Source organism: Nycticebus coucang, chromosome 9 (genome assembly GCF_027406575.1).
Source record: "Nycticebus coucang isolate mNycCou1 chromosome 9, mNycCou1.pri, whole genome shotgun sequence".
Classification (NCBI taxonomy): Eukaryota; Metazoa; Chordata; class Mammalia; order Primates; family Lorisidae; genus Nycticebus; species Nycticebus coucang.
In genome coordinates this window covers 97,805,081-97,877,169 of record NC_069788.1, presented here as the reverse complement: position 1 = coordinate 97,877,169, position 72,089 = coordinate 97,805,081, and positions in this window count along the sequence as shown.

The following is a 72,089-nucleotide window of genomic DNA, read 5'->3' as shown; positions in this document are numbered from 1 at the left end:
ATGGTATATAAAGATCAAGAAAAACTTACATAACATTATAGTGTGTATATATATATATATTTAATGCACACACGTATATTGCTTGCTATATTTAACCGTAAGCACAATTGAATTGGAGAATGAGGATATAATAGCACTATGAGGAAAAGTGCTATATAAATCAGAGACTATAAATGCACCACATATAAAAAGTCCTAGTACAATTTTAAAATTTAATAACTTTGGATGAACCTATGACAGAAGCAAACAGCAAGTATGATGTGAAGGCATAATTCACGGACTCTAATGTGAATATTTAATGCCCTTTTATTCAGTACTTACTGGGCTCTCAGAAAGTAATGCCTTATTGGCCCATTAGTTTTCATAAAAGCTGTGGTAAGCTTACCTCCAAGTAGTCTTGTAGCACTGTGTTTTTCCTGATCTCTGATGGTGACAATTCCTACTCATGGTTTCTTTCAGCGTGATTCTGCTTTGCCTGCTCTTCATTGAATACTTGATCATTGCAGGCAATTTTATTTTCAGAACAACTTTCATGTTGACCAACTTCTTGCCGTCTCATATCTAAGCCTTAGCAAGGTCCCACTTTGCTACATTATTCAGCATGTATTGAACATGTGTTGGGTTGTTGTATGTTAAACCTCACGATAAAAGGAAGAATTAGCTTCTCCCCTAGAGTGATTGACATGTCAGAGCCTCAGTCTATATCTCTCGCTTATCCCATTCATGGCTGATAGAACGTCAGTCTCTCTCTGGCATGATCATAGGTCAGTTGCAGCTATAAAACATGGCAGATCCAGTTGGCCTAAGTCACCACCTGACACTTTACTAAAATAAACTGAGTTCAGCTGTAGCCAGTTTTCAAAGGAGATTCCAAAGAAAGGCACCCTAGAGGGAATCGGCTTTGGGGGAATGAACTCTTAGCTTTCATTTCTCTGGGCTTTATTTTTGGTGCCGATTTGTTTTGATGCTTAATTTTTAGAAATGTTTGTAAATATATTTAAATTATCATTATTTCTTCAATATTTGTGTATTACAAATATACAGATGTACAGAGGTTGCCAAAAATCTATACACATTTTAAAAAGGAGGTATCTGTATTAAAATCATAATATGCACTATATACTGATAACAAAAGGTGATTGAATACAAGTCACTTTGGGGCACCTCTTGTAATTGCAGGAGTCAAATATGACTTAAGTATTACAATTTAATAGTTTTTAAAATGTGGGTGCATTTTTTAACCTACTGTATTTGTTATAATTTTTTTCTTTTTTAGAGTCTCACTTTGTTGCCCTGCATTGAGTGCTGTGGCATCACAGCTCACAACAACCTCCAACTCTTGGGCTTAAGCAATTCTCTTGCCTCAGCCTCCCAAGTAGCTGGGACTACAGGTGCCCACCACAATGCTCAGCTATTTTATTTTTTTGGTTGCAGTTGTCATTGTTGTTTGGCAGGCCTGGGCTGGATTCGAACCCTCCAGTTCCAATGTATGTGGCTGGCACCCTTAGCCATTGAGCTATAGGCACTGAGCCTGTTATAAAAATATTAAATGCTACATAAGACTATAAAAATCTCGTGAGCCTAATTGTGTATCCACAAAGATTTATGCTTAAAGGATGGATTTTAGCTAATGGCTGAAGCCACACAGAGCTATTAATTGGAAACATGATTTAGGTCAGTAAAGTCAATATTCTGTTTTCATTTACTCAAGACCATCATTTCCTGTCAGTGAGTAATAATGTGGTTGAATCTCTCCCTGTGTATATTTTATAGTCATATTCAATATTTTTCTATAAATTTGCTGTCAGTCACAAGGATAAGCATCTTATAATCAAGTATCATTCATAATGGAATTGTAGATAAGACTTGAGTGCATGGCTCTAATAATAGTTGTGGCCTATCTGGAGATAACTTTTGCATGGTACTTTGTAATGATTGTGGAAATGCCTGCACTTTTCTGTTGTATCACTGGCTGTGGTTTAGCCATTCGTTTCAGGATGATTGGGTCATCTCTAAAGCTTTAGATTAAATACCCTATTGAGAATTACCTAGCATACACACTTTCACCTTTCTTGTCATTCTACTTTCTAACAAATATATATGGAGCTAGTGTGACCAACTATGTCAGTTTGCCTAAACCTGAAAAGTTTCCTTGTACACACAACTTTCAGTGCTAAGACCAGGCAAGTCCCAGGCAAACTAGGTGACTTGGTCAACTGTTGCACCTGTTATGTCCCAGCCATACAAAAATTTCTAATTTTATGGAGCCAGATGCTAATGAAAGGAGACAGACAATATGTTGGATTGTGATTAATGCTAAGTAATTACAAAATAGATTCTAAAAGGGGTTCTAATTTCACTTGGGGTATCTAGAAAAATGTTACTGAGAAAGAGGGATTTATGTAAAAACATTAAGAAGGTAAGATAACACTTGTGTTTATGTATGTGGAGAAAGGTAGGAAGCCCAAGAAACAGAGTCACAATCTCTGCAGTTGGGCTGTATTTGGTGTGTTCTAGGATCATTAAAAGTGTAACCTGGTATAACCGAGGTGACTGAGGGACTGTCACCCAAACATGAGACTAGAAAAGAAGTAGGACCCAAAAATGTTTGAGCAAAAGGATCATTGTAAAGACTGTAGAACCTTTTGAGCAGAGATACAATAGACTTTCATTTACATTTAATAATCATCATGTTGCTGTCTTAAAAAATAGATGATGAGAACGGGGCAAGCATTAAGAATAGAAACCTACTAGGAAGTTTACAATTAAACAAATGAAAAGTAGTGATGACTGGAACCAGGAAGATAAATGTCAGGGTGAATGAGGACTGATCTCATCCTGGGCATATCGTGAAGTTACCCTGAAGTAGATTTCCTAATGTATTAGACATGACATATGGGAGAAATAGAGGAATCAAAGATGATATTAATGTTTTTACCTATTCAACTAAAAGAATTGAGTTTCTTGTTACTGGGATGAGTAAAACCAAGAGAAGTGGGACTGCAGGTGGTAGCTCCAAAATTCAATTTGGGGCATATTATTTTTGAAATGTCTATTTTATACCACCAAGTGGAGATGTTGACTAGGCAGGTGACTATACAATCTTAGCATTCAAGGGAAAAGAATAAATGAGCTTGTTCGTACTGAAGGCCATGAAGTTAAGTGAGGATAAGATACAAAAGAAAAGTAATAGAAATATTGAGCCCAGGGACACTCTGTACTCAAGAAGAAAGGAGTAAAAGGCCAAAGAGTACCAGAGAAGTAAGAGGAATACCAGGAGAGTGTGCTGCCCTTACAGCTGAGAAAGAATTTCAAGGAGGAGCGTGTGATCAATGTTATCGCATGGTTTGCTGCTCATAGGTGAAACAAGGTAAGAACTAAAGATGGTTTAACAATGTGGAGGTCGGCTGAGTGATGTGGAGGTCATTGGGGATTTTGAAAAGAGCAGGTTCAGCAGAAAAGCTTGATTGAAGTTAGTTCAAGAGAGAATGAGAGTAATAAATGGGAAAGAGTGAGTATATATAAAACTACTAGGTGTTTTGCTGGAAAAGGAAAGGAATAACCAAGACAGAAGCTTGAAGGGGAAACTGGGTAAGACAGGGAGTTTTAAAAATGGGAGAAGCAATAGTATATGTGTGGGCTACTGGAGATGATTAAGAAAACAGAAGGCAAAGGAAGGGGGAAGTCCTTAATTGAGGTTCTTAAGTAGGCAGGAGGGTTCAAGTGTTGGGGTAGTGTGCTGGTCATGGTTCTCAAATAACACAGCCTACTCAAGTTTAAATAAAATAAATTTTCAAAGGCCTAAGGATGCTCACAGATTCAGTAGGCTGGACAGACAGAAGAACATCTAAATTACATTGCAGGACTGTCTGCCACTTCATTGCCCACTGCACAAGGACCTGGATGTGAGGGCTGGACCCTTGGCCACTATGACCCATGCTAGCCATCTGCCTCTGTCATCACCTTTGTCAGAGAAGAATCTTTGAGGTCTCTGCTTCACTGTATTCTCCTGTGTAAGACAGACTGATGGGATGAGCTTATGACACATACAGGTCCTAACAGCCAGAGGGACATGGAAGAGACATGTGTCTAGTGTATAATTTGCAAAGATGTGAACTTACATGTGGGAAGGTCCCAAAACATAGAAAGGATGCACAAAGGTATGAAGTAGTCAAAAAGGAATGAAAAAATGTCAGCTATAATGTGGTTCTAATATTTTCAAGGCTTAAAGATTTGAGCAAAGCAAAAAGATGTCAAAACGTATTCTTGCTGGTTTGGCTCCCGTACCACAGTGGTTATGGCGCCAGCCACATATACCGAGGGTGGCAGGTTGGAAACCAGCCCAGGCCAGCTAGACAACAATGACAACTGCGGCAGAAAATAACTGGGTGTTGTTGCTGGCACCTGTAGTCCCAGCTACTTGGGAGGCTCAGGCAAAAGAATCGCTTAAGCCCAAGAATTACAGTTGCTGTGAGCTATGATACCATAACACTCTACCAAGGGTGACATAGTGAGACTCTGTCTCAAAAACAAACAAACAAAAAACTGTATTCTTGCAAGCATATACGTTTATAAACATAGATTGGCCAACACTAGAGTTTTTATTTTGTTAAATTAGTCATTTGTCCCTCCTTCCCTCATTTTACATATTTATTCCCTCATACTTAACATCTACATGTCAATATCTACCTATGTGTCTCCATACATATATATACACGTGTGTATGTATATATGTGTGTGTGTGAGTGTACATATATATACACACACCAAATACAAACACATAACCACACATATTTTCTTTCCTCATATTCATAAGGCATGAAATGAAATCGGCACTTACACATAAATGAATAGAAAAGACATTAGTGGTGTTTTATACTATTGTTTTGCATCCACTGACTTAGGCAATTTTTGTTCAGAGTAAACACTCCAGGTCAAACCCATTTTCAGCTGCAATGTTTCTGCTTGTTTGTTTACTATCTCTAAATGATGATTCCTATTCCTAGAGCAATTGGAAAAATCTATAGTCATAATAGATGATTTACACAAACTAATATATTTTAAAAGAAGATTTTTTTGTCTTTGTAACTAAGATGCAGACTAAGCAATACTAGATTCCTGATATTTCACTCAGCAATCCCTTAACATGATACTTTATTTAAACTTTATGTATTTCTATTTGAAACCTCCATACTAGCAACTGAATTAATATATTTGCATAATAAAATGTCTCTCGTTGGGATAATAAAACCTTATGTTTTATGTATTCAAAACTTTTAAGGAGTCATATCTTATTTTTTTTCTTCTACCTAAAATGAAACTCTAATTAGAATCAAAGTATACATTTTGGTGGAATATTTAACATGATTTGGGCAGGGGATTTATCAGATTCTCAAATAAAATGTTAAAGACTCGACATATCATTCTGGGTTTTAAGTTAATTGTTAATGACTTTTGTTTTGTAGATAAATTCACTCAGCAGCTTCAGTTAACTCAAATATTTCCACCCAGAAGCAATCAGACATTATAGAATCAAAAGAGTCAAGTTAGTTCTGTAAACACCCAGGTGACCTTTTCTACACACTTTAGTGAGTACTTGATCATCAGTCTCTAGTGAGGAAAGTTCTGTGCTCAGAGACACACCAACATCTACCCTCCCCGGGCCTTTAGAGATTACATATTAAGCTATGGTTATACCCCTAAGAGGAATCAGTGAATTACTTTGGGAAAAAGCCTAAAGTAGTAGAAACCAACTGTTGCTGCCAAAATTAACTGTAGGTGAGAATTGGACTAGGCTGGACAAATGAATAAAAAAAAATATATGGCATTTGGAAAAAGAAAAGTTTTCTAGTGTCAGCTAGAGGGGAAGGGGAATTAGGAAAGACTAGCAAGGTCATTTTACACTCAAAACTATAGAATATCCACAATCTACATGAAAAGAATGAAAACCTGTGCAACATTTGACTTTGTAACTTGAACATCTTGCCTGATGCCTCATGGCTAGTGAACTTTAATGCTGGGAGAATAGGGACTGAAAACCCCATTTTGGCAAGGGAAAGCACTCCCAGAAAAAGAGGAAAACTAAAAAGTAAGCTGAGTGATTTGGAACAAGGAAAAGTCAGCTAGTTTACGTTAAAGCTAGCCATTGCTAGCAAGCTTCCTGCCTTTCTGAAATTCTAGCCAATTGGGGATACAGCTTACAAACACCCCTGCTGGGTCTGTGAGCATCCTGAGGAAAGATGGTCATAGAAGAGGCTTCACAAGACCTAGAAAGATACATTAACTATGTCATTTCCTGCCTAGTAAACAGGCAAAGCAGATACCCATTGTGGAGATTCACATTTGCCTAGGGCAGAGATCAAGAGAGTAGCTTGAGCCCTGAGATATGTATGGGCTGAAGAGCTTATATCCCTTATCTCAGAGGAAGATCCTCTGTGTTGGTGATGGGAGGAAAATTCTTCCCTCCCACAGATTCCTCAGAGGAGATAAACAAGGGTGGCATTTTATTACACAGGGAACTAGCAGAGTTTAACACATCCCTAGAAACCTGTGTGTGTGATCTCAAGCAGGAGCCTCTCGCAATAAATCTTTCAGAGTTCTCAAGGCTACCCTTAAGGTTAATAATAATAGCCATAGGAGCTGATATGCTCAATCAGAGAAACTGCTGGCATCTTTGTTCCCTCCCTCATTTTACCCTCTGGGCAAATAGACTTCAATAAAAGCAGAGTGGAGCAAACACTAAAGAGTCATTGCTGGAATCCCACAAATGGGCAATGGACCCTTGCACTCCCACTTTTAATTCTACTCTATGTCTCATGTCTCTTTTTACCATAATTTCTAACTCTGTATTTCTTCAGTCAGTTGCCACCAGTTTCCACAGGTTTTAGTGGACCCTGCTCCCAGGGCAGGACCCTGACAGTTACTTACTCAGCAGTATTAGTTGAGTGTAGTAGTAAATAAACTAGAGGGTAGAAAATGGAGATAATAGAAATACTTAAGCTACAATTTCGAGGAACATGACTGAGACTAGAAGGAGGAAATACTCCTTGGTTAGAATGATTTAAGTTCTCTTGATGTCAGCATTTTGAACACGGTAGTAACAGAGAAAGGGACTGAATATAAATATGTGAGGTTGAAAATGAAATGGGGAAATGAACATTAAAATGCTGGAGGACAGGATGGAAGTGAAAGAGTTGGAAGAATTAAATGAGATAATTGAGGCCATGATTACTCTACATCTGTTATTTTATAAACCACCCCAAAAGATTAAGAAAATTGTCCAACCATGAATTTGCGTTCCACAAATGCTATAAAATAGCTATGAAATATAATGGTAGATTAACTATAATGATTATAATGATTAATTATTAATGATTATAATTAATATAATTACAATTAATAATGATAAAAATGATAATTTATGATAAATTAAAATTAATTAATAATGACTAATTATTAATTATCATCATCCAACAAAAGTAAGATCACCACAACCATCCCCCCACTCACCTGCATGCACTTGCACACAGATCCAGACCTGTAAGCTAGAGTTGGTAACTTCAAATAAGTAGGACAATGAGAAGTGTCTGACTTTGAACAACAGAGAGTTTACTTACTCTACACAGAGCATAATACATATATATGTGAATAGCTGAAATGCCTTGTTAGCTTCTGAGTAATTGACATGTTCTACATTCAGTAATGGATACCAAAACTAGGTAAATGTGAAGGATGCTTTGTTGGTTCAATCATAAAGTCCCCAAATGCTGGTCCTAAAATCATACCCCAGGAATAAAATCTATTCATGATAGATTGAGGACACAAATAACTTGATTCCTGTTGACAGCCTGCGCCAATAGCTCACTTTTCCAGCCATCAGATCATGCTTTATTTTCACCTGTCTCACAATGAAAAAAATGGCAGCAATCCTTGCAGTCTCTGTGTAGTAGAGAGCCATCAGGTACATAAGTGGATTCCATAAGTGGGGGTGTAAACTCCTCGATAAAATAAATCATCCTTAAAAATGAAGTTTATTGACTTAGGAAAAGAATGTCAAGAGTTGCTCAAGAAAAAGTCTCTCTTATGATGATAGGCAGGAACTTTCACAGTCTTTTCTTAAATTGTGTGTGTGTGTGTATGTATGTATATAAATATACACAAATACACCTACTTGAAATTACTCTGGAAGATGGAATATTCTTTTTCTTAAACCTCCCACTTGATTATCTGATTCATAAAATTTATGTTGTTTCCTTAAGAATTAGTAGTATTGCAGTTATTGAGCCTCTGTCACAACCCAGATCCCATATTATCATTGTGTACAGCACATACCTCTGTGACATAATCCTGTGAGTGTAATTCACATACTTTTCCTTGTTTCCTTTGCTTTGCTCTACACCAGTCGTATAAGTATAGACATGAGTTCCCTACACTGATTGGTTAGAGCGTATACTTTATGAGGGAACTATTGAAATTAGATTATCAAAAGCATTGAAGTAGCAAGGGTGCTTCCTTCTACTCCTTCCCTCCCTTCATCCCTTTTTCCTTCCTTCCTTTCTAAAATATCCCCAGCTCATTGCATTCAGAAAACAGCAGCCTGGGGAAGTGCTGGTGTTAAGATACATCAGGTAGTTTTCATCTTAGAAAAGCTATATTAAAAGACTTTGCAAAAGAAAAACTCATTTGCCAAAAATCAAGAATGTTTTATAGCCTTTTTTTTCTGTGTTCTGCTATTTGAATTCAAATGAGATCAATGAAAATATTCTTGCCTGCATAGAAAAACTTAACAACCAAAGATAGTTTGTGCAGTCTACAGTTGTGCAGCAACATTCTGGCGAAGTATTACAAGCTAGTAATTCTTTTGATCACAGAGGCTTCTTATGAAGAGAGCAGTGGAAAAGAGACAACAGCCAATGTTCATGTGGCTGGAAAATATTAATCAGAACTTTGATTATGTGAGACGTGGCAATGCAGAAAGTAGAGACAAGAATTATTAAATGATGGGCTCAAGCCTCAGTACTGTTTTGTCATTTGAACCAGAACTAAAATCTTGGACCAATTAACTTAACAACTACCTTTTGTGAAATTTGCTTTTAGTTATTTTCTTCTTCTCCTTCTCCTTATCTGTCCTCCTTTTCACCCTTTTCCATCTCTTCCTCCTTCTTTTCTTCCTCCTCCTCTCCTTTTCCTCCCTCTGTTTTTGCCCCAGGCTACAGTGCCTTGGTGTCACTAGCTCATAGCAACTCAAAATCCCGGGTTCAAGAGAACCAGCCCCTCAGCCTCCAGAGTATCTGAGACTATAGGTGTGTGTCTCCACGCCTACTTTTAGTACAGATGGGATCTTGCCCTTGTTCAAGCTGGTCTTGAACTCACGAGCTGAAGTGATCCTCCCTTCTCAACCTCCCACGATGCAACCTCAAACTCTTTGGCTTGAACGATTCTCTTGCCTCAGCCTCCCAAGTACATAGGTACCCGCCACAATGCCTGGTTATTTATTTATTTTTTTTGACTTTTTTTTTACTGAGCCATAAACACATAGATCATGTATACATTAACGCATTTGTGGAGTACAATTTGCTGATTTTAAATGAAATTTGGAATGCTTACATCCAAATAGTTAATATAGCCTTCACCTCATTTACTTAATTGTTGTGTTACGACATTTTTACTCTATACTTAATTGAATTGACATGTACCTTTGTAATATGAACCATAGGAATGGAAGTTATCATTGTTGTTCAGCAGGCCTGGGTCAGGTTTGAACCCACCTGCCTCAGTATATGTGGCTGAAGACCTAACCACTGAGTATGGGCGCTGAGTCCATATATTTGTGGCTTTTAATAATTATGAATGTGATTCCTTTGTAGGCATTATGTTTTTACTGAATGGATATTTAAAAGATTATTTTTTTCTTTTTTCTTAAAATTTAAAAATTTCTCCAGGCTATAGATTGATGTGGTTACCAATGCATTAATTTTTAATGATATGCCATAATCTTTTTTAATCCACACACTGAAGTTTTCCCATAAACTCAGAAAAATAAGTATTTGGAGTATATTTTTGAAAGATGATTCTTTTTTTTTATTTTTCTTATTTAATTTTAGTTTTAGATTTTTTTTTTATTGTTGGGGATTCATTGAGGGTACAATAAGCCAGGTTACACTGATTGCAATTGTTAGGTAAAGTCCCTCTTGCAATCATGTCTTGCCCCCATAAAGTGTGATAGATTCATCCTTACATCACTATGCATTTAATCACTGTTTTTATTATTATTATTATTATTCAGGTTAAGTAAGTACAAACAACCAGGTCACAGTATTTGAGTTTGTTAAGTAGATTCCCTCTTGTAGTTGTATCCCACACCCAAAAGGTGTGACATACACACCTACATTGTGCCCATTAAGTGGGAGCACCCCATCGTCCCTATCCACACATCTCCACCTTACCCATTCCCCCTCCAAGTTGAATTGAAATGAGTTTTTCTCCTGGTGGACATAAATTAGATCATCTACTGGTTTCATGTTAGTATTAAATACATTGGATATTTGCTTTTCTATGAAAAAGAATATGTTTCAACTCCATCCAGGTAAACACAAAAAATGTAAAGTCACTATATTTTTTATGCCACAGTTTATTAATCCATGCCTGAGTTGTTGGGGTTAAGGATGTTTCCACATCTTGGTGATTATGAATTGAACCACAATTAACGTTCTAGTGTAAATGTCTTTATGATAAAATGATTTTCTTTTTCTTATGGGTAGATGCGTACTATAGAGTGCAAGGTCAAATGAGGGGGTCTAATTTGAGTTCTTTGAGGATTCTACAAACTTTTTTCCAAAGAGGTTATATTACTTTGCAGTCCCACCAGCAGTGTAAAAGTTTTCCCCTTACTCCATCTCCATGCCAGCATCTGCAACTTTGGGACTTTCTGATATGGGCTGATACCACTGGTGTTAGGTGATACCTCAGGGTGGTTTTGATTTTAATTTCTCTAATAATTAAGGACAACAAGCATTTTTTTTTTAATTAAATCATAGCTGTGTACATTAATGCAATCATGGGGCACCATACACTGGTTTTATAGACCATTTGACATATTTTTATCACACTGGTTAACATAGCCTTCCTGGCATTTTCTTAGTTATTGTGTTAAGACATTTATATTCTACATTTACTAAATTTCACATGTACTCTTGTAAGATGTACCCACTGTAGGTGTAATCCCACCAATTACTCTCCCTCCCTCCTCCCTTCCCTCCCCTTCCCCCTGCCCCATATTCTTAGGTTATTAACTGGGTTATAGCTTTCATATGAAAGCCATAAATTAGTTTCATATTAGGGCTGAGTACATTGGATACCTTTTATTCCATTCTTGAGATACTTTACTAAGAAGAATATGTTCCAGCTCCATCCATGTGAACATGAAAGAGGTAAAGTCTCCATCTTTCTTTAAGGCTGCATAATATTCCATGGTGTACATATACCACAATTTATTAATCCATTTGTGGATCAATGGGCACCTGGGCTTTTTCCATGACTTAGCAATTATGAATTGGGCTGCAGTAAACATTCTGACAAATATCTTTGTTATAATGTGATTTTTGGTCTTCTGGGTATATAGCTAGTAGAGGAATTATAGGATTGAATGGCAGGTCTAATTTTAGATCTCTAAGTGTTCTCCAAACATCTTTCCAAAAGGAATGTATCACAAAATCCCAAGACCACAGATGTTGGTGTGGATGTGGAGAAAAGGGAATAACGAGCATTTTTTTTCATACGTTTGTTAGCCATTCATGTGTTTTCCTCAGAAAACATTCTGTTCATGTCTCTGGCTCAGTGATAGATGGGATTATGGACTCTTTCTGTTGTTGTTATTGATTAATTTAAGTTCTCTGTAGATTCTAGTTTCTAGCCTTTGTCAGATTCGTAACATGCAAATATCTTTTCCCATTCTGAAGATTGTCTTTTGCTTTACTTGTGCCCTTAGCTGTGCAGAAGCTTTCAGTTTAATTATGTCCCTATTCAGTAAATGGTGCTGGGAGAACTGAATAACCACATGTAAAAGACTGAAACTGGACCCGCACCTTTCATCTACTTACAAAAATTGACTCGAGATGTATAAAAGATTTAAACCTAAGACATGAAATATTAAAAAACCTAGAAGAAAGTGTGGGAAAAGCTCTTGAGGATGTTGGCCTGGGGAAAGATTTTATGAAGAAGACTTCCATGGCAATGGAAATAACAACAAAAATAAACAAATGAGACTTAATTTCTTATATCAAACCTGCAACAAAATTGGTTAATGGAATTAGTCAATAAACTATACACTCTGGAGAAGGATAGTAAAGTTAAATAAGGACAGATAATGTTACTTTAATATGAACTTTAAAAATACCACAAAGTGAAACTCTAAAGGCAATCATATTGTTTTGAACTTAGATATATGAGTTCAGTTCCGAATCCATGGGCTTTGTGACCTTGAGCCCATTACTTAACAGAAACTGAAAGAGTTTCGACTTATTGAAACTGAAGAGAACTTCTACTCAGCTTATTTGCCAGGATTCTTGTTAGATCAAATAACATAACTAAGGCACTTGAGGGCTATTTTTAAATTCCAAACTGCTAGGCAAATGCAAATTACTTTTGTTTGTCTTAATGAATATTCATCATGACATTATTAATAGAAACTGGAATTCTTAGATTTCAAGGGAAGCATAGATAATGAAGCGATTGTAATGGTATGTCCACGAAATTTACAGCTCATTTTTTTAGTCCTAATGGCTACCACAGTACAGCATCAATCCCAGTCAGTAAATGTTTAGATAAAAGCAAAAAACATGAAAAATATGATTCTTTTCTTCCTGTTCCTACTGGCAATGGCCTCGTTCAGCATGACCTACTTTGATGGCCTTTGAACCAAGCAGCTTCATTTTGTATGTTAACCACTCAGCCTCAGCAGTACTGTGTCAGTTATCTTTCTAAAGGTCTTTCATTGATCTACAATAACCAATGTCTTCTCATTGTTATAGAAAAAATATTTTAGGTTTTTTTGAACATAATATGAAGACATCCAGCTCACCTCCTCCATGTCTATTTCCAAAATTCTATCACACTAGAGTTATACCTCAACTAAAATTGATCACTACTTTTTAAAAATGAACATATACTGATTTCTTTCTTCTTAAGAGTGGTAACTAGTAGTTTTCATGAGCAAGCAAAGAGCATTGCCTTGGCAGCTGTAAATGAAAGGAGGGAGAGGAAGTTCGTGTATATAATTTCAAATTGTTGACAATAACATTCAGGAGATGAGAATTATTCAGTGAGAACGAAGGATCATAGGTTAATATGGTAAATTATTGCTTTATATTTTGAATTTAATGCTAATTTAAAAAAATGATTACTGAGTGTTGAGAGGAAATTTTAGAGAGAAAACAGGTCAGTCTGTTGAAGTACCTCTCAATTGATAACAGGGATCTATCCATGTATTGCCTATGTACAAATGAATACTCTGATTCAAAACAAAAATTGGAAAATATCTAATGGGCAAAATTATAGTGGTGATGGTGATGAATATCCCATGTTTTTTCACTTATTCATTCCTTAATATACCCACTAATTCAACAAATATGTATTAAGCACCTACTATGTACTAGGCACTTTTTCACCCCTAAGGATAAAACAAGAACCAAAATAAGCCTTATTTTTCAAAGAGTGTCTATTTCCATGGAATTAGACTGACCAGAGAAATAAATCAGAAACAAAAGCATTAATAGGCAGCAGACTATGCCACATGTATGAAGCTGCGGAAGATGATGGACAATGACGGGCAGGATGGCAGCTGTTTTATACTCGAGGTCAGGGAGGTCTCCCTGGGGAGTACATATCAGACAGGGACATGGGCGCTTGAGGGGTGAGTCCCATGCCCACGTGGCAGAAGACCAGTCTATAGGACAGCAAAAACCAACACACTAAGGCAAGAGCATGTTTGAAGAAGTCTAGAATAGTCCCAGGACTGTGCAGCTCTGCAGAGAGAGTGAGGGATCAAAGGGTTAGGGGATGAGGTTAGAGGTGGCAGTGAATGTCATTGTTGAGAGCCTTTGAGCCAGTGGATAGACTTTGATTGCTATTCTAGAAAAGACAGGATATTAGAATTGGCTGGAAGCAGACAGGTAACATGGTTTGACCTAGGTTTAAATCAATCCCTCTGGCTAAAAATAGACCTTGGGAGAGACAAGGACAAAACAGAGCAGTGAGGAAGATAAAGTAATATTTAGGTGAGAGAATCTGGGGGTTGACCTAGAGCCACAGCACCAGAGATAGTGCAATATAACCCTTAGTGACTTTTTTAGGATTTGGCAAAAAGCTGAACCTCATATCTTGGCCTAAAGGCTTCTGTTATGTAACCCCTCCCTGTGTGCCCAACCGCACTGTCCCTTCCTCTCCTATTCCCATTATTCTACATACTATTTTTTTCTAGTCTTTCAATACAAGTAGGATCTTTGTGTGGGTTATTTCTTCTGCTCTAAACATTCTTCCTATCCCTATTCATCTAATGAGATCATTCTTGTCTTGTATTTCACATGCTAGTTCTTAGAGAAGCTCTTTCCATTCTACTATATCAAATTCTATTAATATACGTTCTCCTATGTTGTATTTACAATTCAAAGGAGTGACCATGGTTGTAATTATGCATTTATTTATATGACTCCTTGATTATTAATTGTTAACCCAGCCAGACTAAGAATAATGAGGAAAGGAAACCTGTGGTTTCCTTTGTCCACCATTAATCACCTCATGCCTACTACACTGCTTATATGTGTTGAGAAAGACGGAGTACACTTCCAGCAGGTAGTTGAACCAGTCTCATGCAAAGAGAACTATATTTGACCGGAAGATACAAGGAGAATCCATGTGTTTTCCATGTTTAAATTGAAAAGATTTTGTGTCTTCATGTATAAAATTCAGAATTTTAGGATAACTGGGCTTACAGACTGTAATTTTTCTTCAATCTCTAAAATTTAAAACAAATGGTATCATTACTGACAACATTAATATCCTCATTTGATTATGGTGTGATATTTATATAATCATAATTACATTTCTATTTTTAGATTAAGGAGAATGAAAGGTCTAAAAATATAGTAGGCACAATAGAAGCAGAGAAGATTATCTATTAAAATGGGCATGAACTACGTAGAGCAAATTAAAATAAGGCAGCCTGGGAGAAAGGTGGGCAAGAAAATTTCAGTGGCTTAATAAACAGTCAGAGGGGACTAGTGCCTCTGTGTGGTGAACTGAGGGATGTGTGCTCAGAGGCAGAGATTTAGCATCTCGAAAATAGTTGTTAATAAAAAGAACTTAAAGTCAGATTTTTCAATTGTTGTCCCAAATTAGGTACTAGAACCCTCCCCTTGTGCTTCATTTGGCACCAAGGCAGATGGTCAGTTTATAAACGTAATATCTGCCCATGTCAAGAGCCAAAGAAAATGCCCATCTAGTTGTCATTGATCACACAAGTATCAGTCTCAAGATATTTGAAAGAAAAACAAAGAGAGGAAAACATATACTGCAGATGTTTTTGAAATTAAAAAGCTTGAACCTACAGGTTATGTACATGTTTGGGAAGAATGGTGTTAATATTGAACAAGGCAGCAGGACAATATTAATCTGAACACAAGTTTAATAATTGCCAGGAGAATAAGGGCAGTAAAAAGAAAAGTGAGAAAACCTCTATGTTTCATTTTGAAAATATAATTTAAATTAAGATATATAATTATACACTAAGGTATTAGGTGGTGTTGGGGACTAAATTGTGCCTTTCAAAATTTATATGCTGAAGCCCTAATCTGCAATGTGACTATATTTGGTGATAGAACCTTCAAGGAAATAATTAAAGTTAAATAAAATCATAAAGATGGGACCTGAAACCAAAAGGACTAGTGCCCAGTAGTACACAGTGAAAAGAAGCTGTCTGGCCAGCTGAGAAGAAAGGCAGCATCTGACCCTGCTGGCACCTTGACCTTCAATTTCCAGCATTCAAAACTGGGGGGGGAAAAATTGTTATTTATGTCATATTATTTTTTGTTAGCCCATCTGACTAATGCAGATGGAAACAAAATATGTATTCTCTCATACAAATGTACAAAACCTCCATCTCATCGATGTCCATCCATCCTAATACCATCAGAAGAACTTAGAAACATCTGTAAAATCACAAGTTCTTCTCTCATTTTGAGAAATAGTCATAGAGGGTTTGTGAGGAAAAACTAACTTAGGAAATGGGAGCAAGCTAATTAAAGACACATACCTGTGTGTTACTTGCATGCTTGAGACATAAGCTGTTTATGGGATGTGAGGATATAATATACACGAATGTTATGTTAAAAATGGATAATTTTCTGAGCTAATCCAGTGATCGGCCAGGGAGTGGGAGCATATGAGTATAGCTGAATGGTGGCAAAGAGTCTACTTAAGTAAAAATACACAAAAAAAACACTTACTGAATTTGTCTGATAACAGTCCTGAGGAGGCAGACCATGGTCTTATGTCACATCCTATGATTAGAAGAATGAGGTTACAAATAAGCCCACTACTCGCTTCTCTTGAATTGAAGTGTATTTCTCAATTTACTCCACTATCTGGGATTACTGGCTAGTTATTATTGGAAATTCTGCAGCGTAACCCCAGAAACAACATCACACACATTATTTATTTCAGAAAGAAAGAATCGCTTTTGAATAATGCACACTTTTTTTTTTTTAACTTGCCCTCCATTTCCTTTTGTCTGTCTTTTTAAAACCATGGAAATATTTTAATTCTATCAAATTTCCTGGGAAATGAAAATGCAATGAAACTTTCCATCTGGCAGGATAACATTTTGAACCATTAGGCAACGAACCATATTCGGTTTCTAAGCATTCACTATTTACTGATGTCATTGATACTTTCCTATTGATAGCGATAGTATTAGCCACATGAAACTTAATATTATTCAGTACAATAAGGCAGAATAAGGGAAGGAAATGACTTTAGCTGGAGGGCAAAAGGGCTTCCTGTGTTTCTTTATAACCCGGAAGAAAGCTCATGGCACTCATATTATTGAAACTGGAAGGAGGTGTTTGCCTTGATTATATTTCAGTATCATTTCAGAACATCACTTGTCATAAACCTATGATATGGACACAGGGCATTTTTGAATATTAAAGGGCAGAGATTGATGCAGCAAAAACTATGGATAATAATCTAACTAGAGATTGACAAGTATAACAAAAAGGGGACTTTTAAAAAGACCAAAAACATCTAGAAGGTAGTGGCAAACAGCCTATGGCCCTGATTAGCTTCAGTACCTAAAAAGGGCATGGTGACTGGGCAGTGGGCTATGCAGGTCAGGGGCATCCTTTGCAGTTAGTAGCATTCATCTTCTGAGAAATTCCTGTGAGGTGAAGCGGATAGAAGGTAGGTTGAAAACTCTAGAAAGGCAAGATCTCTAAGGTTCTAGACCAGCAGTTCTCAACCTGTGGGTCGCAACCCCTTTGTAACAACGAAAATATATCATGGCATTAGGAAGGTTGAGAATCCCTGTTCTAGACCGTAGGTCAGGTTCTAGCAAATGGGGAGGTTCTTCTTCCAGTATAGAACTGGCAGGGAATTGAGGAGAACTAAGCAGAAACTCACTAAGAAGTAGAAAAAAATATACCTGGGTTCAGAAGTTTAGTGCCCAGGTAAACAGGTGGACTCTCAGGTCCTAAATTTATGTCTGCAAAACTTTTCTTGAATATCTTTTATAGGTAGACTTCAGTGTCTCTCAACTACAGTGTTGACAAGCAGATGAATCCCCTTGTGAATTTGTTAAGTTAGACGTTGTGATTCAGTAATTTCAAGATTAACCCTGGGGCTCTACATTACGGACAAGATTTATCACCCAGGTTATAATAAATCCACTGAACACATCTTGAGAAGCAACATACAGAAGTTACTATTTTAAATGTTAAAAGTTTAAATTTATTTATTATATTCATTTACTTTTATTTATTTATTTTTTACTTTTTGCTAAATTAACCATAGGAAAAAAAGATTGCTCAAATGATGATTTGTGCATCTCATTTCAGATGAATAAAATTCAGTAGGTGGGAAGTAGAGTGTAAGAATCTGGTTTGTCTAGAATTTTAGGTATCATAGGTGATTATGGAGTGTGGATTTAGCACATTTCTGGGATTTAAATCAATCTGTAGCAGCAGTCTCAGGATTTTCCTTCCCATTATCTGCCGTCATAAACTGTGTGTGGCTAGAATAAGACGTGATCACATTATTCACTTTAATACTAATATTATTTTAATATAAAACTCAGCAAGGAAATATAATTAGCAACCCAACAAAGCACCAGAATCTCACATATACAGAATAGTCCAGCCAACTATATTGACCCTCATCTTCAATTCATGGTAGGTTTATCAGAATGAAATCCTATCATAAGCCAAGGAGCATGCTAGCTGCATATTGCCTTCCAACAATCATGAAGTTGAAGGATCATTGTCAAAGCATTCTGAATCACTGACTGTGCATATAGAATACTTCACCATCACTCTCTCTTCCCCACATCCATATATGTGTGACACACATATATATACATATATATATATAGAGAGAGAGAGAGATAGAGTTACACATATGTATGTCAAGAGACAAAATTACTACAAATTTAAAGACCTCAATTGGCCTTATTTGCAGTTCTACGAATCAGGAAACACTTCATTCCCTGAAATACAATAAATGTTCTAATGAGCTGAGTAGTACATGCTCGCTTTATAGCTAGAGAAAGGCTAAGAAAGCAGAAACAAAAACCAAAAAGTTGACTGGTCTTTTCAAAGTTACTTGCATTGTCAGGTGAAGATAAGAGAACAGCATAATAGAGAAATAACTCATTGGTTAACATGAGGTTATTTCTGATTACCTTTTTCTTTGTAAGAAACAAAACAAAGGGAACTTCATTATCATGCCAATTGAAACTCTGCTGTTTGAGACATGAGGCTGGTATCTTTCTCCTCTGATTTCTCCAAAGGTGAGATAACAACAACATAGGTTATGTTTGACACTTACACATGAGCAACTCCGTTTTAAGTTCTAATCTGGTCTGTTGAGGTCTTGTGCAAGAGCTTAGTCCGAAACAAAAGCCTTGAATAACATTTATTTAACATATACTTAATAAGTATATGATCTACTTATGTAGATATAAAATAAAAATTATACACACATACGTAGGTTGTCAAAAATGTTTACACATTTTAAGAAAGAAAAACTGGGTTAAAATTATACTACTCAACATGTAACATTCATGATCTTGAATGTTGTATCTCTTGTAATTACAGAAGTCAAACATGATTTGAGTACGTATATGTGTGTCCATGGCAAATTTTACCAAGATAGCGCCTATAAGGGGCCATAAAATAAATCTTAACAAATTATAAAAAATTAAAATTATACTTAGTATTTTGTCTGACTATAATGGGATAAAACTAGATATTAATAGCAAAAAGACAACACAAGCATCTCTGAAAACTGGGAAATTAAACAATACACTTCTAAGTAACCTCTGAGTCAAAAATAAATTTAAAGAAACATGAAAAATATATTTTTAGTAAATGAAAATACAACGTATGAAAGTAGGTGGGAAAGATACAGAAATTTACAGTTGTAAATGCTTACATTAGGAAAGAGATATGTTGAATCCATAATCTGGATTTGTAAATCAAATAGCAAAATATACCCAAAGCAAGCAGAAATGAGGAACTTATAAAGGTAAATGTAGGATTCAATGCAATGGAAGCTAGAAAATCAATAGAGAAGAATAAATGGAACAAAAAGTTCATTCTTCACAAAAATCAACAAAATTGATAAAAACTCTAGCAAGGCTGACAAGGAGATGACAAAAATCACCAATATCAATAATGAAACAAGGAACACCCCTACCGACCCTGAGGCTGTTAAAAGATGACGAAAGGATGCAATGAATGACCATATTTTTATAAATTTTGCAACTGAGAAGAAATAGATCAATTCCTCAGTAACACAAAGTAACAATATTCAAGCAAAATGAAAGAGACAAATTGAATATTCCTATAATTATTAAATAAATTGAATTTCTAATATCCTGAAAATTAACTCCAGGCTCAGAGAGTTTCACTGAGGAAAATTATCAAGTATTTAAAAAGAACTAACACCAATTTTACAATTTTTTTTCCATAAAATAGAGAAAAAAGGGACATTTACCAATATTTCATAAAATGTGATTTAATAATAAGTATTATTCAGACATTAATCTAAACAAGTATGACATAAAAATAAAAAGAAAAAATGTAAAAGTACAGATAGACAAATATCTCTTATGAACTTAATTTTAATAACAATTATTAAAATATTGGCAATTGAATTCAGAAATATATAAAAATAACTACACACAATGACCAAATAGATTTTGTTCCAGGTATTCAATGCTGGCTCAATATTCTAAAATCAATCAGTATAATCCAATATGGTAACAGACTAAAGAAGAAAAATTATATGATTGCACCAATATTTCAGGGAAGCATGTGATAAAATCCAATATTTACCAATTTTTAAAACTTTCAAAAAACTAAAATGTACATATATACATACACATAAGCCTACAATTTACATCACATTTAATGGTGCATGGCAATATTTTTCATATAGCATTGGGAATAATCCAAGTGTATTAATTATTGCTGCTATAGTAAAATTACCACAAATCTAGTGACTTAACACAATATATATTTATTATCTTGCTGTTCTGAAGATCCAAAGGGTCAAATTAGTTTCACTGAGCTACATCAAGGAGCTCCAGGAGAGAATCCGTTCTAGGCTTCCTCCAACTTCTGGAGGTCACCTGATTTCTGTGATCCCTAACTTTTTCCTGTCTTAACAGGCAGCAATTCTTGGCAATTCCTTCTCATGCTTGATCACCATGAAGTTCCTTTTCTTTAATCAAATCTCTCTCTGCCTCCCCATGATAAACACATTTGTAGTTACCTGAGGCCTGACAAATAAACAAAGAAAATCACCCCATCCCCAAATCTTTAAGTCAATCACACGTGAAAATTTCTTTTTATTTTGCAAGGTAACATGTGTACAGGTTCCTAGTGTTGGATGGTGACAACTTTGTGGCAGAAAGAGGGGGCATTATTTGGCCTGTGACAGCAAGAATCTCCTCTCACTGCCCTTATTTATTAATAATATAATGCAGGGAATTCCAGACAGTCAAAGTAAGAAAAAGCTATACATATTAGAAAGAAGCGAATTTAAAAAGTCTCTTTGTGAAAATGACATGATTGCTTAGGCAGAAAATTTCAAGGAATCAACGAATTATTAGAACTAGTGAGTTCAGCACAGTCACGAGTTCAACAAACAAATTCAATTGCATTTCTACGTACAAACAAGTGGGGGACTGAAAAATATAATACTGTTTACAAACACTCCAAAGAACATGAGATACATGAGTGTAAAGTTAACACATGAAGGGGAGCCAGATGCTGCATATCGCAAAACAGGAGATGAAATAAAGCAACAAGATCCAAACAACAGAAGAGGCATTCCATTTTCATGGATTAAAAGATATACATATCTTTTACATCACATTTAATGGTGCATAGAAATCCTCATATGTGTACATATGTGTGTGTGATCTTTACATCACATTTAGTGGTGCAGGAGAATTCTCATATGTGTACATATGTATGTGTGATATATATACGTTCCCACACAATTATATATATATAGAGAGATGTTAATTCTTCTAATATTTGTCTATAGTTTTATTGTAGTTCTCATAAAAGTTTTTACAAAGCTTTTGGAGATGTACACACGTTTATTTTAAATTTGTGTGGAAAGGGATAGACTCTCAAATAGTTGAAAACAATATACTAAAAAAAATAACAAAATGAGAAGAATCGCTTTATTCGAAGCCCTACTACCATAACCAAGACATTATGGTATTGGCAGAGAGGAGGAAAGATGGACCAATGGAACAGAATAGAGAACTGAGAAAGAGACCCAAACAAATACCAAAAACAATTTGCAGAATATTTTTTGACAGTGATACAAAAGCAGTCCAGTGGGGGAAGGATAGTCATTCAGCAAAACGATGAAACGATTAGACAGACATTCATAAACATGACAAACAAAAAGTCTTTGTCCAAAATCTCACATTTTATACAAATGGATCATATTAAAAGTTTGTAATATAAATGTAATATATTAAATGTAATATATTAAAAGTTTTATTTATAAAAATGACTAAAAAACTTTTTTCTGGTTAAGACAAAGAGTTCTTAAACTTGATACCAAAGCTGAAATAATTAATAAATTAATAAATTTGATCTAATGAAAATTTTAAAATTTTGAATGGTAGAGAATGGAACAAAACTTCAAACTGAGAGAAAATATATGAAATCACATGAATGGCAAAGGATTGGTATCTAGTATATATAAGAAAATTTCAAAACTCAACCATTGAAAAAAAAATCCAATTAAATAATAGGTAAAAGATATAAACAGATGTTTCACCAAAACGGATATATAGATGGTAAGTTAAGCACATAAAAAGATACCCAACAGGAATAACAGTCAGAAAAAATGGAAATTAAACACACATGACATGTCACTACCCATCTATCCAAATGGCTTAAAAAATAATGTAACAGCAAATGCTGACGAGGATGTGGAAAAACTTGATCTTTCATGTATTGCTAGAGAAAATGTATAATGGTATTGCCGCTCTGGAAAGTCTTGTGAAAATTTAAACATGCAACTATCATGCAACCCAGCCATTGCCCTTTTAGGTATTTATAAAATTGTATGTGAATGGTCAACCGTTGCGTAGAAAACTTTAAAATAAGGAGGAATGAACTATTGATATATGGAACACCTTGAATGAATCTCTAGGAAAATACAAGTGAAAGAAATCCATCTCCAAAGGTTACATAATAAATAATATCCTTTATCCTTTAGATGAATAAATTCTAGAAATAGAGAGTGGGGGATGACAAATTGAAAGGAAATGAATGCGCTTTTCAAAGGGCAGCAGGAGAGATCCTTGTGGTGATGAACCTATTCTGTATTTTTATTGTATCTGTGTTTGGAATTTTGAGTGAATCAATTGTATCTTGGTTGTGATATTGTACTCTAATTATACAAAATGTTATCATTGGGGAACTGGGCTAGTGGTACTAAGATTCGCTTCATTATTTCTAACAAGCACACATGAATTTGCAAATTAATTTTTATTTTATTTTATTTATTTATTTATTTATTTATTGCAGTTTTTGGCCAGGGCTGGGCTTGAACACACCACCTCCGTCATATAGGGCCAGCACCCTACTCCTTTGAGCCACAGGTGCCGCCTGCAAATTCATTTATTAAATCTTAATTAAAACATTTATTGTTAAATGTTTGTTTTTTAGCCCTACCTTTTTCTCTCTATGTATTTTTTTATTTTAATTTTCAAACACATGTAATCAATGTGGTATAGTAAGAGAATTAGTAGCAATCATGTTTGTTTTCATACCCTTAGATTTATTCCTGATTTTGATGCTAATTTCAATGGGACATTTTCATTACATTTTAATTGGTTTTTGCCACTATACAGCGTTACAGTCCATTTGTACTTTTTTGTTCCCTCCCTCTCCCTCCTCTCTTCCCTTCTTATTACTTTTTTCTTTCTTCCTTTTATTCTTTTATAACTACATAAATGAGCTGTGAGTTAAATATCATCTTTAGTTCAGAACACTTTACTGATTTTGTCCATACAAGACCTCATTTATTTGCACGTTTATTTACTCCCTTTATCCAAATATCTTATTCTCATTTCTCTTCCCCCATATAGGCAGCCACTTTAGTAAATTTGAAATAGCATTTATGGTTTCAGGTATTGTATCACAAGATGACTTTCTTTTAGCAGATGCACGTGTATGACCTTTCAATTTACGTGTTACTATTTTACAGTTTATATTTTCTTATCTAGTATGTAATTAGTGCTCTTTCCCTCAAGTACTAGTTTTTAAAGATCAATTTGTGCTTCTATCTGTTCAATTACTGAATGGCTTTTAATTGGTACAATGTAGTCCATGGTGAGAATCCATCATTTATCTGTCCGTTCACCTAGCGAAAGGCAGCCAGATTGCCTTCAACTCCCCACTACTACACAAAAATCCAACAGTGAAGTATTGCCATTGATGTCTTCTTATGGACCAGGTAATAATTTCTTGGAATATGTACCTAGGAGCAGCATGGCCATGGACTAGCATTATGTGCGCACTTACTGGGCTACATACTGACAAATTGTTCACCTAAATATTAGTTCTAATTTATATCTTCAGCTACACATGGGTGAGAGTCTCACCACTTTGCTAGGTATAAGATCAGAACTTACTAATACTTAAATTTTATCTCCTTGATGACTAATAATTAGAACCTTCTGGTCATTCTTTTGAGTTTTTTTGGTGGGGAGGGGTTCTTGCTTACAAATAGACTTTTCATATCCTTAGCTCATTTTTTCATTTGTGTTAATATATTTTCCTTGTCAGTTTTGTGGAGTATCTTTGAATCCTCATCAATCTTTGAATCCTCATCAATTTTAGACATTCCAAAGATACTTTTTCTGCTACTAATTTTTCCATAGTATTATTTAATTGATAGTTCTTGTTTTAATCAAAATCATTTTATTTCTCTGTGGCTGTGTGTTTTGAAAGTTTATTAAAGTCATTCCTCATTCCAAAAAAGAGAAAAATGTTCTAATATTGGCATTATAATTTTACCTTTAACACACACATATACTTAATCTTCCTTGAGTTAAAGATTATACATAATTCATTAATTTTTATGTAGCAAACCAATGTTTCCAGCATTTCCTGGTTTATTCTATTGCTTGTGTTTCTCTGTATTAATCTGTGTTTCATTGGTTCAAATGTCTGTTCCTGTACTAATACCCCCATGTCTTCATATCTAAGCCTGTGTGATGTGTTCTATACAGGGGAGGGCAACTTCTCTTTATTCTCTGTCTCTCTTTATTTTTTATTTTTTTTTTGTAGAGACAGAGTCTCACTTTACTGCCCTCGGTAGAGTGCTGTGGCATCACATGGCTCACAGCAACCTCCAGCTCTTGGGCTTATGTGATTCTCCTGCCTCAGCCTCCCGAGCAGCTGGGACTACAGGCACCCGCCACAACGCCCGGCTATTTTTTTTTGGCCGGGGCTGGGTTTGAACCCACCACCCTCGGTATATGGGGCCAGCGCCCTACTCACTGAGCCACAGGCGCCGCCCTCTCTCTCTTTATTTTTTTAAGGTTGAGTTTATTAGTTATTCAACAATCTGATTTCTCTTCATAAATAGGTAAGTAAACCTATTGAGAGCTCTGAAAACATATCCAAAGGGAATGATGATCGAGTTTGTAATTAATTTATACATTGACTTGGGAATAACTATTGTCTTTATAAAATCCAGGTGTCTCATTTTACAGTAGGGGCCTGTGAGTTTCAGCCCATGGATCAAATCTGCCTATTTCATATGAAACACAATCGAAGAATTTTTATAATATTTTTAAATGGTTCAAAATATTCTGACACATATATAAGATATATAAAATTTAAATTTCAAGGTCTACAAGTAAAGTCATATTGGAACACAGCCACACATACATTTGTTTACATATTGTCTATGGTTGCCTTCCTACTACAAAGACAGAGTCCAGTAGTTGCAACAGAAATCAGGGAGACAAACAAAATTGCAAATGATCCATAAGGCTTAAAGCATTTCCGAGCTGTCCCTTTATACAAAAAGTTTGCTAATCTTTGTTTTAGAGAATAAACGGCTGTCCTTGTATTCAGATATCTTCCTCTACTGTATTTTAATTTTTTTTTTTTACCATAGTGTTAATTACTTAAATCTATATGTGGCACTCGTAGCTCAGTGGGTAGGGCACTGGCCACATACACCAAGGCTGGAGGGTTCAAGCCCAGCTAGGGCCTATTAAACAACAATGAAAACTGCAACCAAAAAATACCCAGGTGTTGTGGTAGGCACCTGTAGTCCCAGCTACTTGGGCGGTTGAGGCAGGAGAATCGCTAAAGCCCAAGAGTTTGAGGTTGCTGTGAGCTGTGGCGCCACAGCACTCTACTCAGGGTGACATAGTGAGACTCTGTCTCAAAAAAAAAATCTATTAAAAATGTTATAGGCTTATCGACATAGTTAATTGTACCCTATTTTTTTTAATATTTTCTAGTTAGCTATTGCTTATGTCAAGAATTGTTATTCTCTTTATGAAGCATCTCATCTATCAGGATTTTTGAACTCTTTAGTTCAATTTCTTGATTCAATAAACCTTTCAACCTGGATGATTGAATTATGTACAAGGAATAAAAACATTTTATCTCCTCCTTGAAAGTCTTAACTTCCAATTTCTTCTTTTCTTTCTTGATATTGTTCCAAACCTCCCAATAGTATATCTAAAATTTTCAGTGTTAGTACACATTCTCTGACTTACCGAATTTAAAGGGATTATAACTAATGTTTATTCTCTAAGTTAGATTTAAATTTTAGGAATGCAAACATTTTCAATTTTTAAATTTTCATTCTATTCTCCGTTTGTTATGTTTAACATAAACTAGTGCTGAAATGAATCATAATCACATGATTTAATAATTCTATTAATATGATAAACAACATTGTTAAACTTTCTGATATTAAAACTTCCTTGGAATGTCTGAGATAAATCCAACTTAAATATAACAGAGTATATTTAAATACAAAAATGGACTTTGGAAAGCTAATATGATATTTAGGGTTTCTGAAGTTGGAGTTCAAATTCCTTTCATGTATTTTTCTTATATAGTTTCAAAGCCAATAATTTATTGCCTTCATAAAAATCAATATTATAGTTGTTTTATTTTATTCCTTTACTCTGGAATAACCTATATAAATTAAAATTAATTTTTCCTCAAAATCATTATAACTAATCACTAAAAGCATATGGTCTTAATTTTGGTGGGAAAGGAGGTCACCTTACTAGCATTTTATTTCCTAAATAGTAATTGTTTTACTCAAATTCTGTATTTCTTTTTTCATCCATTTTTATAACTTTTCAAGAGTTTTTATTTTCCACTTCTTTGAATTTTCTCCTTTTCTTCTTGAAAAATTAACCAAATATCTGTTACTATTATGAATGTTTTCAAAAACACAGTTTAATTTTGCTCATCTGCTATATAGTTTTTATGCTTTATTGATTTTTTATAACTATCATTTCCTCCTTCTTTACATTAAATGATCTAGGTTTCTCCTTTTTAACTACTTAATTTGTAGGCTTAGGTCATTTTTTTTTAATAGACTCTATTTTTTAGGTTCACAGCCATATTGAGGAGATAATCCTAGACATCCTTTGCCCCTACCCCATACACATAGTTACACTCACTTTTTTTAAACTTATTTTTTTATTAAATCATAACTGCAGACATTTATGGTGTACAATTTCACTCAGACTCAACATCCCTCAGCACAGTGGTACATTTATTGCTGTCAATAAACTTACATTGACATATGATAACAAAAGACTGTCGTGTGCATTAGGATTCTGTCTTGATGTTATACATTGTATATGGGTGATGGCAAAAGTTTAATGACGCACATTCAACGTTATAGTAAACTACACAATAGTTTCACCATCTTAAAAATCCCCTGTGCTCCAGCCTTTCTTCTCTTTCTTCTCACTAACTTCTAAAAACCACTGATTTTGTTTTATCTCCATAGATTTGCCTTTTCCAGAATGTCATATAGTTGGAATCATGTAATAAGTAGCCTTTTGAGCTTGACTTCTATCTGTTAGTATTCACGTTAATGTTTCTTCCAAGTCTTTTAAGGACTCAGTAGCCAATTTCTTTTACAAACTGAGTGATATTCCATTGTCTTGTGGTATCACGGCTAATCCATTCACTTACTGAAAGACATCTTGGTTGCTCTCAGATGCAATTATGCATAAAGCTGCTATAAATATCCAAGTGCAAATATTTTAAATATGCAGGGTTTTGCATGGATGTTAAATTTCAGCTCCTTTGGGTCAATACTAAGGAGCATGACATCTGGATTATATGGTGGGAGCACTAGATTTGTGACAAATCTGCAAGGTGTTTTCCCAAATAGCAGTGTCATTTTACATTTCAAGAAGCAATGAATGAGAGTTTTTCTTGTATCACACCATCACCAGTGTGTCATGTTATCAGGTTTGGGATGATCACCATTCTAACTGATGTGAGGTGGTATCTTAGTTTGCAGTTTCTAATGACATATGATGTTGGGACACATGATGTTCATGTACATTTTGGCCATCTGTCCAGCTACTGCACTGAGGTATCTATTCAGCTGTTTAAATTTGATTGTTCATTTTATTATTGAGTTTTTAAAGTTCTTTGTATAGTTTGGACAACAGTCCTTTATTAGATATATCTTTTGCAAATATATCCATCCAGTCTGTGGCTCGTCTTCTCCTTATTCACAGTGTCTTGCACAGAGACATCTTAACCAAGTCCATCTTAACCAAGTCCAGCTTTAATAATGTTTCTTACGTGTGTTGTTCCTTTTGTGTTTGTGGTTCCTAGGATGTCTTCCCCAAATTTAAGGTTACCTAGGCTTACTTCTATGGTATCTTCTAGAAGCTTAACAGTTTTGCACTTTACATGTGATTCCGTGATCCATGTTGAGTCTCCGAGAAGAGTACAAGGTCTGTATCTAGATGTACTTATTTATTTTACACGTGGCTGTCTAAATATTCCAGCACTACTTTTGTCAAAAGATTATCTTTCTTCTTTTGTGTTTTCTTTGTCTTTTGTCCAAGATCAGTTGACTATATTTTTAGGGCTCGATTTCTGGGCTCTGCATTCTTTTCCGTTGATTTATTTGCCGATTTTTTCTCCAATGCCACCTTCTTTTGATTATTGTCACTTTACAGTAAGTCTTAAACTTTGTTATCATCAGTCCTCTGTGTTCACTTCTAAAATGCATTGTCTATTTTAGGTCTTTCAATTCTTCACATAAAATTAGAATCTGTTGATATTTATAAAATAACTTGCTATAATTTTGATTGGAATTACCTTGATTCACAGATCAAACTGAGAAAAACATTTCATCAATATCAAGTCTTTCTATCCATAATGTGGAATATCTCTCCTTTTACTTACCTATTTATTTCTTGATTTCTGTCATCAACATGTGTAGTTTTCCCAAGATAGATGTCACATGATTTTTTTAAGATTTATTCATTTTGAATATGCCAATGTAATTTTTTATTTTAAATTCAATTATTAGTGATAGTACAAGTGAAAAGATTAGCTTTGTTTTTTGAACTTGAGTCCTGTAATCTTGCCATAAATTATTAGTGCAAAGAAAGTTTTTATAGATATTTTAGATTTTCAATGACCATTTATTTTTAACCTTCACTTCTATCTGATGAATGTATTTAAAATATAAATTTTAATCTGTGCCTTGCTTTACTGGTAAGCTGCCTTATTTTCAGTGAAATATTGTCAGTGATATTATATTTATTTATTTTATAACTTTCTTTTTTTGGCCAGGGCTGGGTTTGAACCCGCCACCTCCGGCATATGGGGCCGGCATCCTATTCCTTGGAGCCACAGGCGTTGCCCTATTTTATGACTTTCTTTTTAACCAAAACATTTATTTAGTAATATACAATTCTATAAAATTTCAGAATATTCAGGAGTACATCTGTTTTGTTTACTTACTTTGGTTTCGTACAGATTGAGTCAAATTTGTAAGTGCGCCCTTCACCCAGATAGGGTGTACTGTTTTTAAAAACGTAAGTTTTAGTTATCTCATTTTATTTCTAAATTGATTGCATTTTAGCCTTAGAATATAGTTTGGTATTTTGAATATTATTAAAGTGTCTATGTTGTATTTTTATAAATGATGCCTTGTGCTCAAAAACAAACTATCTTCTCTTTCAATTGGGTGTAGTTCTCTCTACATATATAGTGGTTTAAATGTATTCAGTACACTGATAGTATCCTGTGTTACTACTTTTCTCCTTCAACTATCAATTTTTGAGAAGAGTTTTTGAAATTGTCAAATTACAATTATTGATTGTTTTACTCCTTCAATTCCATCAGTTCTTCAGTATATTCATAGACTATGTTTTTCATTCTGCATTTTTTTTTTCTTTTTTTTTTCAGTTTTTGTCTGGGGCTGGGTTTGAACCCACCACCTCTGGTATATACATATTTTTATGTATCCTCATGAACTACATTACATTTTATAGCTTGTTATAACCATATTTCACACTTAACTATTTTATTTTTTACTTTTAATTCTCTTTTTTCAGATGACAACTGTAGTTTCTTTTGGTTTCTATTTGGCTAAAGTATATTTTTCTTTCAATTTGTAACCTTTCTTTTATCTTAGAGGTGCCAATATTAGAACTAGTCCTCTTTTATCATACAGGATGGACATAAAGTTCATGTGTAATTTACACTGTTAAATATTTTAAATTGCATACGAACTTTATGGCCACACATATATATTTAATAAATGTATCTTTATTATTTCTTTGATTTTTCTTTTCCATTTTTCCATTGGATACATTAAGATGTGATACCATAAACCAGTAACTGGTGCCAAAAAATGTTGGGGACCACTGCATTACACCATTATAAAACCACTTTATAATTTTTGGAATAAACTCAATGTAATCAATATATATTAATTTTCGTAAGCTCTTATTAAATTTATTATTTTAATGGATTTAAGAAATCGAGTTATTTATTCATTAATGAATTTGCATGTAACTATTTTTTCTTTTTTATCCTTGCCTTTTATATTGTCAGAATTACACTAGTTACATAAATAGAATGCAGAATATTCCTTTATTTATAATTCTTAAACAGTCTGTATAAGACAGAGGCAGTTTATTTTTTAAGGGGAGAAATAAAACTGAATTGGATCTCATGCTTATTTCATTATAAATTTTTGATTATGGATACAATCTTTTAATGCTTTCTGTTTTTCTTATTTTTTTAGGATTTTAAATATGATATATAATTCAGACATATATAAAATAAATATATAATGATATAGAATATAAAAAGATATATACATTTCCTAAAATGTTTTATTTTGTTTTTAAATTATTAGCATAAAATTATTCATATATTTTCTTTTACATTTTAAATATCTATTATTGTATCTAGCGTGTGTTTTTTATTCTCAAATAAAATTTGTCTGTGACTTCTCTATCTTTTATCAAGCTTTATAGAGATTTGTCTACTTATTATTCCTTCTGAGACAAATTTTTTTTTGATTCTTTTTGTTATCTTGTTTTTCTATCTCAATTTTTTTTTTTTTTTGTATTCCTTTATGCCAAGTGTTGATCATTGATCATTCTGGCTCTTTCCCTAGTTTTATAAATAAAGTTTTATTGTAACACAATCCTGTCCATAAGTTTATATTTTGTCTGTGGCTATTTTCACATTACAATAACGGAGCTAAAGTAGTTGTGACAGAGAATATGTGGCCTACAAAGTTTATAATATATACCCTCTAATCTTTTATAAAAGAGAATTTTCAGTCCTCTACCCTTTGCTATTTTCTTTCTTTTTAGTTATTTGATTTTACACTGTTGCTCTCTAATTTATATGTTGAATAACTAATTCATGCATTTTTAATATTCCCTTCTAAAACATTTTTTATGGCTTTAAATGTCCCTGTAAGTACTGATTTAGCTATATGGCAGCAGTTTTGTAGATGATATTTTCTTTCTGTTTTTAAATTTCAGAATGTTATGGGGGCACTCAAGTTCCGTTACATGCATTACTTTTGTTGAGTTTGAGTCAAGGTTATGATCGTGTCTATTATGCAAAGTAGTGTGCATTGTACCATTATCTGTGAATTTACTTATCCCTATTACAAAAGGTAACAGCCATTTTTTTATGGCGAAGTTATCCTCCATGGTATACATATAACACATTTTACTAATTCACCCATGTACTTATGGGCACTTGGGTAATTTTCCTATCTTTACCACTGTGAGTTTTGCTGATATAAACATTAAAATGCACGTGTCTCCTTTATAGAATGACTTTTTTCCCCCTTTGGGTAAATACCAAGCACTGGGATTGCTGGATCAAATGTCAGATATACTTTCAATTCTTAGAATTATCTCCATACTACTTTCCACAGAGGCTATACTAGTTTGAAGTCCCACCGATAGTGTATAGGTCTCCCTTTCTCTCTGTATCCACGCTAGCATCTATTGTGTTAGGACTTTTCGATAAAAGACATTTTCATTGGAGTTAATGGCATCTCATTGCGGTTTTGATTTGCACTTCTCTGATGCAGAGATGTTGAGCATTTTTCATATGTTTACTGGCCATTAGTCTATCTTCTCCTGTTCATGTCATTTGCCTACTTTTTAATGGGGTTGTTTGATGTCTTCTTATTTCTGTGCATGAATATTTTATAGATTCTAGTCATTAGCCCTTTATCAGATGTATAGTATGCAAATATTTTCTACCATTATGTAGCCTGTCTGTTCACTCTGTTGATTATTTCCTTTACTGTGCAGAAGCTTTTTAATTTAATCAGGTACAATTTATTTATTTTTGTTTTTTGCCATGATTGCCTTTGGGATCTTCTTCATAAATTCTTTGCCTAGGTCAGTATCTATAAGGGTTTTTCCAACCTCTTCTTCTAGAATTCTTACAGTTTCATGCCTTAAGTTTAAGTCCAACATGAATTAATATTAGGATCATTCTTTTCACCACTTCCATGAAACATTATGTTTATTTATGTAAATTTTATAATTTTCATAATCATTTTTATTTGATATAGAAATTATTAGCAAATATATTTTCTCATTTACAAACTTCTTAGAATATAGGTTATTTATTTGTTATTGATATCTAAATTCACCGAAGTGTAACTAGAGAAATTTCAGGACTTTACACTTTACTATTTTCTTCCTCCTAGTTATTTGATTTTACACTATTGTAAAATTAATTCACGAATTTTTAGTATTCCCTTCTAAAAGATATTTTATGATTTTTAAATGTCCCTATAAGTACTGATTTAGCTATATCTTAGCAGTTCTGATAGGTGATATTTTCTTTTCTTTTTTTTAATTTCACAATGTTAAGGGGGCACAAATGTTTTGGTTACACGCATTACTTTTGTAGAGTTTGAGTCAAGGTTTTGTGGTTTGTTTTTTGCAGTTTTTGGCCAGGGCTGAGTTTGAACCTGTCACCTCCGGCATATGGGGCAAATGCCCTACTCCTTTGAGCCACAGGCGCTGCCCTTGAGTGAAGGTTTTGATTGTGTACATCAACCAAGATAATGTGCACTGTTTCTCCTTTACAAACTTCATGGAAAATAGGCTCCATATTTGTTATTGATTTCTAAATTTACTGCCATGTAACTAGAGATTATGGTTGATAGGATACAGATTTATTGGCATTTGTTGAAATCATTTTGTGGACTTTTTCAAAACTAATTATTATGGAACAATGAGTTCTTTCATTGGTGAGTGTGAGATTCTATATACCTGCTCTGAAGTAAGCTGTTTTTAATGCATGTTATCAATTTTTGGGAAACCTACTTTTACATTTAACACTATGTATATGTGTTAGGAAAATTCTTTTTATACCTTCAATTTCTTATCATGCCTATGCTTATATTTTAGGTAAAAACACATTTACATTTTTATACTTCATATTGAATGGTTTATTAGTCTTTAATAATTAGCTCCTTTACCCTAGTTATTTTCTTGCTTCTCTGTTTTGTGAAAACTTGCTTTACTACAACAGCCTTCTTTTAGGTGTCATTCAATACATTTTTTTCTTGCTCTTTCTCCTAAATCATGGTTCGATGGGTCTTTTGTGAATAACAGAGATGGCCTTTTTATTTTCCTGTTTCTGAAAAATTCTGTTTGTGAAATTACATAGATAATACATCAATATTTATTGAGCTATTGAATATTTTCTCCTCATCTTGTGTTTTATATTTTCCATATTTTTTTCTTTGATGTATATATATTTCTTTTCTTTTTTTTTTTTTTTGTGGTTTTTTGGCCGGGGCTGGGTTTGAACCCGCCACCTCCGGCATGTGGGACTGGCGCCCTACTCCTTGAGCCACAGGAGCCACCCTATATTTCTAATTTAATTGTAATGAAATGAATTTCTCAAGCTCTATTTCTACCCACCACTAGATATCATAAGTATTATAGTTCATGTTTTCTTACTTACGTTTAAATTTTTAACATGCATACTTTACAAAGACACAATATATTCAGTATCTCATTTTCCTACCTGAAAACATGGGCGTTATAACTGATTTAGTTTATTGAATCCCAGTCCAACATCTTGAATTGTTAATTTTGATTAGACTTATTTTGACACTTTCTGGTCTACATGTTATTATTTGTGTTATTGTTAATACTTACTTGGAGTTACCTAAATATTTACCAATACTTTTCTCAAAACTGCTCTTTGTACTCTAATCTTTAATGCTGTTTTCATGAAGTTGGTATTCTACACTTCAGTATGGTTTGCAGAAATTATATTATCGTTATTCATCTGTTTTGTACTTGGTGTGATTCTTTAGTCTGAGTAGTCATGTATTTTATGAATGGATTCTGGAGTATTGACATTAATTAGAAATTATTTTTAGAATGTTGAATCTAGCTTACTCTATAGGGTCCATCTGTCTGAAATTCTTTGGAAATTGATATTCAATTAAATGGAAATTTAAATTCACTTAAATTTATATTTAAGTGTTTCTTTCATATCTTTTAATTTTTTTCTACATAAAAAATCTTTATAGCTTTATGCACTCACATTGCTAATCTGTATATCCATTACACTTTATCAATTCTGTGTTCAGCTTTGTCTAATCCTATCTTTAACTTACCCATTTAATTTTGATTTTTTTCCCTAAATATTCCTTGTATTATCTAAATTATTTTCCTTGTCCTTTTCCCTTGTTCACTTTCTTCAGTGTTATTGTCTTTAATTTAGGAATGATTTTCTAATCTATTTCAGATTATTCCAAAATATCAATTGATTCTGTGCTGTGTCTCCTTACTCGCTCTCAAGTACATTGTTTCTCTTGTTTTCTTTTTTTTTCTTGTTTGATTTTGAGATCACTTGTATTTATTGAGGTTTTTTTGTAAAATGGTTTCCATCACATGGGTTGCAGAAGTATCCCTACATGGTAATTTTATATATTTTTACTGCTCAAGTGCAATTTTTACATTAGTTTCTTCACCTGGAATTTACACATCCTCAAAAAATATTGACATTCAATTGACACATAAACGTGAAAACTTAGGCATGTTTTATGAGATTTTTTTCACCTTTTCCATTTGAAATCCCTTAATGACAGGAGTGATTCTCATAGTGTTCAAGGTAGAAGACAATAATTCCAAAATTCTAATGAAGTAAGGCTCTCATGTAATTTTGAGAGTCCAAACATATAACTCATGTTTTGGATGGAGCTTTTATATTCAGGCCTAATAGTCCCTTCTAATAATCCTATTAAATCAAATAATCTGCTTCTGAATTTGTAACTATGGATTGATTTCAATTTTCTATTATGCCTCCTTTGAATTATTTTCCTTTCTTTTCTTGATGGTTATGTTATTTTTTTACTGTTTTATTATTTTATTTGTAAAAATAAAAATGTATGTATAGTAGGAGAAGACATCTATATTTGTTCAGCTCACATGTTATCGAAATAAGAACCCTACTTTGGGAAAGTCACTTAATCCCTTTAATTATCATTTTCTCATTTTTTACAATGATAATTTTTTGATTTAGACATAGTCTTGGAGCCTCTCTATAAATATCTATAAGCCGGGCGTTGTGGCAAGTGCCTGCAGTCCCAGCTACTTGGGAGACTGAAGCAAGAGAATCGCTTAAGCCCAGGAGTTTGAGTTGCTGTGAGCTGTGATGCCACAGCACTCTAAAAAACATGGTAAGACTCTGTCTCAAAAAAAAAAAAATCTATAAACATAACCATCTAGTGTCATAAATGACTACTAGAATAAGCAGCATATGTCAGAATCAAAGTAAAAATACAAACTATATTTAGCAAATAGGACCATATTTTAATGTCTCTTGTGCTTGGAATAGTGTATGATTTTTTATAACATATATCCCTACCTTTAACACGTAGTTCTAATGAAAGAAGTTATCTAAAGAAAGACATTGAGGCAGAGCAAAGCATTTGCAAGAAATGCAATAATCGATTGATATATTGAGTTCCGTAAACTGAATGTCTGAATCTGTATGTTAAGATCCTCACAGTAAGATGATAGTATTGGAAGGTGAGGGTTTTGGCAGCTGATTAGGTAACAAGGACAGAGCCCTCACTATGTGATTATACAGGAGACCTCTCAGAGCTCCCAGCGATCTTTTTGCCATGTGAAGGAGCACACAGTGAAGTGAGACGATAGCCTCTAGAATTAAGAGGAATCTGACAAGACACTGAATCTACTTTGATTTTGATTTTCCCAGCTTCCAGAACCATGAGAAACAAATGATAATCCACCCAGTCTGTGAAATTCCATTATAACAACCCAAGACCTACTACATGAATCTTTCCCCTCTCTATCTGCATTCTGCCAGGGGATGTGTTGTAAGTTCTTCTTCTCTTCAATGAAAGTAAATGAAATTAATGCAGAGTGGAGTTCTTCAGTTCTTAAGTAAGTTCGATGAATGCCATTCCCAAGTATGTAACTGGGACTACATTCAGGGAGAAGATTATGTAACCCACATTATTGTTCTAGTAATTATTATTCTATGCTTCCTTGATTTCTGTGAGTTCCATTAAAAAAACCACACATGATCCTGAATTGTCTGTAATGACTCTCTTAATTGATATAAGGGAGCTATGACTGGATGGATACGCCGATCAAAGCAATATAAGATCAAAATTCCCCCATCCATGCCTTTGTGGAACAACTGTTGTATGTGGGGGCCAAAACTCTATCTTTGTGAGCCCACCATCAAACGAGCAGTGCTCAAATCTCTTCAGATCCTAAAGGATTCCCATTTATTGGTGGATAAGTAGAAATACCAGTGCAGTACATATTTATCATTGCATCTAAGGAGATAGAGAGGAAGTGAAATCTTTTGATTGGTTTCTGCATTCATTTTTCAAGTCACTGCCATTGCATTGGACATAAACTGTATTCTGGACCAGAGGGAGGAAGTAACTGTCAGTTACTTATATTAAAGTAATAAATATAGTTACTTATATTTAAGTAATAAATATAGTTAAATGAATATAAGGAGGAAATAAGCAATAAAGCTGGTAAGTTAGGGCTAGCATTTGGGGCTAAGGAGTGGAAACTTTATTGAATAGTCACTGTGCAACTGATAAAGATTTATTGTACAAATGAGCCACATGACTTCTGCTTTAGAAAATCAACTTAATGCCAAGTACAGTATGGTGAGAGGAGAGGAGACACCAGTTCCACATTGTCCACATTGGCTTAATACTAAATACGTCAATTAAAAAGTATTCAATGAATAAAAACCCTCCTGTTAATGTAGCCTGAAGACTCATATGCTTGAATCAATGGTAAATCTAGAGCTTCTGTGTTTGAGGGGGTGTAACCCAGATTTGCTTTTAGATGTAAACTTTTTATTGCTTTTGTTTCTGCTCCAAGGGTAGAACTTTAATTTTGTAGCTGTTTTGTTTGTTTTGAAACTTGGTTAGTATTCATATCATATATAATTGAAGTATAAATGTCACAGCATTTCTTGAAAAACAAATGCCAATTAAAGGGAGCGATGTTGACAACAGGCAGAGGCTCACTTCATTTATTATAACATGTTTTGACCTTTTCATTATTTTGGTGGTAATTATTCCATGTTTTTGCAACCAACAAAAACTCAGATGGATTATTTGATACATTTCTCTAGTTTGACATAGAGTTCAGGGACTTTTTTTGGTATGGATCACTGGTGAATTTCTGAGCTGTATTTCTAAGGTTTTCTTCATTAATAGCTAATTTGTACATTTGTGCATATAAATTCCAGGAAAAAATTAATGAGTTTAATAGTTTAAATCCTCAGTCTGGATTATCAGTTAACTTCCATTAATGTCAGTTGTAGAATTGATCTTATTGCATGCATTGTTATGGGAGTTCACTTTTATTTCTTCTAACTTCTTAAGTATAAAGCCAATATAATATTTATCTTTCTGTCTTTCATATCTAGCAAATCTACTGAGACAGATATTATTTTTTAAATCAAAGCACTTGTGTTTATCTGCAAACCTCTAACTACTTTTATACATGTGTTAAAGGTTTCTAGACAATAGTAAAGGTTTTTCTTAGTCTTGATATTACGTGCAGGCTCAATTAAGTATTTTGCTTACAAATGTAAATTAGAGTAGAATTGTTTAAAATATATATATTTTTTATTTCCACTTGTTCTTAGCTTGACAGTGAATTAGTTTATGTTGATGCACATAAGCCAAATAGAAAGCCGGTCTTACCAGAAGAATGTAGTGCATTTGATGTATAACAAAGTTTTTAAGCAAAAACATAGATAAATTAAATCCAGATATATGCAAGGAGGTATCACAGAAGATTGCATCAGTGAATAGTATGCATAAACTGGTCATATATATGTGTATGTACATTGTATTTTATATATATACATATCTAGGGATATATAAAAATATATCTCTGGAAATAAGAACCAGATATAAGTGATCAGAGGATGTACCAAAGACGTAACGTAACAGAAGCTGTAAGTAATGAATGGGTTGAATGCTTGCCTCTGGACAATTGTGGATGGGAGTTGGGAATAACTCATTTAGCCACAGAAAAACCACAAGGACTGAGAATTAGAATCCAAGGAAGAAACAAAGATTTGGCACATGTGAAAATGTAACTGATCAGAACTTAGGAGGGAAAAAAAATAAAATTGTTGCCCAGGAAATGACAAATTTATAAATCAGTTGTGAAAAATCAAAGATGTGTAGATGGTTATATTCAGAGATGTGTTTGGATGTGACCTGGGAGTACCCAGAGTCCCATTTATGGTCGCTTACTTATTTTTTGTGGTAAGACATTTGTAAGAAGACACAAGTCATTTCATGTTTGACAAACTTTGCTTTTTTTGTTAAGCCCTAGTTTAAAAGGAAATTAACCCTGACAGTATTGGTTCCATTACCCTATGCTGGAGTAGGCGACACCCTTGCCAATGCAAGGTAAGCAAATGAAATAACAATGCCAATTATTTGCATGATTTAATCATTGCCTACAAACTTTACCATGTATTTCTAATTTTAAACCAATAACTTCTAAGCAATTTGATGTATCAAAGAACATATTTCTTAAATCAGGGGTTAACAAACTTTTTTCTATAAAGAGACAAGTAACTAATACTTCGCAGCAATATTATTTCTGTGACAACTACTCGGATCCTCTGCTGTAGTATTTTCACGGTTATATGCAATGAATCAAAAGGGCTATGGTCCAATCAAGCTGTATTTTCCCACAGGCCATAGTTTGCCCATTTCTGTTTGAAACATTAAATAATTACCAAAATGAGCTATTTCTACCAAGAGTTGAGAAATCTTTTGTATTCCTAGGTAACCTTCCACAACATCATTTTCCCTAAGTCCATGACCATTGCAGGTCAATACTAATTTTCCCATTACAGGTGTTGCTTAAGAGTGATCATAGGCCATCTACTTGAGAGCATGTGTGCTCCATGATTTCCGAGGAAAGAGGGCATCGGACACCAGAACGTGTTTCTACTTCAGCTGAAACCATCTAATTTTGATGAAGAATATTGCATCCACTAGTTATAAATACTGGCATAAATTGCTGTTAATTTTTTCCTTCTCTTTTTTATTCTTTTAATATGTTCTTTAACATAGATGTCTTATGTAAGTAAACAAGTAATCATGATCATTAATCTATGATATAACCATTAATTAATAAATTAATCCATCATCACTGAGATCTGAGTAAGAATAAGTTGGTAAAAACTCTCCTGAATCAAATGTTTCATTTGATTGTGTGAATTAGTAGAAATATACTTAATGAAGACACCTGAAGTTATACAATTGTGTTTAGCATTCAGACTGTTATTCTGCTAAATGCTGAGTCATATAAGAGTTTGAACCACATGAAATTGCTACTTTTACATTAAAAGACAACATAATATTGGCAATTTCACGAACCTAAAAAAGCACTGAAGAAAGTAGGCATTGACACTTTCCCCAGGGAGTTAATAGTCTATCTTTAGAAAAGTGATCACGGTTATAATTAACATTATGATTTGAAGAGATCTCGAGTAATGTGCAAAATGCAGGGTACATTTCTAAACAACTAAGAGTAAACTGTAAATGTCTTACCACAAAAAATAAGTAAGTGAAGTGATGGTTATATTAATCAGTTTGATTTAGGGATTCCATATTGTATATCAAATCATCACATTGTACCCCATAAACCTATACAGTTATGATTTAATAAAAAATATGACTTTAAAAAAGAAAAACATTACCAATAAGGAAATTCAGGGTACATTACAAACATAATGACCAATTTAACAAGTATAAGTGATCAGAGAGGGCACTTTAGTAATAAATGGGAACTCTCCATTTATGTGGAGACCCATAAGATAAATAGGATTTAGAAAAACAATTAGGGAGAGGAGAAAGGGCAGGAAGGGTTGTAAAGAATGTCACAAGCCTTGGGAGCTACATATCTCCAGGCTCAGAGGCAGGAGAAGGTATAGATGTATTTGGTAATTGATAGTATGGTCACAATGAATTATGTTTCTCATATATAATAAACGCTATATGTAATATATTCTATTATGAGATGTAATACTGATACTCTAAGTGTATACAGTAGAACCTCTGAAAGTTGACCACCCAAGGGACTGTAACAAATGGGTTAACATAAGACAGTGGTCAACACAAGGAACTAGGGCTACTCTACTGATACATACATGTGGTGCATGTCTGTTCATGAAAATTAGGTCAGTTTAAGGAGGGGATCAATGTAAAGACGTGGGCAACTATGGTGATTCTACTGTACATTGTATCACATAGTTTTTAATTAATTTACATAAAGATATATCCTCCCACAAAAAATGTTTTCATGTAGATTCATGTCCCGAAAGTTGTATAAAACTCAGTTCTATGAGAAGTATTGGTCTAAAGGAAGAACTCATAGCCTAGAGGGATATTCATAGATAAATCTGCAAGTGAATGCACCTCCAAAATATCCCCCAATCAGTATTGTGTAATTGCCTATCAGTATTGTGTAATTTCCTATTAGTATTGTGTAATTAAAGCTTTTAGAGAAAACAGTTCTACCATTACTGTGTTGATAATACCACCAATGTGCCTTTCCACTTCCCTGCTTTGCAAGTGCATCTGAAGATTAAAGTGCATCCAAGACTTGCCTATATGTGGAACACGTATGTTGGGTGTCCATATTTCCTCTCTGTGAAAATCTAATGACACTTGGTGCATTGATATAATATAAATAAATACTGAGTGAATTTTCTCCAGGGGCAAGAACTTTCTCAAATCTGCAGAACAGTTCTTATGAACTGTTTTAACAATCTTCAGATAATAAGCGCTTACATGTGTGATAGGACACTGACTTTCACCATAAGCTGCTAGTGAAGTTGTGGGCAATATTGTCAACTCTGTTGCACAAAACGTGTGACAAACTGTTTACCCAAAGTAATCTAAGTGATGGGCAACAGTGAGTTAAGGAGCGTTGACAAGAGTTGGAAATCTTTAATTATAGCACAACAAAGAGCACAAAAGTTTGGGCAAAGAAATGTCATAGCTCTGTAAACCAAACATCATAAAATATTTAAATACAAATAATCACTTTGAAGCAATGCCTGGTAGCAACTGCTAACTTTTAGTTTTCCTTTTCACATTTTCTCAAAGGGCATTCATACACCATACACATTCCCCTTTTAGGTTTTGGCAACAAGGATGTAAGTTGACATAATATCTGGCACTTGGCTAAGCAAGAGTCATATGCAAATGGATGGTCATTTGCTACTTACCCATCCCCTTTCCTGATTATAACTCCCCTAAACCTGTTTAGGAATTAGGGATTTAATTGTGAGGTGCTTCAGTCTTAGCAACAGTATCTATTGACATTGTGATGCTTTCTATTAAAAAAATATATATAATATAACTTATACTCAAATTATTTATATATATACATTCTTATGAGTGAGATAAGGACAAATCAAATCTAATCTCCACTGTACATATATTTATATATAAATTATTATATATCATATGTAATTATTTTTATATATAAATATAAATACATAATTATATATATCCAGTGGAGATGAGATTTGATGTGTCCTTACCTTGCTCACTGAGGAAGTGATATCTGTTCTAAGGTTAAATCAAGGGCAGCCAATGTCAATTTGTTTTCAAGAAGTTCAGGCATTGAGGGAGTTGTTAACATCCTATTCTAGTTGAATCAAACACCTGCGTTCACTTGCCTTGGATAATGAGGAAAAATGGAATCTCTTAAATATAGCCCTTGGCTATAAATAGACAATCCATCTTAAATTTAATTATTGTCATTGTCAAAGCATAAACACAGAGAGGCAGACTGGTGTTGCAGAAAGGTTCCTTAACTGGGAGGTGGGCACTGGTTCCAATTCCAGCTCCGATACTCATTAAGCGCGTGGCCCAGGTTGATTAATTTCACATCTTTACACCCTATTCTCTGGAGTGCCCATTTTATTTCCTTAGTTTTTAGTGCATCTCACTTTTCCATTCTTACTGGGGCTCCCTTTAATCAGAACCTCATCTTTTCAACTTGAAGCATCCAATCTCACCTCTTTATACACTCAACCTCCACCAAATTTATAATCTATATTGCTGCCAGCAGTTTACTACGAAAATTTAAATCTTATCATATCATTTTTTTTTGTTGTTGTTTTTTGTAGAGACAGAGTCTCACTTTATGGCCCTCGGGAGAGTGCCATGGCATCACACAGCTCACAGCAACCTCCAACTCCTAGGCTTAAACGATTCTCTTGCCTCAGCCTCCCAAGTAGCTGGGACTACAGGCGCCCGCCACAATGCCCGGCTATTTTTTGGCTGCAGTTCAGCCGGGGCCGGGTTTGAATCCGCCACCCTCGGTATATGGGGCCGGCGCCTTACCGACTGAGCCACAGGCGCCACCCTGTCATATCATTTTCTCAGCTAAAGTCTTTCAAGTGTTTCCTGTATTTTCAACATGAAAGTCTAACATTCTAGGGTGGCATGAAGGAATTAGGGATGCCTGTTTGCTGCCCTTTCTAAGGACATTTCCTATAGTCCAGCCATTCCAAAATTATTATTTTTCCTAAATACATTCAATCCATTTAGCCCTATATTTTATAATGCTATGTGTTATACTACCCACTGCCACCATCTATATTTTCACTTGGTTTCCTCCTTCTTGGAGTTCTCCAAGTAACTTATCTCCATATCATCTCCTTCCAAAAGCCTTCTCTGACTTCTCCAGTCTGGATCTGAGCACCTCTATCTCTCTGCCTCTTTCTGTCTTTATTTCAAATTGATACGAGGGTAAAAATTTTTAGACTATATTGTTTTAAGGTAAAGTTCAAGTTGTAGTTGAGCCCTTCACCCAGGGATCATGCTGAACACCCTCACATTGTGCGTGTTAGATGAGACTCCTGTTAATGGCCCTCCCTCCTTTTCTTCCCCTCTCCCTCCTTTCCCCTCCCCTGTACTAGACTATTTTTGTGTTTCATCCTTTGTGTGGTCATGTCTATGTATTGGTTTCATGTTAGTATTGAGTACTTTGGGTATTTTTTTCCATTTTGAGATACTTTACTAAGAAGAATGTGTTCCAGCTCCATTCAGTTAAACATACAAGATGTAAAGTCTCCATCTTTTCTTATGCCTGAATAGTATTCCATGGTGTACATGTGCCAGTTTGTTAATCCATTCATGGGTTGATGGGCACTTGGTTTGCTTCCATAACTTGGCAATTATAAATTGAGCAGCAATAAACATTCTGGTGCAAATGTCTTTGTGGTAAAATGATTTTTTAACTTCTGAGTAGACACCTGGTAATGGAATTGTAGGATCAATTGGAAGGTCTGCTGTTAGTTCTTTAAGAATTCTCCATACTTTCTATAAAGGCTATATTAGTTTTCAATCCCACCAGCATTGTAAAAGTGCCCCCTTCTCTCCACATCCATGCCAGCCTCTGCAGATTCAAGATTTTGTGATATGGGCTAATCTCACTAGAGTTAGGTGATATCTCAGAATGGTTTTGATTTGTATTCCTCTATAGATGTTGAGCATTTTTTCATGTGTTTTTTGGCCATTTGTCTGCCTTATTCAAAGAAGTTTCTGTTCAAATGTCTTGTCCACTTATAAATCAGGTTTTTTATTCTTTTCATGCTGATTAATTTGTTATCTGTAGATTCTAGGTATCAGCCCTTTGTCAGATTTGTAATGTGGAAAAATAGCCATTCCAAAGGCTGTCATTTGCTTTAGTTGTGATACTCTTAGCTGTGCAAAAGGTTTTAACTTGATATGATCCCCATTATTTATTTTTGGTGTTTTTTGCATTTGCCGGGCGAGTCTTCATCCAATCTTTTCCCAGACAAACACTGTCAACTATTTTCCCCCACATTTTCTTCTGAATTTTTATTGTTTCATGCCTTAAATTTAAATCCTTTATCCAGCAAGAGTTAATTTTATCAATGGTATGGATGCAGGCCCAGTTTCAGTCTTCTACATGTGGTCTGCCAGGTCTCCCAGCACTCTATTAAATAGGGATTGTTTTCCCCAGTGCATCTTTTGTTAGGTTTATCAAAGACCAGATGTTGTTATGTGGCTGGGTCATCTCTAGGATCTCTATACTATCCCATACCTCTACATTGGACTCATCTCTTCACAGCCCATCTTGCTTAAAGCATTGTGGCAGACATTGATGGGAACTTTTTACCTCTTTGCCTCTAGTAATCTCTAATTAAATGGGAGCTTATTCAGGGGGAGGCCTATACTTTTACCTTCATTTTCTTTTTCTGAAAAGTACCTGAAAAATGGCTGTTGTGCAAAACATGAATACAAGATGAATGGATAATAGTATTGGACTCTAACAACTAATCCATTTATGAATGTATAATCATTCGATGTCATTTTGCATACCTGAAGGTCACTGGTATGGTGTTTTATCTTCTCTTTTTATCAAATAAAAAAGCTGAAATGTGAATTAAGTCCTTCAAGAATAGAAGGAAATGTTAAATCCTAAGTGATATCAAGTGGCAGCCAACACCACACTGTCCAGCATCACCACCACTGTCAGTTAAACTCAACATCCAGACAAGTCATTTTGCACCAGAATGTAGGTTAATAGATGCCAATTGCAGTTCAGAAAAGATAAAAAGTAGAATAATGAGCTTGGAGCAAATAGGAAAATGAGAAAGTGATAAATGCAAAGTAGTTCAAGTTGACCAGAAATTAGATTCATGAAATACTCATGAACCTTTTTTTTCTCAAAGCCAATATCAGTATACAGAAAGAATATTAGAAAAAGAGAAAGCATGAAAGGTGGCCCCATATTTAATACAATACTTGAGAAATAAATGTTATTATAACCAATGGTAAAAAAAATGAACTAAAGAGGGATATAGAGGAGAGTAAGTTCTTTGGAAATTAAGCAACATGGATTTTCTTCCTAGATCTATTGGTATGTGGCTCTGCGACGGCTTCTGAGTGTCTCTGGATTTTTTTTTCCTCTCACCTGTGGAGCGAGGGTGTTGATTTGTGTAATTCTTACTTCCTGCCAGTTTATCATTCTATGAACCTGCAAATGCTGTGTCACATGTGAGCACAGTGAGCAGGCTGGCGCTGTTTCCTGCCCTCTGTTGCCTCCAGGTGAGCTCCAGCTATAGACCTCTACCTCCTTCCTTCCCAAGCACCTGTACCTTTCCCATCTTCCCTCTGAGAGGAAACAAAATGCATTCTTTGCTAATTTTTAAAGAAAGCAAACGATGGTTTGGTTTGAACTTGCCAAAAGATGTAGCTGTTTATTTTCCATGACTGAATATGAACATTAATTATTCTGTTGAATATAATTCTGGATTACTATAATCATAGGTAGGGCAGCATCATTTGCCTGTTGACTAAATTGCCCCAATTTGGGCTAAACTTTCTCTTATATGCTTGTTCCATCTATTTTCTTGGAAGCTTCTCATCATCAGTAGTGAGTGTTTCTCTTTACTGGATCACTCTCTCTTGTTTCCTGCTTTTGAGTATTTGATGCTATAAAAGTATTAGACAAAAACAAAATCAACTATGAGTGAGATGCACAAACTGTTCTGTGATGTGCCTTTTACTACCAAGAGACTTTTTTTCTCCCCACTTTTTAATTAAAATTAAAATAAGAATAAATACTGGCCACCCTTTATTAGGTTGTCTTATTCTAAACACTTAGCTTTAGAATAATAAGTAACTCGAATATAATGTCCCAGATTGGAGACTAAGATGAAGCAAATAAATATAATGAAGATTTAAAAAGTTAAGAATTTAAGAAGTAAAAAGAAAGTATAAGGCACTGGTACAAATGGAATATAAAACATAATTTGGTCTTACTGATCTGTATGCACTTTTTGAATTAGCCACATTTTATATGTTTCTCTCTCACCTGCAACTTGTTCAACAATTTTTAATTGTATTTTCCACAAGTGCAAGGAAAAGTAAGTTGCTTTATATCGTCAGTTTCTATATTTGATTCCATCTGTTTGCAGTTCTGTAGCACGCAATTTAGCTAATACTTACACCACTCATAAAGCTAGGGAAATGATTCGTAATTAAAGACTTAAATATTTTAACAGGCTTCCCTAAGATTCCTTTTAGCAATTATTTTTGCAGTGGGATACTAAAGTAGCAGGTTTTTCATCCTGTATTTTTTTATATAAGTTAGCATGTATTACTTTATGTTATATTGTTAAGTAAGATAGTATAGCCATTGAAATTAGGTGCAGCAATCTTGGGGTAGATTAACTGTTATTTTTAAATTAACTTTATTGCATATTTTTACTAGAATTTTGACAAAATTCACTTTCAGCTGATTCTGAATTCTTTTAGTAATAAAATTCCTATTTAATTGCAAAGCACAAGTTATTTTAAACTTTTCTCTGGGGGAAAGAAATCTCAGCTGCTAAATTAATATTGCTATTATAGAGAATTTGCTGAGAAAGACAATAATGTTAGGTTTTCACATGGCCTATGATCATGAAGAAATTTCATTCTCCGGATGTCGTTACTAAAAAACATCTGACAGCTTAAATTGGGCCGACAAGAAGCTCATCCTTTCATGCTGTTGGGGTCGCTAAACTAATTAATGGCATGATGATGTTGCAAGGGGTACATTAGAACTAAATTAAAGGATTAATGTCAAGGAATATAATTAATATTTAATGAGCAATTCCAAATCCAGGTTATCAGCCACCTTAAAAGAGATCACATATTTTGTAGTTTCTTGTTCATTTCTGTGTGCAATTGGGAGTAATAACGTTGAACACATATTTTCTGCTATACATGACCTGGAGAATTTTACTGAAAGAATGCACGTATGCCTAAATTTAACTCTTACTTTGGCCATTTTTATGTTCATGGACTTTTGCAAGCTTTTTAGAATTTCTGAGTCTCAGTTGCCATCTGTAAAATAATACCTACAACAGCTATCTTGCAGTACTAATTTGAGAATTAGGGTTAAAAATTGCAAACCATCTAGAACAATGCTTGACAGGTAGCAGATGTATAATAAACTATTTTTCCTATATTTCCTATTGTTCTCTTGCAAGTGCATCTAAATTAACTCGACTTCCATACATTATTCTTTTGTACTTAATTGTGACATTAAGGGGACAGCAATTAATAATTATTTACAGTTTACATTATTTTTCAGTTTACATTGTCACAAATATTTGTGTGAAGGATGTTATACTAGATAATTTGCCATTTCTTTTTTTTTTTTTTTTTTTTATAAAATAACACCTATATCAGAGGACATAGAAGAAGAGTTTGAGGGCTTTTTAATTTTCCCAAAGCTAAAACACAGTTATTATGCATATAATTTATTATTTTATTGAAAAAAAATACCTTGGATGAAAATATTCATTCATTCCTTTTAATTGTAAAATAGGAAAGCTTTTACATGGGCATTGTAATATACCGATTCCCTAGGGCAGCTGTTTTTTCTTGGAGACTTTTTAGGGCATCAAGAGAAGAGGAGAGAGAGAGCAACAGGGGCAAATTTATTTCTACAATATCGACATCAGTTTAATGATGAGGATGGAAATCTCATGACCACAATGCCTCTTAAAAATTCTTCTTCCCAACACCATTACAATGGCAGTCAGATTTCAAAATGAATATTGGATAGGGCAAGCATTCAAGCCGTAGCACATGGAATCCTACAGACTTGGTTCAAATCTTAACTCCACCTTTTACTATCTATTATTTTCTGGCTCTTCCCAAGAATCAGTTTCTCCATCTATTAAACTGAAATAAGTTTGAGATAAGTTTTTGGGGGGAATCAAATGTGATAATTCATGTAAAATTCTAAGAACTGTATGTGGTAAGTACTCAGTAAGTATCAAGCATTAATAACATTAACAAAAACTACAGAAAAATATGTGCAAGTGATTATAGTAGAAATCCGGAACCCTGGCTTGGTGCCTGTAGCTCAGTGAGTAGGGTGCCAGCCACATACACAGGTTCAAGCCCTGCCCAGGCCAGCTAAATAACAGTGACAACTGCAATAGAAAATAGTTCGGTGTTGTGACAGGCGCCTGTGGTGCCAGCTACTTGGGAGGCTGAGGCAAGAGAATTGCCTAAACCCAAGAGTTGGAGGTTGCTGTGAGCTGTAATGCCACAGCACTCTACCAAGGGTGACATACTGAGACTCTGTCTCAAAAAAAAAAAAGAAAAAAAGAAAGAAATATGGAACCCTCATATAAATATTAGCTTAAGTATGCTTTGTTTAGTATATCCAAAAGTGTAAAAATATTTTAATGAACAAATATACTTAATTAAAATGTGATCTTTTGAGAAGCCCTGTTTGTTTTTTTGCAATTATCCTGAGAGAAATGCAGGATTGTACACGTATGTGAATTATGCTCAGATGATATTGGCTTCTGCTTTTTTTCCTCACAGAATCGGTCCGAGGAGCATCTACTTTACGTTAGTTGTTAAAACCATGTCTATAATGTGTATCTCACCATCGGTGGTTCCCAAAGCTCAGTGTGCAGAATGAAAACACTTAGGGCCAAGAGATATGCAAATTCAAAACACTGTAGCGAATCTGATTCAGGTTGTGGCAGTGAGACCAGGAAATCTGAATTTCTTGTACTCACAGCATCACAGTAACTCTGATGCAAGTAGTTGGGAGCAACACTATAAAAACCACCGCAAAATCTTCCCTGTTCTGAGCATCTTGGTAATAAAAGTCAAGAAATCCAAGGTGGTGGGATAAAAGTACCAGTATTTGAAGATGTCAGAGGCGCATTTGAAATAAGTTATGCTAAGATAGTGTTTCCCATGGTTGAAAGTGTATGATTGGCTATAGTCCCTTCATTATGGTTTGACATGTATATGATAGTGGAGTGGGTAGGCACTAGGTGAAGACAGGAAATGTATTTGAATATTTCTGTGTACAACAGATGGGATTAAAATCAGTTGGGGATTTGATGGCTATGCCAGAAGGAAGAATACAAAATTAAATTTCCTGCTAAGAATATCAACCCAAAAGACTTCACAAATTTATAATTAAAAATATTTCAAAAATAGTGTTATGAAAATCTTGTATATACACAATTATTACTATCAATAGCAACACATAGAATTCATTTTTAAAATTTATTTTTAAAAAATAATTAGATTTCTATCATATGGCAGACCTGAGTCCCTAACTCTGTGCTAGATGCCCTCCATCATGAGGAGACACAGAGAGGAGCCTCTCAGAAGACTCAGCCCCTCCGTGGTGGGCCTGCCAGCCTCCAGCACTGGGAGCCAATAGATTTCTGTTTGTTACGAATTTACATAGTCTGTGGTATTCTGTAATAACAGCCTTTTTTCATTCTATTATGCATGATATTATTATTTCTTTTCCATATTATAAACTTCTGAAAGTGGGAGCTATGTCTTTCATAGCTTTGTGTACTCTTCAAAATATCAATATTGGCATCACACATGCTATGTGACAATAAAGTCAAGAGAACAAATATTTACAAAATCAACTTAGCAGAACCCCAAAGACCCCAAGTCCCATGACATAGATGTGTTTAGGTGACATTTTCAGTCACTAAAGGTTTGGGTCTATAAATTGAATCTGACACTGCTGATTGCCAACCTCATCTATTTTTCCCATATAAATAATTCTATAATGGTAGCATCCGTAAAGATGAAGGCAGATATACTCAATTCACAAACTAATAATCCCAGTTAAATAAAATGTCAGGATAAATGCTCATAATAAAGTGAAACTTAAGTCAATGGATTCAACATGATTTAATTAGTTGTGTGGTTAATACTGAAAATCCCACATGCGTTCTCTCATTTAATTTCTATGTTAATAATGTTATATCTAAAACCACCATTGCTTCAATAGATAATTGATTAAAGTAACTAAGTGATTGGAAATGTATAATGAGCAATTAAAAGCAAACGTGAGCGAGTTAAATCTACCTCAATTATAACTGATGTACATTTACTTAACTTTTCCTAAAAGCAAAGCTTTGCTTTATTGATTCAGAGTTGGAAGGGGACTCAGGAAGTCAAAAGATATAGTTCTTATCCTCCAAACAGTCCAAGTCACAATCCATGACATTAATTAATCCCAGCATTAAAGTTGGCCACTTTATTTGCGAAACAAAAAGGTTACTAGGTAATAATTCATACTTACCTAAAAGTGCTTCTAAGTTTGAGATTTCTTTTTTTCTCTTTCTTCCTTTTCTTTCTTTTCCTTCTTTTCTCTTTCTCCCTCCCTTCCTCCCTCCCTCTTTTCCTTCTTTCCTTTTCTGGACAGAGTCAGTCTCTCTCTCTCTCTCTCTCTCTCTCTCTCTCTCTCTCTCTCTCCCCCTGGGTAGATTGCTATGGTGTCAGAGCTCACAGCAACCTTAATCTCCTGGGTTTAAGGGATCCTCTTACCTCAGCCTCCTGTATAGCTGGGACTACAGGTGCCCAACACAATGCCTGGCTCTATCTACTTTTAGTAAAGACGGATCTCACTCTTGGCTCTATCTATTTTTAGTAAAGACGGGTCTCACTCTTGCTCCGGGAGTTAGTGAACACCTAAGCTCAAGGGATCCATCCACCTCAGCCTCCCAGAGGGCTAGGATTACAGGCATGAGCCACGACACCTACCATTAGGATTTAGCCAATAATTTTATTAATGTTAGATATCTGTGAATCCTGGATGATCTTCCAATAAGTGATAAACATCAGAAATATGACATTGTATGGTACAATGCTTCCATTGTGATGCCTACTAAAAGCCTCCATGTAACCACACCCTTTGCCACGTAATTCTGTAGTCCACTTTCTGACCCAACCCTGCAACTTGCTTTGGTCAATAGGATGTTAGCAAACTTGTCACAAACAAAGGCTGGAAAATCTCTCGCACATTTACACTTGAATTTCTTGCTTTTGTGGAATCACTATTAGAAAAGGTTTGAGCTAGCCTGAAAACAGGTCTGAGCTATCCTGCTCGGTCACAAGAAAGCACGTGGATCTTAGAGAAAGCCTCTGAACATGTGTGAAAACTCAGAGACCGTGAGCCAAACTGCCTAGCTAGGCCACTCTGATAGCAGATAATACTTCACATGAGCTGTCCCCTAGGATTGAAAAATAATAAAAAGCTGTTCATTTAAGCCACTGTGTTTTGGAAAGTGAGCAGTAATTGTAACTGATATACATGCAAAGATGTTTTACGAAGGGTATTTAAAGTATAAAAATCACAAAATTTATTTTCAGTCTTATTTGTATGTGCAGATATGATGGCAGATATAAAAAGAGTGTTTACTTAAATATAAAACCACTAGTTTTATATTCAAGGGTTGGCGAGGAGTTATGAAATATTTTTTAATTTTTTTAATGTTTTTTTATTTTGCTTTCAATTTCAGCTGGCCTTCGCTCTTCTTAGTTTGAAATGTGTATTTTTTTTTTCTTTTTGTTTTCAATTTTCTTTTTTTTCCTTTCTTCGTTTAGTGATTCTCTTGCCCTTTCCCTCCCAGGTAGCTGGGATTACAGGTGCCCACCACAGCGTCCGGCTTTTTTGTTTTTTTTTTTGGTAGAGACAGAGTTTCACTCTGGCTCACTCCTGCTCATGCTGGCCTCGAACCTCCGAGCTCAGAAAATCCACCCCCTCGGCCTCTCATGGTGCTGGGACTACAGGTATGAGCCACAAAAGTTATTATGAAATAGATAAATGAAACTAACTAAAATTTGTAGATATATTTTCTTCAGTAGCAGTCAAAGGTACAGACATATAGACTGGATTCACAAGTCAAATCAATAAATAATAACTTCATTATCAAATCTATTCTAATAAAACAGCCTCAGAGTAGGTTTTTATATTGCAATCAGAAATATTAAAATAATTTGTGTTCATACTCTGCCGATATATAATTTTCCACGATTCTTTCTGTGTTAATAATAGAAATTATAAAAATGTGACTGTTTTCTTTTAAAAACCTCTGTAGCCTCTGCCCTCTACTAAAAACTGTTATTGGCATTTCTGCTCCTGGTTCTAACATGAGCTAAAAGTAGGTGTTTAATTATTCCTCTGCAGATTCTATGTCCTGTGGCCAAATGCAAATATGGCATTAGATTTCTTAAAAAGGATTTTAACCACACCCGGCAAAACTCTGTTTATCACAGGTTACTTCCTGATCATATTATAAATTTAGAGGAGAGGACAAAGTATAGAACCTGTTCCCAAGGCTTGGTGAAGTCAGTGATGGGCCATATAACCTGGAACAATTGATTTCATTTCTGTTTGACTCTGTTTACTCCTCTGTGAGATGACAGAGCAAAAACCAAGAATCTTCCATCTCAGTGACGTGAATAATCCAAACGTAGATTTAAGTGTATGGGATTTAGAGAGGGGCAAGCCCTGTTCAAACCTCTTCTCAACAAAACTATGTGGCTTTGGGCTTTTATTTTTTTATTAAATCATTTGTACATAGATCATAAATACATTTATGCCATTATGGGATTTGATGTGTTGATTATTTGTACCAATTGGAATGCTTACATCCTACTAATCAACATAGCTTCACCTCATTTACCCAATTACAGCACTAAGACATTTGTGTTCTACACTTGATAGATCCAACTTGTACTTGCAATATGCTCCATAGGTGTGGTCCCCCTACTAACCCTCCATCAATCTACTCCCCTCCCTTCCCCTCTCCCTCCCCTTCCTTCCTTCATCCTAGGCTTTAGTTGTGTTTCATTTTTCATATGCAAAAGTGAGTGATTATAAATTGGTTTCACAGTAGTACTGAGTACATTGGATATTTTTTTCCATTCCTGAGATACTTGACTAAGAAGAATATTTTCCAGCTCCATCCATGTAAACACAAAAGAGGTAAAGTCTCCATTTTTTTAATGCTGCATAGTATTCCATGGTATACATATACCACAATTTATTGATCTACTCATGGGTCGATGGGCACTTGGGCTTCTTCCATGACTTGGTAATTATGAATTGAGCTGCAATGAATAATCTGGTGCAAATATCATTATTGTCAAATGATTTTTGGTCCTTTGGATATACACCTAGAGGAGGAATTACAGGGCTTCCGCATGCTCATTTGTGAAAGAACACTAATACATATACACATATACATATATATATATATTTTTTTTTTTTTTTTTTGAGGCAGAGTCTCACTCTGTTTCTCTCGGTAGAGTGCTGTGGTGTCACAGCTCACAGCAACCTCAAATTCTTGGTCTTATGCGATTCTCTTACCTTAGCCTTCCAAGTAGCTGGGACTACAGGCGCCGGCCACAACACCCAGCTATTTTTTTGTTGCAGCTGTCATTGTTGTTTTAAGCAGTCGCCAGTCGGGATAGAACCCGCCAGCCTCAGTACATGTGACTGGCACTGTTACCATGATGCTACCGGTGCCAAGCCAACACTAATACATATTTTAAGGAGTTATTGAGTGGATTAAATGGATTAAGATGTTGTAAACTTTGGGTCTTCAGGAGGACCTGAATGAACAACACCTCTCTTTTCTACCAGGTTCTAAACATTTTAAGAAATAAGATGGAATAACAGATAAGGAAACTAAAAGATCATTAATGTCAGTGAGGAGAAGTTAACTTTAAGCAAGAACCAAGTGGATCCTCCAAGTAAACCCCAGAATTAGGAAAATGTTAGCCACTAATTAGGCAGAATGGAGCAGAGCAGTAATTAGTAAATGATAGCCCAGATACATTTGCACAAGGCATGGCAAATGGAAATTCATAATTTGGGGGTGTAAATGTGCTCCCAAGGAAAATAAAGGGGAGAGCTAAGCCAAAAATGAGCATTTCACAAATTACCAATCAGACATGTCACTTTACCTCCCTTGGGGCAGGATAAGGGAAATAGTAGAGGCTGACAATTATAACGACTGACTTATTTCCCCAGGAAGAAAGCTTTATAATACATAAGAAGAATGGCCAGCCAGTAAGAAGCACTAAATATCCAGTAGTCATTGTGATTATGTTTTTACATGTTGCATTAGCTTTTTTAGATCAGTGCTATTTTGTTTAGATCTCTTTGGTATACAATTCCTCTCACCTATATTCAGGAGATGCCAGTTGAGATCTGCAAGATTAATGCCTATTATGCTGAATTATGTCTTTCAAATATACTTTTTTCTCCAAGAATGCTTGGTAAAATTCTACCCAAGGTACTAAAAGTTACCTAATGTTATTCCTACTTTTCAATTTTAGTTAGAAAGGCATTTATCATGAGACTATTGTGATAGGCCTTGTATGTTAATAGATCTCAAAATTGACATTAAAAAATAGAATGACAAGCAAAGAATTGGGATGGTAATAAATGTAATAAAATACAGTAAATATAATAGAGTAAATACAGTAAATAAAATACAATAAAATGTAATAAAATAAAATGTAAAAAAAGTAATAAAATACAGCTAAGATCAATGGATTTAGAATAAGAGTTATCAAAATTCAGTGATTGTTAGTCTTCATATGATGGCTTTCCAGAAATTATCCAGGCACTTTTAAACTTATTTTTTCATATTACATGATTGGATGCTTTCCGAACAGCTATCATAATGATATCAAGCAGCTTTTAGATTTCGGGGGACATGTAAAAAAATCATGGAAATAAATTTCCATGTTCACAAATACATAGCATTTGGGACTATCATCACTCAGAGGAAAAGCAAAATCAGTTTGCCCAAAAGCATTCTAAATTTTCTGCATATTTCCTAAACAGAAAATTCAATCTAATGGCTTGTACTTATAGCTATTTTCATGATTGCAGAACAAATTTCCCATTCAGCCTGTGACTTTAACTTTCTTAGTTTCATCTTCTTGATGTTAAATTATATCTTCCTTTTCTACCATAACATGTATAAGGTTACAACAGACAATGAGTAACAAAGTGCTATAAAATAATGTCGATACTAACAAACACTTAAAGTTGCCTTCAGATGAGTTTTCACACTTTTCCTGAACAGACATCTTAAGATTCCTTTACTCTTTATGGGTTTTTCTCCTTTGTCACCACTTGAGGAAAATGATATGGAGACAACCTTACAAATTCACACAATGTGTGATATGAAATCTGCTTACTGGAATACCGATGGAGGAAACAAAATGATGATGATTTCTACTAGCAGAGGCACACACGGGAAAAGCTTATCAATCTTTAACACCCAGGTGAGCTTCCTTCTAGTGAGCCTCTATCTAGAAGGAGGACAATGTGCTCCTTTTGTTTCTGTATGTAATTAATCTGTCCTCAAATCTTATAGTGCCTATCCTCAGGAGAAAGTACATACATCAAGTGAAGAGATAATTGATTCCACATATAAGTGATACCATACAGTATTGGTTTTTCTGTGTCTGGATTTGTTTCTCCCGGAATAGTGTTCTCAAACTTCATCCATGTTATTGCATGGCTAGGAGAATCTCCTTCCTTTTAAAGATGGAAATAGTATTTCATTGTATGTGTATGCCATATTTTCCAGATACATTCATTCATCCTTAGATAGCATTTAGGTTGTTGTTACCTTTATGTTATATGTTCTTACCACAAAATGGAAAAGAAAAATCACACAACAACAAAAATACAGATTGTGGAAGGAAACTTTTGAAGGCGATGGATACATTTATGGCATTGATAAATGTGATGATAATCGTTTTCTCAGTATGGAAATATCTCCAAAGACATCAAGTTGAATTTATTAAACACCTACAACTTTTTTATGTAATTATACCTCCATAAAGCTATTTTAAAAAGCATTTTTTAAAAGGGGGACACAGAAATTGTGTTAACAAGAATTATTTTAGCCAAGAATAGGCCAAGGCTTCCAATCACACAGAATTATAATGGCCTCAGAAAAAAAGAGAGGAGGGGGAATAGGGTCTTCTCTTCCCCACTCTACATTAGCGCTACAAAGATGCCTTTAGATAGGAGGACATGCTGTAATTTTGTTTTAATGTCTTCAGTAGAATGATGCCATTTAGTTCAGCTTTTAATGTGGCCTTAAATTGCTATTTTATTACCCTTGTTGACATTCTGGAAGCATGAAATTAGCAAATCACATTAGAAATGCAAACAAAAAAAAAAAAGGAGAAAACCTTAGCCTATTAAAATAATGCCAGCAAAAGCCACACATTTAAATAATATTCTTACCTTAAAACATCGAGCATATATTTATTTAAAGATTTCTTTTCTATAACCAATGAATTTGCTTTATGAATAATAGCATATTCCATTATATTGCAAATGGGTGTACCCATGGTGACCTTGACAATGCTTTGCAGTTGTATTGCATAAGAAACAGAAGATGGTTTTATAATACTTCTGCTTCCTTCTTAGAAATCAGATTCCTCTTGACTCCACTTGATGAAGGAAAGCATCCTGTTCTTCACACACGCTTGTCAATACCTTTACTGTTTCATCCAGTAGCTTCCTGCTATTATATTACAACAGGGATAATTTTATTTCAGACAAAAGTAATTTCACAGTTACAAAGTGAAAACTATTTTAATCAAGACGTCTTTATTCTGTGTGATAATTCAAAATGTGGATAATTATGTATTTTTGAAACTAAGGTAATAATGTAAAATACGTCCATATGTTTACCGTCTCTCGTCTTATTGAATAAGAAAGACAATCTCAAATATTCAATTCAGTGAAGTGTGATGAAGGGCAGACTTTTTATAGCATGTCTTTTTATTTTTGGCTTTCTGACACCCATTTCCCCTTTCTAGCAGTGCCCTAATTTCAAAATGAGAAATTAGCTCTTTCTCCCTGGTATCGAGTGGGCTGGAGCGTAATCAGAGGTTCTTTCTCCATAAATTCAAATTGAGCAAATAGGATGAATTTTTCAGTCATTTAAAATCTAGAGCAAAAGATCAAAATAATGGCAAATTCTTGGAGTTCTGCTATAATAAGTGACATCAATGTTCTGCATAATGTAAGGGTCAGATAGCTGGGCTGGAGTCCTTACCACTTCCTAAATGTCTAGGAAGATGCCTAGGATCTAATATAATTTGGAATGGGACAGGTTGCTTAATCATGCTGTGTCAGTTTCCTCATTTAAAAATGGGAAAAAATAGCACTTCACTCATAGTAATAATTAAATAAGCTAATAACGTAAGACAATTAAGTTTTGATCAATGTTGGCTATTGGTATTATTTATACACATTCCAGCTGTGGTAACCCACCTCTTAATTTTTCTATGGTACCATTTTTTGGCGATTTCTTCTCCTCAGCCTTCAGATTTTCCTAATGCCTCCTCATCACCACGTACATTCTCTGTCTTCCAGTTGATTCTGTGAGTCCTTGTTACATTCCAATAAATTATCTGTTATCTAACTTAGAGTTGTTTTCTGATGCCCACAACAAGGGAACCTTTTCTGATACATGCTTATATTGGGAACCTAGAGTTTTCTGGACAATTCCAGAATAGAAGATAATTTTAAATTAAAGAAAAATCAAGCTGTATAAATTGGCAGATGAAAAGACTAAAGTTTAATTCTTACCAATGAGTCATCGATGAACCCCAAATATTAAAATATAAAAATATTCTTTCTGTTAAGTTTTCTGCAAAATGACTCAATTAATTATCAACTACAGCCAGCAAAGTAGTATGTAAAGGTCTAAGAGATATGAAATCTTGCTATAAACTCTCCTGAGAATAGTAATGCAATTAAGGTCATAATTAAAACATTTTTTCATCTTTTGAGTCCAATCTTAAAGCAGGAAACAGAGGCTTTAATGAGAGCCCAGAGGAGAAGAGCGGAAATTATTAAAAGCATGAGGGAACAGATTATATAAGAAAAGACTAGAAGAATTGGAAATTTTCAGAATAGCAAAGTAAGGTTCTATGAAAGGTTTAAAATGCATATTAAAAATTACTCTATGAAAGTAGACCTATTTTCTTTTCCAGAGCAATTAAGGAGTTTTATTTCTGAAATATATGCTAGACAGTAGGAAAATATTACAGACTCTAAGTTTTATGCAAAGTAGAGACATAGAATCAAAGGTTTGAAATGGGTTTAGGATTATAATGCTTCCAGGATTTTTTCGTGGAGATGAGGATCTAATATAATTTGGCCCCAAATAACCTGGGGCTTATAACTGCCCTTCTAATTCATAGATGAGGCACACGAGATTAAGGTCTCCCTCCATCCACACCAAATCATTATCTAGGTGCCTCTACTCAAAACTTCACAGAGTCTAAACCAGACAAAAGAAACTCGAGAGGGTTTCAAGTGCTCCTTAGCTCCATCCTGGTTTAGGCCAGAGAGTGGGTGGGAGAATATTCTAACCAGAGGTCCATACCACTAGCAGTTTGGTGATGTCTTAGACTGAAACTAACAAGTCACAGGTTTTAATTCTCATGAACACTCTGAGAGTTCTACTGGTGGGGACATTTTTCATGTAACCTAGAATGATATGAAAGCATCTTCTTTTTCCATTGGTAACTTTTCACTACAAAAAAAAAAAAATATTGCCTATTTTGGTTTTTAAGGAAAATGCAATAATTTAACAGATTTATAATAAAAAGTGATAAAAACTGAAGAAAAAGAGATTTTAATCCACATTCTACTGCCAAATAGATCTAATGACTTTGGAAATGGTCTAAGACGTCCATTTTAGCCAGATCCTCCTAAAAATGGGGACGTTAATCAAGTTTTATCTGTGGAACTTTCATCACAGAGTCACTGAGAGTTCCCGGAAGACAGAGGCAACCAGATTGCCTATACAGACCCTCTGCAGCCTAAAAGGACACAGTTAAGGTAAATAAAATTCACAGATATAGCTAGGATCCTCATTTTGCTAATGAAATAATAAAAATACAAAACTAAAAATGTAAGGTCCATACTAAAGAGATATTTTAAAATAAATACTTACACGGTACTTGGTTTGTCTCCGCTACTCTTTTAGTCACTTCCAAAAAAAAAAAAATTAACCCATTTAATCAGCATAAGCAATGTATGGCACAGGTATTATTTTTATTATCTGCATTTTACAAATAAGGACACTGAGGTCTAGAATGACTGCATGTCCAATGTCACACAGCTAAGATGAGGGGAGTCTAATTTGAACCAGGTATTCTGTCTATAAATGCTGTATTCATAATCACTTTGCATTCTGCCTCACTGGAACATCCCCGTGGGTAGTACTGCTGTAACTTCCAAACAAGGGAACTTAATCTAATAGCTAAAGAGAAGCTCTGATCCAGTACACACTTTTCCTAGACCACTATGACTTTATGATGCTTTCTACTGATAAAGAAGATGCTAAAAATATTATAATGAGTGACCGGTGTGAGCCAAAATACACATCCATAAAGTTCTTGAGGGCTCTTACCATTTCAGCTCTAGGTGCTCACAGGACTCCTTGTACTTTGATCTCCTGGAACATAACAAAGTCAAGATGGTCTGACATTGAGTACTGGATGGCAGTTGAGTACTCAAGTTGTCAAGTTGCAAATGACTAAACCCTTTCCTGAGGAAGTCTATTTCAGCTATTTACATCTAACCCATTGTCCAAAGCTTGTATCAAATACGAAAATGTGAGATTTTCAAGATAAAGCATATATGTAGTGGAGAGGTGGAAAGCAACCAAAGAAACAAAAAAGGAGAGAGAGAAAGAGAGAAGTCTAGAGGAATATGTCTTTCTAATTCCAGAGTATAGATAATGACTTAAGGGAAAATAATAGGATTTAATAAAATCTGACTCTATATGGTAGGGTTCAATCACAAAGCATTCTTAAGCTGTCTTTCCATGTCTTAACTGCTAATACTCTGAAAAAATACATGCATACTGAGTTCCATTTTATAAAGTCATTTGTGCTCCCTTGCTATGAAAGGCTGAGAAAAGTCAAACTGTATTATAAATAAAGACTTCTGCAAAGTTCCTCCATCTCAGAAGAATGAGCACCACTATTTACTAATAGGGTTGGTTTTCTGCAAATATTTTAAGACCACCCTATGAACCACGTATTATAATATATCCTAGTACCCTTTGCTCAGGGATTCAGGGAAACAAGTATTTGAGATGCATGGTCCAGTTCCTGACTACACTCTCATGCTTGGTAGTGCTACTTATACATAGGACATTTAGAACATACAGTAGGCTCTTTATTTTTAATTTCAACAAATATTGACCAAGTATCAGTTCTGTGTTAGGTATTATGCTACAGGGTAGGATTTATCAGGAAGCACAAAACTACTCTGGTGGTTCCTACAGTCTAAAGTGGAGGAGATAAGTATTTGGAAGAAATACAATTGAAGAACTTTAAAATTATTGTAAAGGAAAGAACTACGCTACTCTAGTTTGGGAGTAAATGGTAAGGGGAATGAAAGACAGGGAATATTCCTATAAGCAAACAACAGCTTTCTATGCTTGAATTATTTCATAGCGCAGAGGTATGTATCCTCACTTCCAAAGTTATTAAACATTTCAATTTCATAGAAGGAATACCAGCACTAACATTAGACAGGAGTTAAAATCAAACTCAATAAGTTTGATCACTGGCCGGACATGTAGCTCATACCTGTAATCCTAGAACTCTGGGAGGCTGAAACAGGTGGATTACCTAAACTCATGAAATTTGAGACCGGCCTAAGCCAGAGCAAGATCCCTGTCTCTTAAACTAGCCAGGTGTTGTGATGGGCCCCTATAGTCCCTACTTGGGAGACTGAGGCCAGGGGATCACTTGAGCACAAGAGTTTCAGGTTGCTGTGAGCAAGGACACCACGCACTCTACCGAGAGCAACAAAGTGACACTCTGTCTCAAAAAAAAAAAAAGTTTGATCACATTACTTCACCTCCATGATCTTCAGTTTCCTTATCAATAACATGGAATCAGCACTACTTAGGTTAACTGGAGAAGTGCAATAATGTCAAGTGCTTGGCACACTGTAAGAACTCATAAAATTATAGAATTCTATCAGCTATTATTTTATTAGTGATAATGGTAACAAAAAAGGCTAGCATTTGTTTGGTTTTAGCCTTTCTGCCGCTTTAAGAATGTAAAAATTAGGATCTTTAAACTGAGATATGGATTTATACTGAAAAAATTATATTTGTTACTAAATTACTTTAGAGGATACACAAATATGGAAGCTGGTATTGATGTACTCTGTTCATTGTCAAATATGAATAAAATCAGAAAGACTGGCAGTTTCACTGGGAAGTTAGAAGACAAAGTAAGTAGCTCTGATTTCCATGCGTTATTAGGTTCTGTGTTAATTGTCTATGAAAGTGTGGACATGAAAGATAATGTGGTTGTCATCATATAACTCCCCATGTGATTCTGTGAACAATTTCACTTAAATAAAACATTTCAATCAAATCTCATGCAGAGAATAGAATCCACCGCTGCTATTCTCTGCTTGAAAATGTCCATCAGAGGAAAAATTCTGGCAACTTCTCTGGCTGAGTATCATTCAGAGATAAAAATTGGTTTTAAAAAAGGGCTTCAGTATTTTTTTAAGCGAGAATCTGAAATTGCTCTCGTTCATTTTCTACTCTTAGATTTTAGAAAGTAATTAGAAGGATTAAAAAGCAGGCGTTGCAGGGTTTGAATTAGATAAAAGGAGACTCAGCTGTGTGCTCCCCTTCCTGGTTGAGGCAGAAACCCAGAAACCTGGTTGCAAGTGATCTGGAAACTTGGGTTGGCTGTGAAGATAGAGATACTTTGAGGACAATCTTGTTAGGAAATAAAAAAAAAAAAAAAAAAAAAAAAAAAGATGCGGCCTGGAGATTTGGAAGCAAGTAAGCAACTAAAGGCTGAGCTCTGAGAATTCCCATTTCTCTTTATAGGAAGTCTAAAGGGAATTTGTTAAAGTGTGGTCCATGATACCCTCTTTCAAAATTGCTTAAAAATGACCAGTTCTCACCCAAGAACTGGTAATGGAATTAGATTCTCTGCAGGTAGGTCCCAGAGATAGAAGTTCTCAGGTCAACTGTGTGCTGCCAGAGTATGGGTGGCACCAGGCAGGTGATGTGGGGCTGGTTCACCACACCCATCGTGTGCAGAATACCTGATGCAGAGATCATAGAGGGTACTTTTACATAGAGGTTTGGAGCAGGTTTGGGAAAGGAAAGACTAGGTTGATTTTCCTGAACTCAAGATCAAGCAGCTGTCTTAAAACTCACTCTGATCCATGATCATGGTCTCACACTCAGTGGTTAAGTATCCAGGCCTGGCAATGACATCACTAAGCTGTGGAAGGGTACTCATCTACGATGTCTTTTTCTGTCTTGCATTTTGAATTTTTTTTCCAGCAGGACTGATGCAAGAAATTAGTTCAGTGATTTTTTTACCTGCTACTGTGTATTTTTAAATGTCTGGTTTAGCATTATATATACTTGTAATTAAATCCTACATATGGCACATTTACTAACCTGAATAATTTTTTTATCACAAGTATAAAAGAAAAATTGTATGAGACTTTTTTTTTTTAATGTCAAGGAAGACTTCATTCAAAATTATTGCAATAGGGGTCAAGGCTATTACAATAGGAAAGACAGATTGAGCTCCACTCCACTGAAAAAAAAAAAGCAGATGGATTTTTTTTTTTTTTAAATCCCAGTGAGTGTTAATGGAAAAGTACCAGATGAATTCAGTAGGATGATTGGTCGATGTGATCAGACCATCTGAGTTTGCTAGTTGCTTCTTACAGAAGTTAGGCTCCCACCCTTCCACAGAGAATAGGTGGCAGGATCCTTACGTTTCTCAATAACAACTATTTCCAAGGGATAGCTCCCATCTATTTTTTCTTGAGAAAGGTATTTCTGGATTGTAGGAGGTTCACATCTCAGAGACACAGAGAAAGGACTTACAAGTTCTCTCAAGTAAATGCTCTTATGAAGAGGGATATCAAGAACCTACGAGGGGCAGCTCCTGTGGCTCAGTGAGTAGGGTGCCGGCCCTATATGCCGAGGGTGGCGGGTTCAAACCCAGCCCGGGCCAAACTGCAACCAAAAAATAGCCGGGCGTTGTGGCGGGTGCCTGTAGTCCCAGCTACTTGGGAGGCTGAGGCAAGAGAAACGCTTAAGCCCAGGAGTTGGAGGTTGCTGTGAGCCGTGTGACGCCACTGGCGGTACAGTGAGACTCTGTCTCCACAAAAAAAAAGAAAAAAAAGAACCTACCAGGAGGAATAATGCTATCTGAAGTGTAGCAACATTGAAAAGGAAGGCTGTGCTGGTCCTAGAGCAGTGTTTTTCAACCTTTCTTACCTCACGGCCCACTTATCTTATTGTTAAACTTCCACAGGCACGCTTAAATTATGATTTTAAAAAAGGAATATACTTACTGTGCTTTGAACATCTTTCAAAAATAATTCAATTAGTGATCTTTAAAAAATTTCATGGCATATCTCAGACCCTCTCACGACACACAAGTGTGCCACGGCTTATGGGTTGAAATTCACTGTCTTAGAGCCTAGACTAGGAAATGCTGTTTCCTTGAAGGCACATGGAAGTTTTTCTGTTTTTTAAATTGTAGGGAGACGATCATGTTTTCAAATTGTATCAGCCATTTTCCCCATTGTTTGTCTTATACTTGTCAGAACAGGAACCTCGATTCCATGATCTGTACTACATATTGGTGACATACAGAAGTATTGATTTAATACTAGCAATTGCTTCCTTTGTCTGTTTGAATCCAAAATTGTTAACTGTAGAGATCAAACCTATAATATTACTGATAGCACTGTTCAAATAAAATATACATTCAGCTTTGCATGGACGGAGCAATTGAGCAATTTCCATCTTCATCTGGAAATCTGGTAGGATACGTGCACAACAGATCTTTTCTTTGAATTTAGGGAATAGGATATGTTTACATAGGTGCTCTGTATTTGATTGTATTTGTCTCTTATAGTCTCTAACATGCCACAGTTGTCACTTTTGACTGAGAAGAAATCTAGCACAAAGTGTAGGCATGATGTTGACACCAAGAATTAATGAATGATAAATTATAATATAAACCAAAACCTATCAACATTGAAAATATGGCTCCTGACAGCAAAATGTCTCTTTTCTCATATTTTTTGATAGTCCTCTTTTCACCCACCCTACTCATCAGTGCCGGCTTCTGCTCTGCTCTGTTTCAAGTGTTTGCATGTAACAACATCCTTTCCACTTAGTGTGAAGCCCTGTCGGTCTTACAATGTGCTCTGTGCCTGTTCCCAGTTTCCACAACATCCTGAAGAAATCAATACAAAGCCGCCAGTTTGTTAATAAATCTGCAATTAAAATGTAATGAATTTTGAATGAGAAATGATTTCTTTTAAGTGTGACCGAGGATGATGCATTAATAGTGAAATGAGAGAAGGACAACAGAAACTAGACTTCAAGTTACAGACCTTGACTTTTCCTCACTGTGTCCACGATCGTGGGATATGCACTGCTCCCTGTGCCAGGTTCACCTAGGGAATAAACACCTGGTAGATTAAATTCTTGCAAGAATTTGAGAAAATTTCAAGGGCCACAGGTCAATGTATTTATTAAAAATGTCTTGGGATACGTTATAAATCTAAAACCTGGAGTGGTTCCATTCTAAATAAGTCTTAATTAGGGCAATTTTACTCTCATATTTCTATAGTAGTTTTTCTAGGAACAGAAATCCCAGCCCAGCCTTTAATGAAGGCATCAAATGTTACTGATTATTTTCGCAGTTTAGTGAGTAGTGCTTAACATTTACATCCTTCTATAAAAACAGCAGGAGAGAATTCTCACATCTCTTGAGCAGGACGTTATTTTATGAGTACAAGAGTAGCTGGTGTTCTCCTTAGCCCAAGAAGAGCTACAGAATATCTCATTCCAAGGGATCTGCAGGTACTTCAAGATCTCCCACACCATACTAGTCCATAAAGTAATTCAACATTCTAATACTGACACATCTAGCTACCGTGTCCAATACTTCCCCATATTTTGTGAAATCTAGAATTTTACCATTATCTCCTTATTAAGGTTTTTCATTTTTGTTCTACCCACCTTCCAACAAACTATGTCATTTATCTTTCTAGAATGCATTTTCTTTTATTCTCCCTGTGTAAAACATGCAGTCACTCCCCTTCATCTAGTACATAAAGCATCATCTGACATTTGAATGCTCCCGAATCTGGTCTTGGATCATCATCTCAGTAGTTTTTTCTGCCACTGCCTTCAACAAACTACTAAATACAGAGATGTTCTTTTCCCCAACACCCTTCAGAATGTTATCATTTGGGGTAGATCTAAATCACAGCTTTCTTTTCAGTTGTCTCCTAAAGCAACAGCTTCTGACTTTTCCCCCATGCTTCCACCACACCAGGTTAGGCCTCCAGCTACATGTCATCTTCCCCTCCTCTGAACTCCTGCAGAATTTTAGCTCTCATTTCCTTGATATTATAACACTAGCATTTTGTACTGTTGTTAAGGATGTTTTATTTATCTTTATAAATTATAAACTCCTTGAAGGAAGGACTATGACAGATTCATTTTCCTTTATTGTATTCAATAAATTGCTGGACATGGTGTTTTGAGCTTTGATAGGAGGTCTTCTATAAATTTAACCAATTCTTTGATAGAGTATTGATAAACAATAAAAATAAACAAAAAATATTTTAACATTTTATTGGCAGTAACCTATGCTTCCCATAATTTATAATTTACTTTTGTGAGTATTTCCTTTACATTAAAGTTTGCATCAGCATTAAATCCAACAAATTAAGGTACCTTGATGCGTTAAGAATTCCATTTATTCTCATGGCTCTTAAATTCCAAATTCTTGGTTTTCTGAAGTATTTTCAAATTTAGACTAATTTCCAGAGTAAACCACTGGAAATCACATTTCAAGAATAGCAATATTTAATTCTACAGCAGTGATACTCAATATTTATCTAGCCTCAATTATATCTACTTATGACGATGATGAAAGTCTGTATCATTTCCAGAATAGAGCTCTGCTGGTATAAGTCAGAGTATTGACTTCAATTGTTCAAAATGATTTTTAAGGTACAAATAATGAAAGTAACATTCAAGAAAGAAAAGAAAATATGTCATATAGGATAGTAAGGTTACCATTTAAAAAAATGTTAGTTTTTTAAGGCTGTTATAGAATACAGAAATATGATGTAGATGATTTATACCGTAGCTTGTGCAACTGCTTTGAATCATTTCTGAAATATCATAAACTGCATTAAGTACAAACCTGGAGTTGCTGACCCTTTATTGCCTGATTCATTGTGCTACCCATACTTTGGAGAGAAAATGAGTTCATCAATCAGATGATAATGTTTACCAGCCCCATAGCTTCCTTCTGCACTGGTGACTTCCAGCAGCAAAATACATGAATAGCTTTGTAAGCATTGCTTGGATAGACTTTTGCCATCTCAGTATGATTCAGAGGCTAACAGTCTTTCACTCTAAACACCTAACCCTCTACTAGTCTAATACAACCAATCACAATTGCAGAGGGAATTGAAAAAAAATCATTGTCTCCAAACCTATTTGAAGTCAAAAGCTCTTGTTGCAGAATTTTCCCTGATCTATCTGTGGACAAGGCTGCACTGAGCTGTGTAATAACTTACTTTATAAGAGTGTTCCCTTTGTATTAAATTAGATCAATGCCTTTGATTTGGAGTATCACAATTCTACTATATCTAAAAAAAAAAAAAGGTGTTCCTTATATCCTAAAAATATATCCAAATGTTGGCTGCCCTCAATTCAGAAAAGGTCTCCATTAGAATGGAACTACCTGAGAAGAATCTGGTTCTAGCCTTCCCAGCCCTCTACCAGACTCTTTATACTTGGTATTCAACCCAAGAAACCATACTGCAAGAACCCAAACCTGTTTCTAAATTAGTTCACCAAAATGATATACATCAATTTGCACCTATCACCCTTCACCCAAACAGGTGCCTGATCCTTTTTTTAAGTCCCTTTACACTGCCTTTGCTCTATGTAGGTGACCTGACTCCTCCTTTAGACTGTAAGCCAAGAATTACACCTGTAAGAACCTCAGCAGTGGGCTGAAGGAAGCCCTCAATGAATATTCAAATTTAAAGTCATGATGATTATGTTTTAAAGTCACTTCTTCTGCCAAGAAATGTAAGATAAAATGGTCATCTGGTATGCTGTTTAATTTCAGACTCTAACGGGTAGAGGACAGGGGTATTGAAGGGTGTCCGTGAGAGAAAGGGAAGGACATATTGGCTTCCAACCTGCTAGGCACTTTTGAAGCTAAAAGAGATAAATCATTTGTTCAGCATAGGTCCTAGAACTTAGTAAGATTTCAATATATGTTACATCATCTATGTAACTTACCACGGTTTCTCTCTTGCTGCCTTCTAACATAGTTAGAAACATAACACATTTACTCTTCATAAAGTAAAACAACCTCTCCAATTTCATAAAACAGCCTCTCCAATTTCAGAAAAGTATTCTGAGGTTGTCTGGAAAACTTTTTCTTTCCTGATAAAAGAGATAAATATGGCTAATTCTTTTCCAACCTCTTTCTCCTTGCCTTGGACACAGAGGATACATAGCTGAGAAGGACATCCTGTGAGCCTGTTTGAGCAGGGCAAGAGAATCACAGAGAATGGTGTCCATAGCTCTTGTTGCTGGTATTTTTTCTCTCATTTGCAGCCAAACAGTGCCTATCTGACACAGAATATAGCTCTTATTATTAGTTATTTTTCTAGAAATTCTTATTGACTGAATTCTTATTAACAAATTAGCTATGTGCAGACTAAAGAAGAACAGCTAACAAATTGATGCTGCATGGTTACATTAGCCATATGATGCCTTGTGCTGAGAATATATAAATATGTGTATGTGTGTGTATGTGCATATATATATCCATTGTAAATGAAATTTGTTTGAATTTCAAAAAATAATTTGAATACCAAAAAAGTAGAGCCTCCACATATTTTTTAAAATATATTAATGCATTTATGGGGTACAATGTGCTGATTTCCACTCAGATCGGAAACCAGGCAAGGTTGCCCATTGTCTCCACTGCTTTTTAACATTGTAATGGAAGTCTTAGCCATCGCAATTAGGCAAGAGAAGGCGATCCAAATAAAGTCAGAGGAGATCAAACTGTCACTCTTCTCAGATGAGATGATTTTATACCTGAAAAACCCCAGGGACTCAATGAACACATATTTTAAATGTAGAAAAATGAAATATCAACTGTTAGACATTATTTTGTAAGGTTTTGACATATATATATATATATATATCAATTGCTAATAATATTGAGCATTAGACTTGTGTGAAGTAAACATTGAGCCAGGCACTTTAAACACCACCACCTTTAATTTTTTCACTCTCAGAAATGCAAACTACTATACCAAAGAGAAAATATGCTTAGAAAAGTTACTTGCTCAGGGTCACACAGCTAGATAGTTGCAGAGGCAGAAATCAAACTTGACTTTGCTTAGGTATAAATCTGTAATACTGAAGATTCCATGTATTCTCTCACAATGCAGCCTAATCGAAAGAACAGAAAATACACAAAATCACTACTTATATCTGTAACTTTTTTTTGTTTTATATTGTTAGCTTCAAAATTGCATATTTTATAGATGTCTTTCATTCATTTATATTTATCTAGCAACTACTCTGTGTGTACAGTAGGGCCTGTGAATATAATATTTGGCAAGATAAATATGGTTTCTGCCTTCAACAAATACACAATTTATGAAAAGCAAATGATAAATGTCACATTAAAATAAATAATGATTATCAACATAGTTATTGTGTGAGAATTTAGAGATTACTAAAGTTCATTTTGTGGCACTAGCAATTCATTCCAGAATTATCTAAGCTAAGATTTGAAAGATGAATAATAACAAGAAGAAAAGGGAAGATAATTCCTAGGAACAAGAATATCTTGTGACATTTAAGTGAAAGACTGGATATAGGTAGACAATTTGTAGTAAGATATAAGAGCCTTAAAAAAGCATTGTTTATTTATGTGCCTTTATATTACTAAAAAAAAAAAAAAAGAAGAAGAAGATATTGATATAAACTTTACATGTCAGAATGAAGAGATAAGATTTGCATTTTAGAGAGGTCACTTTGGCTTGTGGGTTTGTGAACAAATTAGGGAAGCATTTGTGTGAAAGCGTGGAAACTCTCCATTCATCTTAATATCTTTTCAGGTTGAAAGTTTGGAAGTATTTGCAATATTCTGCATAAGAAATGGTGGCAAAGACCTGATCTTAAATATGAACATATTAGTCTGGAAATTTCAGAGCTGCTGGCAACTCTCTGTGGCTTCCGGTCTCAGGTGGATGGGGTACAAAAGACGAAACAGTCATCACCTCTGCGCACCTCAGTGGAAGTTATGCTTTTAGAGAAGTGTTCATGCAAAGAGATGAGGATGTTTTATTTGTAGGATGTGAGTTTAGTTGGGTAGAGTGAAAGGGTCAGGGAAAATAGAAAGAGGTTCATAAAGGAAGGATTGGATTTAAACCAACTACACAGAGTTTTAAGAATAGGATCTGAAAGAGTATTGACAGCTAAAGGGATTTAGGATTTGGGCTGTGATCTTGGGGATTATGGGAGAAATTCCTAATGAATTAATTTATAAAAATTTGAGATTATATGACAGTAGCTTCAGTAATGCCTTTTAGAATGAAAGGCACTTTAGGTCTCTGAGGATTCAGGATTTAGCTGGGACTTCCTCAGCAGGCCATGGGGTGGCAGCTGTGTGAAACCATGGAATCCTCCTGCTCCCTGGGTTTGAAGCTCTTGCAACGTTGTGCAAGACTTACAGGTGCATGAAATAATAATAATAATAAAATAATGCTAATAAAGCATAAAAAGAAGAGTTATAAGCATAGTTCTTTCCTCTGAGGAATTTATAATATGATTGGAGAGACAAAGCATGCTTTTTTTTTTTTCTGAATGATTTATTTGTCACTTTTAATCTCACCTTTAATCTCATCTTGCTTATTAGGTTAGATTTTTTATTTTTTCAAATCGGGACCTAGGGGCAAATATATAATGTTCCATAGCAGGTCTAAAGCCCTTGTTCTATCTTAAATGGAACAGAGGGTAAATTATCTTGATTCCTAATTTGATTGAATATGTTAGAGCTTGGCAAATGAAAACCAGGGACAGGGGATGGGAACCAAAATAATAAGTCAAATAGAAACATATCACAGCCCCGAGGCCTGCATATCTGTGGCATGTGAGACCCAGTCTGAAGCTTTGTAGACCAGTACTGTTCAATAAAAACATAACGTGTGAAGAAATGCAAACCACGAATGTCATTTTACATTTTTTGGTAGCCATGTCTTAAAAAGTAAAAAGAAGCATATGAAATTGATTCTAACAATGCTTTATTTAACCCAACATATTCAAAACACTATCCTTTTAAAACAATATGAAACAATTACCCTGTTTCCCCGAAAATAAGACAGTGTCTTATTTTAAGGTGTGCTCCCAAATATGTGCTAGGTCTTATTTTCAGGGGATGTCTTATCTTTCCTGTAAATAGGTCTTATTTTCAGAGGATGACTTATTTTCAGGGAAACAGGGTATTAAGGAAATACTTACATACTTACATTATATTTTGTATCATAGTAGATCTTTGAACTCTAGTAGGTATTTTAGACTTATAGTACATTCCAATTCAGATCAGCCACATTTCAAGTTCTCAGTGACTACCCCTGACTGTGGACTACCATTTTGGATAGTTTGGCTCTAGATATCTAGTTTAGTATGGGTTTTGAAAATGCTAACCCCTGGCTCATGCCTGTAATTCTACCACTCTGGGAGGCAGAAGCGGGTGAATTGCTTGAACTCAAGAATTCAAGACCAGCCTGAGTAAGAGCGAGACTCTGTCTCTGAAAATTGTGGCATTGTGGTAGGTGCCTGTAGTCCCAGATACTTGGGAGGCTGAGGCAAGAGAATCACTTGAGCCCAAGAGTTTGAGGTTGCTGTGCTCTATGACACCACGGCGCTCTATTGAGGGCAACAAAGTGAAACTGTCTCAAAAAACAAACAAAACAAAACAAAACAAAATGCGAAACTCCACAGGAAACATTCTGCTTGATTGTTTTACAAAATAAACGTGTTGGTTCATTAATAAAATAACTAAAATATATTGGTTTCCTTCTAGATTTAGTCATGTGGAGGAATTTATTAATTCCTATAGTCCATAAATAATTGCCAGGCATTGAGCTAGGATGCCCTAAAGGAATGTATAGTCTAGTAAGAAAAATAGAAATGAACCTTGGTAAGTTAGAGAATATA